We start from the raw sequence: 72,089 nt of genomic DNA on the forward strand, positions 1-72,089 counted from the left end.
CCAACTCTAAACACCATAACAGTAAGGAAAGTGTTGGACTTTGAAGGGGTTAAATTTACCATTCCCACTCCAAACAGCACAACAGTAGGAAATGCATTTGTCTTCAGAGGGGTCAGATTTACTATTTCGACTCAAGTCTACACAACAGCAGGGAAAGCATTGGACTTCGAAGAGGGGAATATTTACTAGTCCCATTCCAGTCTGTGCAACAGCAGGGAAAGTGTTGATCTTCGGAGGCGTATAATTGACTGATCCCACTCCAGTCTGTGCAACAGTAGGGAAAGCATTGGACTTCGGAGGGGTTAAATTTATTATTCCCACTCCAGTCTAAGCAACAGTAGGAAAAGTACTTCAATTCAAAATATTTAAATAACCCTATTAATGTAGAAATAATAGTAAACCCTTAATATAAACATTATTAACACAAAATGTTTCTATACAATACAAAATATAAACAATTAAATAAATTACATAATTAATAAACAATGAAATACCTAATTATCAATTAAAGAATAGTTGTTCATTAAGTAACTTCCCTTTCTATAATCCTACAAATCTAGCAGCCCAAACTTAAAATATAAAGTAAATAAATAGGTATAGCATTTATATATTCAATAAACCAATAATTCATGATTAATTAATTCTTAATAACTATTACTTAATTATCTTTCCACCCTGTACCCCTACAAACTCAGCAGCCCACACCTAACAAATAGCAAAAATATATAATTATCACACAATTTACATAGTTAATAATCAACTCACTGTTAGTCTAACAATCGTTATTTGTGAAATATTCATTATTTGGTTAACTTTCCATCCTACACCCCTACAAACCTAGAAACCCGTATCTACAGTTTAACTAAAATAAATAAGTATAGCACAATTTACATAATCAGTAATCAATTAATATAACAATTTATAATTAATTTTTGAGTAACTATTACTTAAAATATAATAAAAATATATAATTATACAATCTACCTAAATAAGTTACATAAATATTAATAAATTAATAATTGTTGAATAATTAGTACTTAACATCCTACACCCCTATAAACCTAGCATCTTGCACCTAAAACTAAAATTAATAATTTACATAATTGATAATCAATGAAATTCTTAATTAAGAATTAATAATTAACTGAGTTATACTTAATTTACTTCGCACTCTATACCCATACAAACCCAGCAGCCACACCTAGAAGGTAACAAAAATATATAATTTTTACATAATTTATATATTTAAGAATCAAATAAATAATTATTAATAAAAGAATAAATAACTGTTGTCAGACCTGGCATGTTTGGCGTGGTTTCCCCTGTCTCCCTGCATCTGCTCCCCGTGTTCTTGACTGTGTGCTGACTTTGTTTTTGCCAGAGTCTGGTACTCTGGGCACTTTACCACTACTGACAAGTGCTAAAGTGCAAATGCTCCCTCTATACACTGTGATGATGATTGGCTATTCCTGATTGGCATATTTGATTTACTAGTACATCCCTAGTAAAGTGCACTAGAGTTCCCCAGGGCCTGTAAATCAAATGCTACTATTGAGCCTGCAGCACTGATTGTGCCACCCACATGAAAATCCCTATAAACATGTTTCAGACATGCACTGCAGTGTCTGTGAATAGTTCTGCACTGCCAATTCAAACTGGCAAGTGTACTCACTTGCAAGACACAAACCTTCCCTTTTACCACATGTAAGTCACTCCTAAGGTAGGCCCTAGGTAGTCCCCTGGGCAGAGTGCAGTGTATTTAAAAGGTAGAACATATACTGGTGTGTTTTACATGTCCTGATAGTGAAATACTGCCAAATTCGTTTTTCACTATTGCAAGGCCTATCTCTCCTGTAGGCGAACATTGGAGCTAATTTAAATATCTTTTAAGTGCAGTTTCCAATTGGGAGCAGATAGAGCTCTGGAGTTTGGAGTCTCTGAACTCACAATTTAAAAATACATCTTTTGGTAGAGTTGATGTTTAGATAGTTTGTTTGAAAATGCCACTTTTAGAAAGTGGGCATTTTATTGCTTAGCCCATTCTGTGACTCTGCCTGCTTGTGTAGTCCCTGTCTGGGTCAGACTGTCAGTAGGGCTGGTTGTGAATCCCCTCTAGACAGTGAAACAAACTGAACTGGGGTGTAGCCTGCACATCCTGATGGGCCATCTGGGCTAGCGTGGAGGGAGGAGGGGTCACTTACACCTGAATGGGCTGTGCCTGACCTCACACAATGCAGTCTCCTGCCTGTGGAATCCACAGCTGGGTCAGACTGACAGTTGGACTGTTTGTAAATCCCCTCCAGACAGTGACACAATGTAAGCTGGGGAGTGTCCTGCATATCCTGATGAGTCATCTGGGCTAGAGTGGGAAGGGAGAAGCTGACCCTAACACTTGAAAGGGCTGTGCCTGATCTCATTCAGTGCAGTTTCCAACCCCCTGGTTTATGTCTGGGGCAAGGCAGGATATTGTGAACAACAGTCTTTCCCTTTGAAGTTTGCCTACTTCAAAGGCAGAAATGAGTATAAGTAGTGTACTCCAAACCCCAGACTTTAGAATACTTCTGGATCATGAGGAACCTCTGCCAAGGAGAACAGCTGGAGGAGGAGTACTGCCCCTTTGGTGTGAGCTTTGCTGTGTTGCCCTGTAGTTGCTGCTTCTGCCTCAAAGAAGACAAAGACGGGACTTTGCTGTGTATCCTGCTTGTGTCTCCAAGGGCTTGGACTGAGCTTGCTCCCTGTTCTGAAGTCTCAGGGACCTCAAAGACTTCATCTCCCAGCACCTGGACTCTCTTGCTGAAACTCCTACCCTGCCAAGTGGTGCCACATCCAGCCCCTGGGACCTTGAAAGGAGAAGCTGATGTATCCAAGGAGAAAATCTATGCACTGGAGCCGAGCAGCAGAAAAGTTGATGCAGTGTCTGCACCGCAGCGGAAAAATTGACAGGTCGCAGACAAACTCGACGCATCACAAGCTTAGCGCGGATTCATCGCTGCTGTGCATCTGGATTTTCCACGCATCATCCCTGGGCTTCAAAACCTGCAACATCACTGCACTGAACTGAGGCTGCTTGTCTGGAAATTGATGCATCTCGTCCCTGCGAGGAAAGAATTGACACATCACTTGCCCGGCGGAGAAAGAATCAATGCACTGCCTCACTTGCCAGTATGGAATCAACGCATCGCTGGCTTTTCCGATGCACGCCCACCCATGCGGCTTTATTTTTTATGCATTCTAGCTACTTTGTGCTAAGGCAACGCATTGATTGATTTCTATGGATTAAGATGCTTTTTACTTTAAAAATTCATATCATTGCTGCTGTATGTTGGATTTTTGTTGCTTTGGTCTTGTTTGATTTAGATAAACATTGGCTATTTCTCTAAACTGGTATGGAGTTCTTCTGCGATGTTTTCACTGTGTTACTGTCTGTGTTGTTACAAATACTTTACACATTGCCTCTGAGATAAGCCTGACTGCTTGTGCCAAGCTACCATGGGGGTGAGCAGGGGTATTCTAGGTGTGTATCTCCCTACCCTGACTAGAGTGAGGGTCCCTGCTTAAACAGAGTGCAAACTGACTGCCAACCAGAGACCCCATTTCTAATAACTGTTACATTACTTAATTAACTTTCCGCCTTCTAGCCCACAACCCTAGCAACCCACACCTAAAATATAACTAAAATAAATCAATATTACATAGTTTAGATAATTATTATCAAACACATAATTAATATCAATCATATAATTAATTAAAAATTATTGATTAATTACTTAATAATTATTTTTTGCATAATTATCTTCCCCCTTGTCCCCCTACCAACCCAACAACATTCTACGACACTATAAACTACTATTAACAATCAAATTAAAAATGAAAAATCCTAAATTACTTAAAACAACTATATTTTAAAATATGAATAACAATTGTGCAAACAATAGTAGCACATAAAATTAATATATGAACTAAAGCACAGTAGAATAATTAAAAAATTATATTAATTACAACTATATTATTGTAAATGATATTAAATACGATGCCATTCTTAAAAAGGATATTACTCACCTAAACACTGATATTCTTGACAACAATACTTTTGCATCATGATATGTTTGTCTCATAATATAATAAACATCTAAAATAAGAAATAGAAACATCACCAAATGTACTCTATAAAGACAAATTCAGTTTAAAGGGATTATTATGGCGAAACTTTGCACATACCAAACATTCAGTATACATTTAGGGCAATATGTTTGTATTTGTTTTTCGGTGTGCTAAATTTCTTCTTGTAGTGACTTTAGGGTGCTAGCCATCAGGAAGGTGATAAATATTTAGGGAATTAGATCAAATGGTGAATTCTTCGTACATCATAGAGCGTGAGGCTTGCTTCCAATTGGAGGAGCCAGAGAGCGTTGAGCATCTCTCAGTTTCCTATCTACGAAAACTGTACACTCTAAAGAAAAGGCTCAACTACCAGTATTATGCATCACAGGAAACTGAACATTTCCTATTGGTATTAGGCAGAATTAATGAATGACAGACCTATTCCATCCAGGTTTTGCCTTCTGACTCCTCTCATAGCTGAAAGGAACACTGGGCTAGGAATATGACTGTGAATGGTCAGGGATAGTGAACATGCCTCTTCTTAATCATTGAAGATCACAAACTAGGTTCTATAAAGAGCTTTTTACATGGGAAACAGAGTGTCAAGAACAAAGTATGCTTCCATCTGTGGGTCCCCTTGAAACTAAGCTCTAGGCTTCAGACTAGCTACAAGATATTGAATACTGGGAGTGGTTGTATTGCTATGCATTTCCACCTGGATTGAAACTCTCATGACATTATTTGTGCAGTGTTGCCATATATAGCTCCCATTCCTTATTCTGCAGATGATTTGAAGTGCAAAACAGAGTAGTACTAGATAACTTAGGGACTTAAACACTGCTTACAGATTGGCCTGTTGTTTATGCTGATCTTCACTGAGGCCACACTGAACAATATCAAATGCATAAGTGTGTGGATAAATGATTTTAGCAAATATGGGCATTTACACATTTAGAGATAACCTGTGTTCACCCTCTTGTAACTTGGCACAGAGTAGGGGGGTTTATCTACAGAGAAAATGTGTAAAGTGTTTGTGCAACACTCACACACATACACAGTAACACAATGAAAACACCACAAAAAGGCTCCACACAGGGTTTGAAAAATAGAGAATAATTTTAGGAATAAAGCAAGATGAAATTAAAAAACTCCACTAAATAGAAGCAGAGTCATGAATTTATAAAGAGTAAACCAAAAATAGTGCTTGGAAGTCAATAGCGCTAGAAGGTTACTTGCGGTCATGCCAGACCAGGGTAAATCCAAATTTCAGGCCTACCGCGATGGAGGGCAGGCCCAGCTACAGGACCCACTCAGGGATCACTAAGGAAATACCTTGGATGGAGCAAGCGTCGACATCGAATACTGGATGCGTTGGTTCCAATCCATGTAGTCGGGTAGATGCGTTGTCACTGTCCCTCGCAGTCGGGTCCTGCGTCGGCATCGAACTTCATTGAGATGCAGGCACTGCATCACCGGCGAGCCATGCAGACGTTCTAGTTGAGCTGTACTGGCTTTAGAACCACTGTTGTCAAGCAGCCAATGCATTGTCATCAAAGGGTGATGCGTCAGTTCCAATCACCGGAGTCAGTGTTCCGTCGACATAGAAAAAGCTGCAGGAACCCAGTTCTGAGGCACATGACTGGATTGGCATTGCAGGCAAGAGTAAAACTCATAGATGGCAGAGTCCAGCAGCAGCAAGGCTGTAGGAAGTTTTTAATGGTCCTGGAACTTCAGAAACAGGAGGCAAGCCAGCAGGCCCTTGGAGTCATCCTGGGTTCAGATGAGAGGTGGCCAGTTTTTTCCTCAGCAGGGCAACTGTTGGACCTTGCCTTTTTTGCAGGGTCATCCCCAATCTTTTTGCCTCCTTCATCCTATTTTTTCTGACCTGTTTTTGTTGGCTTTAGAATTCTGAGCACTTTACCACTGCTAACCACTGCTAAAGTGCATTTTCTCTCTGTGTAAATTGTATTGTTGATTGGATTACCATGATTGGCATATTTGATTTGCTGGTAAGTCCCTAGTACAGCGCACTAGAGGTGCCCAGGGCCTGTTAATCAAATGCTACTAGTGGGCCTGCAGCACTGGTTGTGCCACTCACATTAGTAGCCCTGTAAACACGGCTCAGACCTGCCACTGCAGTGTCTGTGTGTGTGCAGTTTTAAACTGCCAATTCAACTTGGCAAGTGTGCCCACTTGCCAGGCCTAAACCTTCCCTTTTCTTACATGTAAGACAGCCCTAAGGTAGGCTCTAGGTAGCCCCAAGGGCAGGGTGCAGTATATGTTTAAGGTAGGACATATACTAATGTGTTTTATATGTCCCAACAGTGAAATACTGCCAAATTCGTTTTTCACTGTCGCAAGGCCTGTCCCTCTCATAGGTTAACATGGGGCTGCCTTTAAATGTGATTAAAACGTAGATTCTCTTTGGGAGCGGATAGACATGTGGAGTTTGGGGTCTCTGAGCTCACAATTTAAAAATACATCTTTTAGTAAAGTTGATTTTGAGATTGTGTGTTTGAAAATGCCACTGCTAACCAGTGCTAAAGTGCATATGCTCTCTGTGTAAATGGTATTGTTGATTGGATTTCCATGATTGGCATATTTGATTTGCTGGTAAGTCCCTAGTACACTGCACTAGAGGTGCCCAGGGCCTGTAAATCAAATGCTACTAGTGGGCCTGCAGCACTGGTTGTGCCACTCACATTAGTAGCCCTGTAAACATGGCTCAGACCTGCCACTGCAGTGTCTGTGTCTGCAGTGTCTGTGTGTGTGCAGTTTTAAACTGCCATTTAGACTTGGCAAGTGTACCCATGTGCCAGGCCTAAACCTTCCCTTTTCTTACATGTAAGATACCCCTAAGGTAGGCCCTAGGTAGCCCCATGGGTAGGGTGTAGTGTGTGTTTAAGGTAGCCCATATAATAATGTGTTTTATATGTCCTAACAGTGAAATACTGCCAAATTCGTTTTTCACTGTTGCAAGGCCTTTCCCTCGCATAGGTTAACATGGGGGCTGCCTTTAAATGTGATTAAAGCGTAGATTCCCTTTAGGAGTGGATAGACATGTGGAGTTTGGGGTGTCTGAGCTCACAATTTAAAAATACATCTTTTAGTAAAGTTGATTTTGAGATTGTGTGTTTGAAAATGCCACTTTTAGAAAGTGGGGATTTTCTTGCTTAAACCATTCTGTGACTTTGCCTGTTTGTGGATTCCCTGTTTAGGCCAGTTTGACAGTTGAGCTGTTTACACCTCTCTCTAGACAGTAACACAAAGGGAGCCGGGGTGTAGCCTGCATAACCATGATGAGCCATCTGTGCTAGGAGGGAGAGAAGAAGTGGTCACTCACACCTAAAAGGGATGTGCCTGCCCTCACACAATGAAGTTTCCAACCCCCTGGTGTGCGTCTGGGGCCTGGCCTGGGCAAGGCAGGATTTCGCAAACAAGAGAGACTTTCCTTTGAAGTAAGCCTACTTCAAAGGCCAAAAATGGGTATAATAAGGGCACCCAAAACCACAGACTGTAGATCACTTCTGGATATCAAGAGGAACCTCTGCCTGGAGAACAGCTGAATAGCTGAGGAGAAGTGCTGCCCTGCCTTTGACTGTGCTTTGTGGAGCTATCCTGCAGTTGCTGTGCCTGGTGAAAGGGGACAAAGACTGGACTTTGTTGTGCATTCCTGCTTGTGAAAAAATCTCCAAGGGCTTGTCCTGCGCTTTCCTCCTGTTGTTGAAATCTGTGGGCCATCAAAGACTTCCCTTGCAAGCACCTGGACTCTCTGCTGAGACTCCTGCCTTGCCGAGTGGTGCCCTATCCAGTTCCTAAGGCCTTGACAGGTGAAGCTGACAGACCAAGATTGAAAATCCATGCACAGACCGCCGTGCAGGGAGTTTCCAACTCAACCTCCGTGACGCGCCTGATGAAATTACTCGCCCCCGGCTCCACGGCTTAAATCGACACACCGTCTGCAGTGTGGCTGGAAGATCGATGCACGCGGCTGGAGAAAGGACGCACCACACCGCTAACGGAGGCTGGTAACATTGCAACCCACACAGTGTGGTTTTGCTGATACCGTGCGGCAGGATTTTCAACGCAAACCTTGCTGGGCGCGGTAAAACGACGCAATGCCAGCCTGGACCTGAGTGCTGTCCGAATCGACACCTCGCTCTCTTGAGGAGAGAAAAACCGACGCACGCCGACCCGACCGGAGAAGGAAAAACAACACATGATCACACTTGCAGGTGAGAAATCAACGCATCGCTAACCTTTATCAATGCACACTTGCCCGTGCATGTTATTTTGACACTACCCATGTACTGTTCAATGCTAACAGTGTTTTTACTGTTTACAAAAGGATTTAAGACTCTTTTGTTTTTAAATTAATAACTTGACTTGTGTATGTTGAATTTTTGTCATTTTGATCTTGTTTTGTTTAGATAAATATTTCCTATTTTTCTAAACCTGTGTTGTGTCATTTTGAGTGTTTTCACTGACTTACTGTGTGTGTTGGTACAAATACTTTACACCTAGACTCTGAAGTTAAGCCTGCCTGTTCGTGCCAAGCTACCAAGGGGGTGAGGCGGGTTAGCTGAGGGTGAATCTCCTTTACCCTGAGTAGAGTGAGGGTCCTTGACTGGACAGGGGGTAACTTGACTGCCAACCAAAGACCCCATTTCTAAGAGCAATGATCAGCAAGCAGCAGGGTAACTCATCAAAGCAGAGAGCAGACCTTCGTGGAAAACAATGTAGCACAGGAGTCCTTACTCTTGGCAGAGTTCTTCACAGGTCCAGTAGTGTCTGATTTGGTGGGATCAGAAACCCAGTACATGTGCCCAAATGTGCCTTTACAGTGGGTGTGACTTCAAAGAAGGTCCTTTGAAATTCACAGATGTCCTTCCTTCCCAGCCCTGGCTCCAGACTATCATTAGGGGGTAGTCAATCCTTTGTGTGGAGACAGGCACTCCCTATTAAGGTGTAGGTGTCAGCTCCCCTCCCTCCATCCTTCCTGTCCAGCCATCAGAATGCAGATGAATGCAGATGAGTGTTCCGACAAACCTAACCTTCCTGTGTTTGTGGCTGTCTATAGGGAATGCACAAAGTGTAGCTTTCACCCACCCCAGATATGTATTGCAGACAGGCTGCAGGCACACAGAGCTGTAGGAGCAGAGAAATGGCCACTTTCTAATAGTGGAATTTCTAAAACAGTAATATACAGGCCCTGGGTAAGTGGTATACCACTTTACAACAGACTTACACGTAAATTAAATATGACAAATGAGGATACATCGATATTACCATGTTTTGGGGAAAAGCACATGCATATTATCACTGGTCAGCACTGGCAAAGTGCTTGGAGTCGTAAGGCCAAAAAAAGATACAGCAAAAAAGTGAGGCAAAAGATTTGGGGAAGACCACCCTTAGGCTGACAGATCTAACCAAGTTAGAGAGTGAGTGCATAGCATGTCTGGCATTTTATAATTACAAGAAGACCAATAGCAGTCCCTTCTTCCAGATGGTGCTACCAGTTTACATTTCAAGTTTAATATATAGGCTTTTCCCTGGAACAGTATGTGGCAATGTGACAATGTGTGTTTTTCAAAACAAACAGGCATTTGCAAGGCCAGTCATTGTGTTTTTTTGTTGGAGGACGTGTTTGGTAATAGTTGGTTGACTTTGTGTATGTTTCCACTAGCTGTGCTAGGAACATCATGGTAAACAACAATATGAAAGTTGGGAGTATAGTCATTTTCCTGAACAGACTGCATTAGCAGAGGTAAGCTGCACTTTCAAAGAAGAGTGTTATGGAAAGCTTGCATTGTAAGTGATAACAACAGAAACACAACAAAATATTAAACAGTAGATACTTTTGGCAAAGGGACAGTATTTTGTTGCATCTTTAAGAAAACCTAGGTCTTCACATCTTTATTTACATCTTAACTTGACAGCAAAATAAAACAAATGAACATGCAAGACTGCCTAATAAAATGCACCCACATAGCAAACACTTTCTAAACAGTAAAGCAACCGATTTTATTTAGTATGCATCTTCTGACTATTACCAATAGTGGCATAGATTCTCTCTGTATGCCAAGAATTGTCACTGACATTTCAGGGTCAGCATTTTGCTGGGGGTGGTACCCACATGCCAAAATTCACCAGAAATATGTCAGGATCAGAATTTTATCACAAGAGGACAATATGATCCCATGGATTCCCTTGTATGCCAAAAATGACAATCAATATGCTACGGTCCATATTATGCCAGGAGTGAGCAACACTATGGCCCTCATTCTGACCCTGGCGGTCGGTGATAAAGCGGCGGCCAAGCCGCCAACAGGCCGGCGGTCAAAAATATGCAATTCTGACCCTGGCGGGAACCGCCAACACAGCCCGCCAACTTAACACTCCGCCCGCCACAGCGGTACAAACAAACAGCGCGGCGGTTCCCGCCAACAGCCAGGCGGCAGACAATGTACCGCCCACCCTATTACGACCCACCAATCTGCCACCTTTTCCGGGGCGGGAGCACCGCCGATAAGAACACGGCGGAAACAGACTACGAACGGGAAAACGCTCACCTCTACGCACTCCACGCGAGATTCCGGCAGTATGGAACCAGAGTTGCAGGTCATCCCCGCACTCCTATTCCTGCTCATATACCAGGAGTACGCCCGGCGGCGCGGAAGACATCGGTGAGTACTGCACCTACGACACAGGGGAGGGAAAAGATTACCGGCACACACCCACCCACCCACACCCACTACAACACACACATCAATGCATTCCCACAGATCACTGTCACAACCCACAAACCACCCCCCTCCGAAATAATGCAAAGACCAAAAGAAGAGATCATAAACGGGCAGATATATTGAAATATGTACACCAGTAATCCCAATAAATAAATAAACTATGTACAAAATATATACAGCTACTAAATGTAGTCCAACCACTGTCCGTGGATCACAGGGGTCCTGTGCAAAGGGGCAAGGCCCAGTCCCACGACAAGAACTCCACGGAGAGAACACTGCAGGGGCATCAGAAAGAAAATAGGACAGGCACCTCAGGGGGAAGGGAAGGGGGGGCACCTCAGCCACTTGAGTACACGACGCCAGATCCACGAGGGGACTCCATGACCACTGGCCCATCCTGGGGAGAGCAAAGCCACAGTCCAAACAGTCCATACAGTGGGTGGCCTGCCCACTGGGCCATCCTGGGGAGAGCAAAGCCACAGTCCAAACAGTCCATACAGTGGGTGGCCTGCCCACTGGGCCATCCTGGGGAGAGCAAAGCCACAGTCCAAACAGTCCATACAGTGGGTGGCCTGCCCACTGGGCCATCCTGGGGAGAGCAAAGCCACAGTCCATACAGTCCATACAGTGGGTGGCCTGCCCACTGGGCCATCCTGGGGAGAGCAAAGCCACAGTCCAAACAGTCCATACAGTGGGTGGCCTGCCCACTGGGCCATCCTGGGGAGAGCAAAGCCACAGTCCAAACAGTCCATACAGTGGGTGGCCTGCCCACTGGGCCATCCTGGGGAGAGCAAAGCCACAGTCCAAACAGTCCATACAGTGGGTGGCCTGCCCACTGGGCCATCCTGGGGAGAGCAAAGCCACAGTCCAAACAGTCCATACAGTGGGTGGCCTGCCCACTGGGCCATCCTGGGGAGAGCAAAGCCACAGTCCATACAGTCCATAACAGACCCCACTGCCACTGGAGGAGGCAAGTTGGCCAGAGGACATCCTGCAGCCCTGCCCGAGATAGATCCTGCCCTGCCACGTCTGCCAAAGGGCCAGCGGTTCTTGCCTTGAAGGGCCCAGTTCAGCGGTTCTTGAGACGGCGGGGCCCAGCGGAGCGGTGCGTGAGACGGCGGGGCCCAGCGGAGCGGTTCTTGAGACGGCGGGGCCCAGTTCAGCGGTCCTTGCCCTGAAGGGCCCAGTTAAGCGGTTCTTGAGACGGCGGGGCCCAGTTCAGCGGTCCTTGCCCTGAAGGGCCCAGTTAAGCGGTTCTTGAGACGGCGGGGCCCAGTTCAGCGCTCCTTGCCTTGAAGGGCCCAGTTCAGCGGTTCTTGAGACGGCGGGGCCCAGTGGAGCGGTGCGTGAAACGGCGGGGCCCAGTTCAGCGGTTCTTGAGACGGCGGGGCCCAGCGGAGCGGTTCTTGAGACGGCGGGGCCCAGTTCAGCGGTCCTTGCCCTGAAGGGCCCAGTTAAGCGGTTCTTGAGACGGCGGGGCCCAGTTCAGCGGTCCTTGCCCTGAAGGGCCCAGTTAAGCGGTTCTTGAGACGGCGGGGCCCAGTTCAGCGCTCCTTGCCTTGAAGGGCCCAGTTCAGCGGTTCTTGAGACGGCGGGGCCCAGCGGAGCGGTGCGTGAGACGGCGGGGCCCAGTTCAGCGGTTCTTGAGACGGCGGGGCCCAGTTCAGCGCTCCTTGCCTTGAAGGGCCCAGTTCAGCGGTTCTTGAGACGGCGGGGCCCAGCGGAGCGGTGCGTGAGACGGCGGGGCCCAGTTCAGCGGTTCTTGCCTTGAAGGGCCCAGTTCAGCGGTTCTTGAGATGGCGGGGCCCAGCGGAGCGGTGCGTGAGACGGCGGGGCCCAGTTCAGCGGTTCTTGCCTTGAAGGGCCCAGTTCAGCGGTTCTTGAGACGGCGGGGCCCAGCGGAGCGGTGCTTGAGACGGCGGGGCCCAGTTCAGCGGTCCTTGCCCTGAAGGGCCCAGTTAAGCGGTTCTTGAGACGGCGGGGCCCAGTTCAGCGGTTCTTGAGACGGCGGGGCCCAGCGGAGCGGTGCGTGAGACGGCGGGGCCCAGTTCAGCGGTTCTTGAGACGGCGGGGCCCAGTTCAGCGCTCCTTGCCTTGAAGGGCCCAGTTCAGCGGTTCTTGAGACGGCGGGCCCAGTTCAGCGCTCCTTGCCTTGAAGGGCCCAGTTCAGCGGTTCTTGAGACGGCGGGGCCCAGCGGAGCGGTGCGTGAGACGGCGGGGCCCAGTTCAGCGGTTCTTGCCTTGAAGGGCCCAGTTCAGCGGTTCTTGAGACGGCGGCCGGTCTATGGCCAACTGCTAATTGCCTGGTGGTGCCCTCCTGGGCAGCGGGGATGGTGCTCCTTCATTGCCCACCTGGGCTGTGGGTGGTGGGGCCCTCCTGGCCAGCTGGGCTGGGTCCTCCCTGGGCAGCGGCTATGGGGGTGGTGGGCTCTCCCGGGGCAGCTGTGCCGGTTCCTCCCGGGGCAGCGGCTATGGGGGTTGTGGGCTCCTCCTGGGCAGCAGGCCTGCTGCCTGACCTCTCCGACTTGCTGCCCTTGCCCTCCTTAGTCGTGGGCCTGTGGCCCTTTCCTCCCTTTGGAGCTGTGGCTGGTGACTGTCTCTGGGTGGTGTCCGGGGGGGATGTAGAAGGCGGGCTCCGGCGGCGCCCCTTCCGCCTTCTGCTCCTCTTCCCAGGGGGTGGGCTGGCTGTCCCCTTGCTGCTGGGCGAAGAACAGACATGCGGGCTGGCGGGCTCCAATACCCCTGCACCCTTGTCAAGGGGGCTGCAGGGCTGGTGGTGGCTGAGGTGCTCTTCTTACCCCGACGAGAAGGAGGGGGGGGCTCAGGGTCAGGAAAGAAGTTAGTAGTGGCGAGGAAGAGCTTCTTGGGACAATGGAGAGTGGTAGGTACAGTGGGAATGGGAGTGGAGGGAGAGGATGTGGTTGTAGGTGAGTCACGTTTGCTGTCTTTGGGTGCAGGTGCAGGAGGGATAGGCTGTCGTGAGGTGGATGGCTGTTGGGTGGGTGGGTGGCTGCGTTTGTGTGGTGTGGAAGAGGGGGTGACAGACACAGTGGGAGAGGACACAGGGGACGTGTAAATGGCAGTGGGGGTGGTGACTGCACGTGTGCGGACTGGAGTGGAGGGTGTGCTGGTGATGGAAACACTGGCTGATGGTGAGGTGAATGGAGGTGTGAGTGTAGACGTCACAGGGAGGGAGGAGGGAGACGAGGAGGTGGGGGTCACAGAGGTGGTAGTGACTGTTGGCATGTCTGCATCGGAATGTTGCGTGTGTGAATGTCTGCGTGATCTGTGGTGCTTATGTTTGGATGAGCTTCTCTTGGGTGTTGAGGTGTGTGCAGGCTGGTCTGATGGTGTGGGTGGGACAGGCAGAGGAACAGGAGACTGGGAGGAGGGAGTTAGTAGAGGCAGGCAGGAGACAGGGACAATGGCTGCCGTCAGTGCTGAGGCCAGAGCCTGGAACGATCGCTGATGGGCAGCCTGACCCGAATGAATGCCCTCCAGGTACGCATTGCTGCGATGAACCTCCCTCTCCACCCCCTGGATGGCATTCAAAAGGGTAGTCTGCCCAACAATGAGCGTTCGGAGGAGGTCAATGACCTCCTCACTGAGGGCAGCGGGGGTAACAGGGGCAGGGCCTGAGGTGCCTGGGGCGAAGGAGATGCCCGGCTTCCTGGCAGAGCGGGCACGGGGCGAACGCTGAGGGGCTGCTGGGAGGGCGGAGATGGTGCGCTGGGTGGCGGCTGTACCTGTAATGGCGGGGGGCACGGATGGTGCCACCCCCGCAAGGGAGCCCCCTTCCGAGGACGTGTCCGTGTCGCTGCAGGGTCCAGTCGTCCCCGTCGTGGAGCTCCCCTCGCCCTCCGTCTCACTGGTCCAGTCTGACTCTGTGGCATGGCCCTCCTGGGCCATGTGAGATGCAGCTCCCTCCTGCCCCGATGCCACTTCTCCTCCGCCTGATGATGCTGATGCACACAAGCACAGAAAGACAAACAAAAAGGGGGGGGGAGAAAGAAATAAAGGGATATTGAGTACATGGATCTCCGGTACAGTTAGCGGACATGACAGACACAGATGCCCCCTGCACTAAGTTGCGCACTTGGGGTCCGCTACGCATTCCGTGGAACATGCCCTACACGCCTAGAGTTGACAACTGCACCCATGGATGACACGGCCCAGGGATGGCTGTACTGACAAACTACTGAGGGTGGTGGCTGGGGACACAGGGGCTTACGGGGGTGCCCAGCCAACAGATATCGCCCTGGCCTAGGGGGACCCCCAGCCCTCCTCCCCCAACCAGACACCTCCACTGCGCGACAACAGAGTAGATAATGCTTGTACTCACCCCCTTGTGTCTGCTGTGCTGCCCTCACGCGCCCATCCAATTCAGGGTAGGCCACCGCCAGGATCCGGAACATCAGGGGGCTCAGTTGACGGCAGGCACCCCGCCTACGTTGGGAGGCCATCCCCAGCAGAGACTCAGCGGTCTTCTTGGTCCCGCGGCGGATGTCCTCCCACCTCTTGCGGCAGTGGGTGCCCCGTCGATGGTGGACCCCCAGGGTCCGGACTTCCTTGGCGATGGCACGCCAAATCCCGATCTTCTCATGGGCGCGGACCTATGTGACACGTACAGGGAGGGAGAAATACCACGTTCAAGTTTGTCTGCATTTTCGTTGCCAGTGGCCCAACGCCCCCCATCCCCGCCAGGCCCCCCGCCATGCCCCCCGCCAGCCCCAACATGCCCCCCATCCCCGCCAGGCCCCCCGCCAGGCCCCCCGCCAGGCCCAACATGCCCCCCATCCCCGCCAGGCCCCCCGCCATGCCCCCCGCCAGCCCCAACATGCCCCCCATCCCCGGCAGGCCCCCCGCCAGCCCCAACATGCCCCCCATCCCCGCCAGGCCCCCCGCCATGCCCCCCGCTAGCCCCAACATGCCCCCCATCCCCGCCAGGCCCCCCGCCAGCCCCAACATGCCCCCCATCCCCGCCAGGCCCCCCGCCAGGCCCCCCGCCAGGCCCAACATGCCCCCCATCCCCGCCAGGCCCCCCGCCATGCCCCCCGCCAGCCCCAACATGCCCCCCATCCCCGCCAGGCCCCCCGCCATGCCCCCCGCCAGGCCCAACATGCCCCCCCATCCCCGCCAGGCCCCCCGCCAGGCCCAACATGCCCCCCCATCCCCGCCAGGCCCCCCGCCAGGCCCCCAAGCCAGCCAGTGGCCCCAAATCCATATTGAATTAAACTCACTTGTTGGTCTGGAGGACCGTAGAGTAGCGCATACTGGGGGAGGACCCCATCCACAAGTTTCTCCAACTCCTCTCCAGTGAAGGCAGGGGCCCTTTCCCCAGGCGCAGCAGCCATTGTCCCTTCCAGACCGAGGTCACAGCAACACTTGCAGTATAGGTCCTCTCCTGTGAAAGTTCAAGTCGCAAGTGGATAAGTAGATAGAAAATGGCGGTGACGTCCGCGGCGGTGCGTACCGCGGCGGTGCGTCCCGCCACCGCCGGCGCCCTTCGCCATTGGCTCCTGAAACCCATAGGCTTCAATGTTAACCAATGCGGCTTTGCGCCGCGGTCTTCGCCCGCCGCCCGCTGCGGTGTGCCACGCCAGCGCATTGACCTCACATCCCATTGTCACACTTCACAGGTCAGGCAGCCGCCATTTCCAGGGCCCACATGGCTCCATTTCAACTGCGTCACACAGGCCTAGGCCTTGCATAGCCACTCAGACACGCCATTCACTGCATAGAGAATCGTATACTGTGCTAGCTGTGAGTACGTACCTGTGGGTTGCTTGACTGTGTGCTCCATGTTGTCCTTCCTAGGCACCGTCCGCTGGGTTGGGCGAGGAGACGGATGAATCCTCCCGTGTACCGACCGCTGGTGGACCTGTCGACAATGGAAGAACGCCACATTATCCTGACCTACCGTCTTAACCGTGCCACTATCCATGAACTGTGTGCCCAGCTGGAGCCCGACCTGATGTCCCCCATCCGCCAACCCACAGGGATTCCCCCTCTGGTGCAGGTCATGTCAGTACTCCATTTCTTGGCAAGTGGGTCATTTCAGACAACCGTGGGAATTGCTTCTGGGATGTCTCAGCCCATGTTTTCGAAGGTGTTATCCAGAGTGTTGTCTGCCCTGATGAAATCCGTGAGGAACTACATCATTTTCCCTGAGGTGGGCGAATTGGCTACAGTGAAGGGTGATTTCTACGCCCTTGGACATATTCCCAACGTAATTGGTGCCATTGATGGGACCCATGTGGCTTTGGTTCCCCCAAGAGACAGGGAGCAGGTGTACAGGAACAGAAAAAATTACCATTCAATGAACATCCAGGTGGTGTGTTTGGCTGACCAGTACATCTCGCATGTAAATGCCAAATTCCCAGGGTCAGTGCATGACGCCTACATCCTCAGGAATAGCAGCATCCCTTACGTGATGGAACAGCTACAGAGACACCGTGTATGGCTAGTGGGGGACTCTGGGTACCCCAACCTGTCGTGGCTACTGACCCCAGTAAGGAATCCCCGGACCAGGGCAGAGGAACGGTACAATGAGGCCCATGGGCGTACTAGGAGGGTGATCGAACGCACCTTTGGCCTCCTAAAGGCCAGGTTTAGGTGCCTGCATATGACAGGTGGATCCCTAAGGTACTCACCTAAGAAGGTGTGTCACATCATCGTGGCCTGCTGCATGCTTCACAACCTGGCTTTGCGCCGCCAGGTGCCTTTCCTGCAGGAGGATGGTCGAGACGGTGGTGTTGTGGCAGCGGTGGAACATGAGGAGAGTGACGAGGAGGAAGACGACGGGGCTGAAACAGACAACAGGGACAGAATCATTGAACAGTACTTCCAATAGGACACAGGTAACATTTCAAAGATAATTTAGTAAATGTTAACTACTCTCCAGCATCTCTGCTGCCTGTCTATTTGCCCCAGTGTATGATGACTGAGTTTTGGCTTTTCCCTCCCTATTTCAGATCTGGGGTCCCCACTACGAGTCCTGTGCTTCGTTTCCCCATGGACTACAGCTTTGTGGCAGCTGTTTGTTGACTTCACCATGTACAAGGACATATTTGCACTGTCATGTCAATTACAATATATTGAAATCACAGCCAGACTCCAGATATTTTGGTGCAAAATAGGTGTTTATTGAAGTGCTCAAAATGGGATGGGTGGTTTCAAGTGGGTGGGGGCTATGGTGAAGGAATGTCCATGGCAGAGTCCAGAGTCACAGTCACACAGGTGCATTGTCCAGAGGCCTGTGGAGAGATGGAGCATGGGCAGTTCAAGGATGGACAGGGTGACAATGTGGGACAGTGGGATGACATCAGGTGGTATCCATTGCTGGCGGGGGTCTTGACATCCTACTCTGTCTTCTTGCGAGATCTCAGGGCCCTCTTGCGGGGTGGTTCTTCTCCTGCAGGAGGTGGGGGTCTGGTGGGCTGCTGCTGTGCGGGGGCCTCCTGTCCACTAGCGCCGGCGGAGGTGGTTGGCTGTTCTTGGTCCAGGCTAGTGGCAGGGGCCCTTGGGTGTTGTTCAGTGTCCGCCCTGTTGTTGACGAGGTCCTGCAGCAGCCCTACCATGGTAACCAGGGTGGTGTTGATGGCTCTGATGTCCTCCCTGTACCCCCGATAGTGTTCCTCCTGCAGTACCTGGATCTCCTGGAACCGGGCCAGTACCGTCGCCATCGTCTCCTGGGAGCGGTTGTATGCTCCCATGATGGTGGTGAGGACCTCGTGGAGAGTGGGTTCCCTGGGCCTCTCCTCCCCCCCCTGTCGCACAGCTGCCCTCCGAGTTCCCCTGTTTCCCTGGGCCTCTGCCCCCTGGCCGGTGTGCCCACTACCACTGCCCCCAGGTCCCTGTTGTTGTTGGGGTGGTGGGTTATCCTGGGTGCCCTGTAGTGGTAGACACACCGCAGATTGACGCGCCCTGGAGACAGAGGCATGGGCCCGCTGGGTGGGAGCTGTGCTGGTGTTCCCAGAGGGGTTTGGGTCTGTAGTGGCCTGGGCCTGTGTGAGGGGAACCGACTGTCCAGAGGTCCCCGATGGTCCGGGCTGGTCATCGGTGTCCAGGTCGACAGAGCTGCTGTCATCGCTGACGGCCTCTTGGGTGGGGGGTGTGGAGAATTCTGGCCCCTCCGCGGCGGTGTGTTGACGGTCGGGTCCTGCAGGGGTATAGAGGTATGGTTATAGTTTCAATGTGTGGCATATGGGTGTATCTGTGGGTTCTCGTGTCCCCAAGTGCTGGCATTCGTGTGTGGGGGCTTTGGTGAGGGTGGCTTGTGGGGGGGATGTGTATATGCATTGGGCATGCTTTGGTGATGGGTGTCCATGCTTAGTGGACGCATGCAGGCCTAGGTTTTGGGATGTGTGGGTTGTGATGGTGAGACATTGGCGGGGAATAGGTGTGCTGGGGGTGGGGGTGAGGATGGTGGTGGGGGTGAGGATGGTGGTGGGGGTGAGGGTGGGGGTGAGGGTGGGGGTGAGGATGGGGGTGGGGGTGAGGGTGGGGTTAGAGGATGGGGGTGAGGGTTGGGGTCTGATTTGGCATGCAGGTGGGGGGGAAGCAGTATTGAAGCTTCAACTTACCAGTATCCATTCCTCCGCCGACTCCTGCGAGGCCGTCAGGATGCAGGATGTTCAAGACTTCCTCCTCCATGATGTGAATTGTGGGGGTTGAGGTGGGGGTCCTCCGCCAGTCTTCTGCACGGCGATGTTGTGCCTGGATACCATGGAACGCACCTTCCCCCGTAGGTCGTTCCATCGCTTCCTGATGTCTTCCCGATTTCTGGGGTGCTGTCCCACTGCGTTCACCCTGTCGACAATCCTCTGCCATAGCTCCGTCCTCCGGGCAATGCTGGTGTATTGTATCTGTGTGCCGAACAGCTGGGGCTCTACCCGAACGATTTCCTCCACCATGACCCTGAGTTCTTCGTCTGTGAAGCGGGGTTGTCTTTGGGGTGCCAAGGGGTGGTGTGTATGATGTGTGGGGTGGAGTATGTGTATTTAAGTGAGTTGAGTGTGGTGGTGTGTGTTGTTTTGTGTGTGGATAGTGTGTGGGTGATGGTGTTGAGTGGCTGTGGCTGTTATTTTTTGGATGCTGGTGTCTCGCTCTTGCCTTCTTTACGAATTTTTTAGCGTAGGGGTTTGTGGGTGATGTGGGTGGGTGTTTTATATTGTATTGTGTGTGTGGGAGTGGTGTGTGTATGTGTATCAGGTGTGTGGGATTCAAATCGTCCAATGTGGCTGAGTTTTGTTCGTTTGTGTGTATTCTGACCGCGGCGGTGTGTCCCGCCAATGGAATACCGCGTTTGAATGACCGCCGCGTGGATTCGTGGGTCGTAATGGCATGGGCGTATTTCTGTTGGCGTGACGGTGGAGGTTTTGTCACCTCCACCTTTCCGCCGACCGCTGGTCTGGCGGTCTGTTGTGGCGGTTGGATTTTCGGAGGTTTGCCTTCTGCGGGTCAGAATGACCGTGGCGGGTTTCCGCGACCGCGGCGGGATTATGGAGGATTTCTGACCGGCGGTAGGCGCCTTTTACCGCCGAGGTCAGAATGACCACCTATGTCACAGAAACCCTCATATAATTAACATATGCCAAAGCTAGCATTTTACTTTTGATGGGGCCTATCATGTATAGCCACCCATCTTAAGTCAGCCACATGGCTTTCTCGAAGGCTCTGTAAGTTTAACTGTATTCACCCAGCAATAGAACAACATTTTGCCAGCATCAAGTACCATCTTGGCATAGATTCCTCAGCTGCCAAGAATAATCTCCAATATGCCAGAGCAAATATTTTGGCCACAAAGGAGTACTGATCACTGTTCTGATTCACTATACTATTTTACATGACTTTTGTTTAGGTACAGGTTGTGATATTTTCTTTTTACCTATGAGACATTTGCCAAGGCTCCCCTTCGTTTTTGGTGTTCTTCTTGGTTTGAAACTGTTTATTAATCCTTATTTGCGGGTGCTGCATAAGATGAAGTGATGATAATCTGGCAGACTCCTCTACTTCCTCCTCATCAACTCTGAACAGTTTCCAATGTGTTTTTCCTGTGAGTGTAGTACATTATTTACTACACTGGATGCCCCCTCCCACACTACACCCCTTGCCATGTATTTTCCTATTCCTTGGGAGTAAACTCTGGATCCATCAAAGTGTTCTCAACCTCAGGCTGAAAGCTCTTCATCAAAGGCTGTAAATTTGTCTTAGCAAAGAATTTCCACCCTGCATTTTTAGTAGTAGATCTGCAATAAAGCACACATTTAACCTCCTTTTGACTGCACTGTAAATGGGCATAAAACAGATGACTGCTTGCTTCTGCTCCTAAGGATGGCTGCTGTGCATACTGAGCAGGGAAGGGAAAGAACTGAAATTATTATTATAGACTTGCAGCAGGAACATTTCCATGTTTTACTCGGGTCTCTCAAATGTCTTGGGAAATATTTTAGACATATTGTAGGGGGTTATGAAGTATAGTTAGAAAGACCAGCAATCAAAATATAATGGATGTGTAATTTATGAACACTAAAAGATTTCTACAGAAACATTAGAGGTAACACATCATTTTGGTTGCACCATTATGCGTTGCAGAAGTGACATAATAATGTAGTCGACAAAAAATATACCATGTGGCTTAACAGTAGGCCAGGGTGGAGTTTGTGTAGCCGCTCCACGTGGAACTCCCCAAAGTCACAAAAAAACTCCATTGCGCCACATGGAACTCTGCTAGTGGGTGCAGTTCCTTGCCGCACCCATTCACGTGATGTTTAGCGTCACTGGCAATGCAAAGTACGTTGTTGCATTGGAATTATTGCGCAAACTGCACCATGCAGTTAGCATGGGCGTGGCCATCTTGTTTTTTTTGCTTGTTTTGGTGCTGGGGCCTACTTTTGTATCCCTCTGTATCTGTCCTATCCCACACCCTAAAAACCTAATTTTCCCTATTTTCTGTTACATTACCTTTTCTCTCTGTTTTTTTATATTTTTACTTTTCTTCTAATTTTAGTGTTTTTTTGTGACTTTTTAACTTTTTAATTTTTTTGCTTCACTTCTTTTTTCCCTTCCTCCTTCCTTAGCTTATTCCCCATCCCCCCCCAACTGCGCCGCTGAAGTCCCCACGGCCATGGCAAAGCATGGGAGCGGCAGCACCAGGCCCCCAACCACCACGGTCACCTGCCTTCCTTGTGCGTGGCAGCAACATGAAGGGGTGCAGCCCAGCACCATTTTTTCCAAGGTGGAGTTTGCTGCCTAGGTGTTTTTTGTGCAGCACCACCTACACACCACTGTGGCAGTAGGCGTAGATCTCGTTACGTACGGGAACACCAACAACACTGGGAGAGGGTGTGCCTGGCTATGCACCACAGCTCTGGGGTCTGGTGAACCCAGCAACAGTGTACGCACCGGTGGGTGGATATCCTGGACTGTGAAACGGACCCACTTGACCTGCTAGGCGTAGAGGTTGTAGGGCTTAGTGAGTGATAATTATTAGTTGTGTTCTGTGCTAATTGTTTCTTCCCAAATAGCAAGCATGCTGCTCACACGCAGATAAGTTAACTTTATGTTACAAATATAAAATTATGTGATCGTCATCTAGACAGGTGCTCGGTGCTACCTAATTGTACTTGTTTTTGGCTCTTCCTTCAGCTGATTGAGGAGTAACGCAGAGATCCTTTCTGTGCCCTGTCTAAGATAATCATAGTTAATATTAGTATTTGTGAGTAAGCATGTTTTCTCACTTCTCTGTGCCTTTATTTTTTGTAGCTCGTACAGTGCCAACTGCCAGAGAAATTCCCCAGTAATGTGTAGTAGTTTTACATGCATGCAACCAATCTATGCATTGAGAGATCGGGAATGAGATGAGAACTGTAGAAATCATTCATTGCAATTAATCAGTAATTCCAAAATGTAGTTTAGGAAATTTGGAATAGGGTTAGAAAATTTGGAACAGGATGGTCCATGATTCTATAATTATTATTAGATATAATGATACAGGCGCTCTGAACCTCTGAGGTAGAAATGGTACTGCTTTGGCCTTTTCATTGAAAAATTTTTATATTCGTGGAGAGAATATTTATTGACAGTAACAGTAATCTTTTCTAATTTATTTTCTTACATCATCCAACATCCAGGGGCAGGAAGAGAGCTGTTGAGGCTGGTGAGGTAAGTGAAGGTCGCCCCTCCACAAGAACCAGGGCAGATGGCTCTGCTGTCCCCAGTAAGTCCTCCTGTTGTTGTTAATATTAATAGTTATTTCCCTAACTTTTGAAGCTCCACATTTAGAACTATTTTCTACCTTTTTACTGTGCCTGTCTTCAAATTTTTTCCAACTCCACGTCAATTGATCTGTTTTGCAAATTCTTCTTATCCCTGCATTATCCTATTTACTTAGTTTCTATATTTCAAGTTTCTTTACTTCAAACTGTCTGGCTGTACTAGTCTGTCTGTAGCTTCCTTTCTTCTGCTTTGTCAGTGAGCTTTTCCTCTCTCCTTAGATATCTTATCTTGTGGAGTGGTGGTAAGGTTCAGAAAAGCCATGTACTGAAGATTGCATGCCCATGTAAGGTATTCTACACATGTTTCCAGAGATGGCTTTCTTTTTCTTGCTCTAGCTCAATCATTAAAAAAGGAAAAAGGGTGTTTTTGAACATGGTCATGTAATTGCTTGTACCCTCCAATGTTGTGTATGTATTATTAGTATACTACCAGTTGATGACTGCACACCATGGTTAGAAGTATGAGGAGGATGGCCCCATTGCATTAGCCAACCAAGACCATATGTCCTTCATTGACCAATTCTTGCACCCCTCCATTACCAAAAGTTTAGTTTTTTTACTTGACTACCTGGCTTTTAAAAAATTGCCAACCAACAAAATGCCCACCTGATAATGTGATAGAAGAGAAGTCTGTAAACGAAATATCTTGATGTATTGCGGTTTGTATTTTGCTATTACAAAACAAACAATAAGGGGAGGCGTATCTGGCGTCTAAATTCTGTAATATTTTTTTTCTAGCAGCACCGACCACCAGTGCTGGGGCCAGCAGCAACAGCACCAGTGCAGACATGGATGCGGGAATGGATGAGTGGGGAGTCTCGACGGTGGCAGTGGAGGTAGGTGGTAAGTCCTATTGCTCGATTATTGACAATTAGTAATATAGTCACTACAAGGGTGTACTAATGTTGTTGACTTACTCGGTAATACCCTGCCTTAGCAGATGCAGCAGGAGTTAAGTATTAATGGCCTCTTCTATCTGCAACTCAGCAGACTAAGGGGTTGTGGAAAATTGAAAGAAGGATGGATGGAGAAAGGATGGGTGAAATATAGTATGAGTGAAAGGGTATATGGATGAATGGGTACATAATAATCATATAGGTGGGTGATGAGGAAGATAGGATGCCCTGGTGGGTAAAGGATGGATGAAAGGGTGTACGGGTGAAAAGATGCCAGCCCAGGTGGGTGAAATGGTGTGGGTGAAAGGATTCCATGCCTGGATAGGTGAACAGCCTCCTCGGATGGGTTAGATCTCTTGGATGGGTGAATGGGTGAAAGGATGTAGGATGGTTATTGGGTAAATGGATGTTGATGAAAGGTTATTAGATAGTCATGTTTGGAATTTAGATAGTTTTAAATGGAGAAGGACTGGATTAGAGAATTTAAAGCTTAAAGGAATGTATCAAAGCCAAGGCTGAAGAATAAGAGTACTAGAAGAACAAATTTGCAATGATGAATAGCTAAATGCTTGGAATGAAGAAATGAGGGAGCTCCTCTGAATAGGGGCGTCCTTCTCACCTTTACTTGTTTGGATTGATTTATATCAAAGGTTTGATTCAAAGGGTTGGATGGTATTTCAGAATATTCCCTTGACTCATGGTATTTTTCAAGTGAGGCAGGTAATATGTATCCCAGCATCCATTAGCCACCACCTCTCTCCCTCACTATGGCCTTTCACCAGTGCCACCTATGATGACCTACCAGCTGCATGGTTCAATTCAACAGAATGGACACTGCAATATTGGCTGTGCAATGTGCGTCTGTCTGCTTAAGTTAAGTTAATGTGTTTTCGATGCATGGCAATTAAAAAAAAGGTGTGTTTTCCTTTCCTCACAGTGCGCACTGGGTCAGTCGCTTCCTAGAACTTCATCTCCTTTAATCTTTCTTAAGTTCTGTCCCAGGATTCTGAATAATTTGAAAAATCAAATCTTTGCTTGCGCCACATTTTTCTAGACAAGTGATACAAACATAATTCATTATGGCTTCCATAATGTATTTACTTCTGTTCTATTTTTTCCTTTCAACAATTAAAAACCACAGTGAGTCACACTACTAGCCAAACCTTAGGCACATGATGATGATGAGGAATTGATTGATCAGTAAAGTGTGTACCTACCAATCTTAATTTCCTCTACCTTACCCTGCAGTTGAGTAAGGTAAGAAGGTTCCTTTCCTTACTGCAAAGCAAATGTATTTTGTTGGATAAAAGTAGTTATTACAAAGTGTGGTGGAGGAGAGTCATGTAAGTTCCTTGATTTTCCTGAATGGGATAGTTTGTGATGAATGCGCAAAATATAATTCTTTAATCCCTTCCCTGTAATGCAGTGCATTGCTTTTCCCACAGCCTACTTATGGCCAGACAGTATGTCTGCATGGTTGATTTTATTATACTACGTGGCATGTTTCATTCTTAGTATTCATCAGCCTTGTAGTCCGGGTACAAAGAAAAACAGGGCCATTGGAATAAGATAATTGTCTAGCACAGTTGCCAAAGCTACAGACAGTAGCAAGTCCAGCTAGGTTGCCAGCTGAGCTAGCTATGCCACCATTAATTAGCACAACAGGAGAGGGAAGAATACTTGTACTCCATAATGCATGATGGCTGTGACTCTAATCACCTGCCCTGAGGTGACCAACAAATGTACTGCTACTGTGCCACTACATGATTTTAAACAAATGTTTTTCTCTTAGCATTATTCACAATTTCTCCTTTTTATTTCTTGATATGGCTATTCCTGCGGGTCCACATCCACAGCAGGAAATAGCAGCCCGGCTATGGCAGCAGAAGCTGGAAGCCATACATGCAGAGTACCAGTGGCTGGTGGTCCTTGAGGAGGAGGAGAGGCAGTAGCAATCGCAGCCAGTTTTCAGGGCCCCAGCCAGGCCCCAGCGCCTCCAGCCCAGCAACATCAGAGTCGCAGTTCAAGGGCAGCCGCCTGCCCCCATACCATCCATGCTGCCCCTCTGACACCATTTCCCATAACTACATCCTTCAGAGGCTGGTGCTGTTAGAGGCCTGGTAGGCACCCATGGAGGGCACCCCATCCTACTCCTGGTCCACCTTTAGTGCCCTCTTCTGCCCCTTTTTTAACCTTTTATTTTGGTGGGTGGGATTTGGTATGGGTGGAGAGGGCGGTAATAGGTTTTTGTGGGACTCTTCTACTTTGTTTTGTGTTATATCATGGATGCAGCATTTTTAAAAATTTGCAGATAGTGTATAACAATTATTTATGCAGGTAGGTATATTGCTATATCCCTCAACATAATGCTAATACTCTCCTAGTTTCTGTAGTGCATTCTACAAAATTGGACCCCTAGGAGTGGGGCGGAAAGATTTGCCATTGCCAATTATATTGCCTAGGCTAAATGCACAAAAATTGCCATGATTGTCTAACCTGAATAGATTAAGCAAGGGCTGCATGGTTTCTCAAGGTACCATGGTGGTATAGTAGTAGCATGCTAGCGCACTAACAGTGAAGGCATCAGAAGCAAGGTCCCACTCCACCTAGGTGAACTCAAATGAAGATCCTGACTACTGAGTTGACATTGCTTCTACAACATCTACCCCACTATGTGTATGATTAATCAATGGTGTAAATTATTAAGTAACACCTCAATTAATCACACAGCCCGGGGGAAGAGGGTTAGGGATTTGACGAATGGATGGAAAAGGAATTTAGGGAAAGGTGTGACAAAAAGACAAACACTACACAAACACAATATTCATCTGGGAATTGATCAGCAGCCTGTTGTGGGAGGAATAGAAAAAATTAATACGACACAGATAACTTTACATTCCGTCAGCCCCAGTAAGACCCAAGCTGTTATAAAATATATCTAAAAATGTTTCTGTCACCTACGTTTGAAAATACTACCTATAATTAAGCTTCAGGTGAAGCTAACATGTACAGTTCTAAAATAAGATTGTTGAAAGAAAAATTATACCAGACTGTATTGCCAAATTGGGTGGTGATTCTACATTTTTCATGGATTGCCCCGTGAATCTATTTGGGTGCCTGCCTGACGCTGTCTCATAAGGTAAGCATGAGTGTTATGGTGCAGTAGAAGAGAAGGCCTGCGAACTGTAAAAGAAAAATGATAATCATGATTTCGTAAATTTAGGATGGATTTAATGGAAGGTCAGCTTCATGAGGAGTATTGTACCAAGAAGACTCAGAAGTGGCAGAGCAAGAGCAAAGCCTTTGCAATCATTCATTTTATGACTGATGTGTGATCAATTAAGTGATGGCAATTACATCAACCACCAATCAGAGACAAGTGGCAGCATGTATCGGGATGATCAATATCGCAACTGTGATGATCATCATAACATTTAGCCTAGAGTATGTGCATAATGTGACATCATCATCCATCACATGGCTGTCTCCTCTAGTTTCCTACAACAACAGTCCCCCACCCAACCACATAGTTTAAAGTTTGAGCCAGCCAGCAGACACACGCAGCAGCATTGCTTTTCCCAAATCAAGTAATTGACGCACCTCTCACCACCAGTCCACAGATTGGAGTAAGACTCTTAGAATCATCATCATCCATGTTGATTTCCATTAAGTTGACAACTTTCTTTTTCTGGCAGTTGTTTAAGTTGTCAATTCACACTTTGATTCCTTCTATCATCCGTCAGACTCTGATAAAAGATTACTATGTTCAACTCCATACCAACTGCTCCGGAGAGTCACAGTCTCCGGACTAAATTGAGATAGAGTGCCCTGTAGCAAATAGTTGTGTTTAACAGCAAGAGAAACATTGAGTCATTTATTTTTTTTTTTGTGTTCTGGCCGTATCTTCTTTGACAAATGTGAACCAGAAAACACTGGCAAGGTGTCAAAGGGGAAGGAAAAAAAATCATCTTCAGGAAAAAATTGATCACCCATTTTTATCACCCATTATTATTATGCCACCAACTTTGTAATTCAGTCACAAAACAACCACAAGCAAGCATAATAATATAGTTAGATAATAAACACTCACTCTCACTATCTGCCACCACTAGACATGAGTCACATGAACCATCTCAACATTGAAACAAGTATCCCTCATATCACTCGTTGAGGCAAATAGCATTACTTACCTGTTCCAAACAAGCATAGTGGCACATAACTGATCCTCTTCGATTCAGGAAACGAAACACACATTGTACAGTAAGTTGTAGATCTAATATCTGGGGCAGTCCTACTAGGGAACAAAAAGAAAGGATAGGCACAGGATGGAGACAGGCATTGTCTCTCTAATCTCCTTGAAGTGATTTTGGGGTGTTTGGGGGTGTCTTTGATGCACACTGCTCCAACTCCAATTCAGCCATGCATGTGCCTAAAACATTAGTCATTTAGACAGAAACAAAAAATATGAAATAATAAGGTTCTCCTAGCTAGCTATATTTTTTTTTCTCAAAGCAGTTCATCAATAGAAACAAATAGAAAGTTCAATGGTGCCCCAAGTCTAGTCAGGGAAGTAGAGTTTGTCCTCAAACCCACGTGGTTCACCCAGAGGTTGGTCAGCTAACACACTACCATGACCTGAGTCTGACCAATCACCCTCATCTACCTCCTGTTATACTTCAGGTATTCTTTAATTTGGTGGTGTAAAGTGCTGATTCATTTTGATCATGGTCAATCTCACAAAGTTTTGTGGGGAGACTGTGACAACTGCACCAGCAGCACCTAACACTCACTCTGCAGACAAACTGGCTACAGTCAAACCATATACTTTATTGCTAGCCTGCTAAGCACTGGCCATTGGTGCCTCTTTCCATGCCAAGACACCAACGGGTTTTGATTCAGATAGAACTCTGTTGGGTCATCCAGGTAGGTCTGGACCATCCTCTTAAAAGTCATTGGTGCTCCACCTAGCTTGACCTCTTTTGCCTTTGCCTCTGCAGTGGACTTAAGCACTGCCTTTAGAAACCAATCAAATGCAGATTTTGGGGCTGCTGCTCCTGTTCCTGTTGTTTTTGCTGGTGTCATTTTGGCTGCTGTGCACCAACAGCACTCTCCGCAGGCTCTATGGAAGTTGTAGGCTGCACCCCAGAACTTCTGCCCATGAGTGAACCTCTAATTTCCAGCCGTTCTTTTTCTACATCTCTGGCTTGCTCAGCAATCCATGTCTTGTAGGTTGAAACATCCCCGCCTGAAAAAGGAATGAAGGTGGCCAGTAATTGTTTGTACCATGGGTCAAGAATTGTGGCACAGATATAATGTTTGGATGACTCAATGGTGGCCATTTTGACCCTGGCGGTCTTTTGACCTCTAGGGTAAATGTGGCGGTCCCACCACCAACAGGCTGTGGTGCAGACCGACACATCTCCACTCATAACGCCATGGCGATCGGAAACACCAGGCAGGAGATGATCATCTCCAACCTGGCGGTCCACGAAGACCGCCAGCGGTTTTAGGAGCTGACTTTCCACTCTGGTTTCTGCGGCGGTATCACCGCCATGAAAACCATGGCGGAAAGGCTACCAGTGATGGGGAATTTCTTCCCTGTTACCGGTAGACATCTCCCTCACCCCCCAGCAAGCATTAGATCCCTCCTCCACCTCCCCCATCCCTCCAGCCCCTTTCAGCCATAGCACCCCCCAGCAAGCACCAGACCCCCAACCCCCGTCAGCCACAGTGACCACCACCACATCCCCTTCCCGCATACATGCGCACAGACACCCACACGCACCATGCATACAACCGTTCACCTACACTTACTTACACACATCCACTCACACGCATCCATCCACTCATTCGCAACAGCATCCATGCACGCATTCACAACAGCATCCATACATGCATTCCAACATGCATACTCACACGCATGCACACTTACATTCAGACATGCATAGAACCATCCATACACACATTCATGCAGACACGCAGACATCACACACTCACATATGCACACACAACACCCAACACACTCTCATCCCCCTCCCTTGTCGGACAATCACCTTACCTGTTCCAGGGAGAAAGTCGTCCGTCAGGGAACAGGAAGGGGCGACTCCAACACTGTCAGGCCGTATCCTGGCCCATAATATTGCAGGCGGTGTCCTACTGGCGGGGCAGGTGGTGGAACCACCAGAGAGCCTCCACCCGCCGGCACGACTACATTGGATTTCTGCCACAAGTGTGGCGGAAATCCGGCAGTATCCATAATATGGTAGGCGGCAGACCACTAGCACTGGCGGTCTCCTGGCACCTGCGGCTTTGGCGGTCTTCATGGAAGACCGCCAAAGTCATAATGAGGACCAATGTCCCTTTGCAGCCTTGTACTAACAGATAATGAAGTATTAAGCTCTCTGCCAAGTACTGCACATCTGTTTTTTCATCCACACCTGCATACGTTTCAGACACCTCCTTTAGCTGTTTCTGGAGCATATGCACCAATGGGAGAGCTTGGCCCATGGTACAGTCCTACTTGCTGACTTCCTGTGTGAAAATATCAAAAGGAAGCAGCATCTCTGTCAGGCATTTGACCAGGCCCCATTGGTCTATCTCAATGATCATGCCTTTCACAGTTCCATCCCCTCTTTGCATGACTGTAGGAGGCTGGCCAGGTTTGTAGTGGGTACCAAAGGTACTTACACCTTATACTAGGTCCAGTTATCCCTTATTAGTGAAATGTAGTCAGTGTCTAGGAGCCAGGCTGTCTAGAGGTAGCTGTAGGCAGAGCAGCCAAGGTTGAACTAGGAGACATGCAAAGCTCTTGCAATACCACTGTAGTCACACAGTACTTACACACATGAAAGACAAAACTCAGTGTTACCAAAAATAAAGGTACTTTATTTTAGTGACACAATGCCAAAAACACTTTGGAGACTATACTCCCTTAGGCGGTAAGTAAATCACACAATATATACACTAGTAACCAAAAACAGGTAAGTAAATAGTCAGAAAATAGTGCAAACAGTGAAAATCTCAATAGGTTGCAATGGGCCTAGAGCGAACACAAACCATATACTAAAATAGTGGAATGCAAAAGTCTGTTTTCCACCTAGGCAAGTGTAATGTGTAGAGGGGCACTGGGTGTGTAAGAAAACACCAAAGGTAAGTAAAATACCCTACCCCAGAACACAGCAAGTTTCCTAAAACACACTAGAAGTCATGATAGAAGACTGTACAAGAACCAGAAGTGACTGCAGGGCACCAATTATGGATTCCCGGACCTCAATACCTGTGGAAGAAGGGACCCAAGTCCAAGAAGTACTGAAGAGTCCAGGGAGAACAGGAGCCCCTGCTAACCAGTGTGAAGGTGCAAAAGAAGGTAGATGAGCATTCCTGGTTGGTGTAGAAGATGTCCCACAACGGATGGATGAATGCAGTCTGGTTTAAATCGCTGGGTTCCGCTAACAAGCCTTGGCATCTGTAAAGCTCTTGGTTAGTGGAAAATGGCACTGCCCGGGACCAGGAGGGACCTGGTGGCCTCTACCCAGGAGGGAGAGACAGACGGGCCTCTCAGCAACTCAGAGAGCCCTCAGAAGACCAGGCAGCATGCACAGGAGTCCCACAGTATGGGGACAAAGGAGGTGCAAAGGAAGGCCCACGCAGCATGACATAAAGGATTCCCACGACGCCAGAGAACCACTCAGAAAGCTGGGTATCACAGGATGGAGAGCTTGGGCCCTAAGCTGTGCCATGCATGACGAACTTCTGGGAAGGTCGCACACAAGCCTTAGCAACTACAAATCACGCAGTGCACGGGGTACTGTCTTGCATGGGGAGGCAAGCCCTTACTCCCACCAAAGTTGGACACCTGGACAGTGGGACTGCTGGAGTCACTTTAATCCACCACCTGCATTGTTGGATCCACACCTGTCATCTGGAGAGGAGGTCCAAGCCATCTGTCATCCCTGCAGACAGGTGCCTGCTGAAGCAGGGATGTGACTACGTCACTCCACAGGAGATTCCTTTGGTTCTTCTGGTGCATGCTGAAGACAGGCAGTCCTTGTAGGATGCATGACCTGGAAACTGTTGCAGTTGCTGGCAGGAGCTGAAGTTACAATGATGCAGAAGTCCTCTTTGCTTCTTTGTTGCAGTTTTGTAGAGTTCCTGGAGCAGTCAACGGTTGATCCGTCAGTAGAAGATGAAGTAAAGGATGCAGAGGATTCCTGCTGGAGTCTTACAATCCGAATCTGAAGAAACACCCAAAGGAGAGACCCTAAATAGCACTGAGAGGGGGATTGGCCACCTAACCAGGTAAGCATCTATCAGGAGGGGTCTCTGACGTCACCTGCTGGCACTGGCCACTCAGATGCTGCCAGAGTGCCCCACCAACTTGGAATCCAAGATGGCAAAACTCAGGGACACTCTGGAGGAGCTCTGGGTGCCACCCCTGGGGTGGTGATGGACAGGAGAGAGGTCACTCCCATTTCCTTTGTCCAGTTTTGCACCAGAACAGGGACTGGGGGTCCTTGAACTGGTGTAGACTGGATTATGTAAGGGTGGCACCATCTGTGCCCTTCAAAGCATTTCCAGAGGCTCCGGGTGGATACCCCTCCTATGCCTGTAACACCTATTTCCAAAGGGAGAGGGTGTAACACCCCTTTCCTAAAGGAAATGCACTGACAATTTCTGAAGAAGTGACAGGTGGATGTTGTTTTGATGATATTTGCCCTTCTTCAGTGCCTTCTATCACTGAGGTGGCTGTGGATGTAGGTCGCACCTTGGGCCCTGTAAATATGGAAGCTAGTTGAGGTGGAAGTGGTGGTATCTGTACCACATTCCTCAGAGCAGGTTGAGAAGATAGGGTAATGTTTGACTTCACTGAGGCTGGGCTAACATCCATGATGACTGGCTCATCGTCAGACTCGTCATCATCCTCTTCTTCATCCATAACCGTAAGGCTTTTAAGAACCTTCCTTTTCACTCTTTGCATCTCCTGGCGGGTCTCAGACCGAGGTGGCATCCAAGTGGAGTCTTGATCATCAGAAGAGGGGTTTGAAGAAGAAGATGGCAGAGATCTGGAAGACAGTGGATCTTGTGAAAGAGGGGCTTCTTTGGCTTCCTCAGCATGAAGCTGAACATCCTGATGTGCTCCTACTTCAGGAGGAACTGCTATTGCTGGATGCAGCTGTTGTTGTCCACTGGCTTGAGTTTCCGGCAACAAGTTCAATTTAACTTCACTGCTCGTTGGCGTGCCTCTGATTAGAGAGGCTGCCTCTGTGCCAGACATGGGCTTAGGCCTAGTTTGGAATGGGGCTTCTGATGCGGGAGTGCTGCTCCCAGCTTGCTCCCCAGAGGCTGGTGTGGCAAGCACCTGTTTTTACCCGAAAAGGTCTGGAGTGACATACCAGTGGTGGTAAGCTCCTTCTTATCACTGGCGCTTTTATGGTAGCAGCTTTCTTTGGGGCCACCTTGAAGCTGTCAGTTAGCAGTAGCACTTAGCTTCACAAGCTGAAGAGATGTCTGTGTGGTTGTGAGTGTAGTCACGTGTCACGTCATGCACAGGCCTTCTGTCTACCAGTACTGTGGGTGATGCTTCTTTCTCTTTGTGCACCTCAAAGCAAACATGCAAGAGGGATCAGTGAAATGTGGCATTGTTGCAGTTGCATTAGTAGTAGAAACAATATAATTTAATGGTTACTTAACTAAACCTATAAATAATTATGAAATAATACAGTGTATCCATTTGTAAAAACACACCAACATTAACTTTCATTATCATGTACACTCGTGAAGGATAAGAAAGAGCAACAACTACAACATACAGAATGTAACTGTTAGCTTTATCTGCATCAAGTTGTTGTGTGGCACTCAGGGAGGTGCTGGTGACAAATCGAAAAATAATCCTTGAATAATGCAATGTAGTGCAACTGTACACCTATGGCAGACATGGGGCTAATGGGAAAATGGAAAAAATTAAATAAAATAATAATTTACAAAATTGTAATTTATTAAAAAATACATCTAAAAAACCCCAAAAATTACATAATTAAATATTATTATTTTGCTGTTATTATAAAATAACATACATTTTGTGAAGCAAAATGTTTTTAAAAAATAGAATTCCATTGCTAATGTAATATGGGAAGAGGACTACCATGGCAAACCATAGGGATTTGGGAGGCAATGAAAGGTGGAGCAGAAAAATGTTTTTAAACAAGTATATAATAAAATATAAAACACTGCTCATACAGTATGTTTAGTAATAAGCATCGGCCTACTAGGCTTGAATAATACACAAAATGGCACCAGCCACATGGTCAAACAACAACCAGCAAAGAGGCATGGGCACCACAACAACGAAGAACACATGCAGGCCTAAAGCATACTGGCTACCTACACAAAATGGCCACCAGCCACATGGTCAAACAACAGCCAGCAAGGAGGCATGGCCAACACAACAACGAAGAACACATGAAGGCCAAAGCATACTGGATACCTACACGAACACATACAGGACTACAAGCTGTCTACACAAAATGGCTGCCAGCCACATGGTCAAACAACAATTAGCAAGGAGGCATGGCCACCACAACAAAGAAGAACACATGAAGGCCTAAAAGGACACTAGATGCCTACACAAAATGGCCGCCAGCCACATGGTCAAAGAACAACCAGCAAGGAGGCATGGCCACCACAACAACGAAGAACACATGAAGACCAAAGCATACTGGATACCTACACGAAATGGCTGCCAGCCACATGGCCAAACATAACCAGCATGGAGGCATGGCCACCACAACAAAGAACAAATGAAGGACCACTGGCTGTCTACACAAAATGACCCCCAGCCACATGGTCAAAAAAACATCCAGCAAGGAGGCATGGCCACTGACACAAAGAAGAACACATGCAGGCCTAAAGCACACTGGCTGCCTACACAAAATGGCTGCCAGCCGCATTGGTAAAACAACAGCCAGCAAGGAGGCATGGCCCCACAACAACCAAGAACACATGCAGGCCTAAAAGAACACTGGCTGCCTACACAAAATGGCTGCTAGCCACATGGTCAAACAACAAGCAGGATGAAAAGAAATAAAATAACACATATAGGTATAGGACTTTAACTGACTATACAAAATGGGCCCCTGGCCACATGGCATGGGAAACAAAGACAAATGGTGGGCTATGACAAACACTCGCACGCAGTGGACAGACAAAGAAGGCATTGGTACAGGAGAAAAAAACAGAATTAAGTCAGTAAATCCAAAAAATGAAAACTAAAGGGGGTAATAAATTTTAGAGCAACAACAATACACATCATACAAAGACATCAAGCACCTCATCATATATTGTTTGCAGTAAAAAAAAAAAAGTGAAATACCACGAAACAACATTTTGTTATCTTTAATCCAATGCCATCCATGGTGTTTCAGTTCAACAGACACCACAAACAGTTGTTTCATCATGCACCCATGACTAGTACTGGGCCTACAGCTGGAAGGCATATTCCATTAGCAGACTAGGTAACATTAACCTAGTGAATAAAATGAATATTGCAAATTCACAAATCAAAACATGGAGAAAATGTAGTGAACTGTAAAACATTTTTCCTTTATAGAACAAAAATTACAAGTAAAACTATAACTAGGCCCCAAATGCAGGCCACCCACTACAATAATTCCTAAAAATTGAATAAAAGTACAGATACATCCTAATGCATGCCCTCTATCAAACAAACAAGTTGTACAACATCCTTATACAAGTCTTTTTTAAACTTACTTTTGAAATTTCAAATACAACAGAGTCCTTAAATCAAATGATACATCCAGGAGACAAAGAAAGTGATCCTTCCAACTCAACATCCAAGTGATAAGTGACCAGGAGATGAGCAAAACACTGGGAGGAGCCTGCTGGACAGGAAAAGAAAGTTGGATTTTCTGTGCCACTCCCTGTTGTTGAAAAAAAATTAATTAAAAAAGTACTCCTCGCACATAAATATCATTGCAAACGGTACATTAGAGAAGATTTTTAACTTAAAGTTATAGATTTTAGCTGCTTCAGCTTTGCTAAGTCACCTACGTCACAAAAGATGCGCTGGAAGGGACTGAGGTGGAGTTAAATCCTGCAAGTAGGTAAAAAATCTCATTTATGCTCGTGAGAGACCGGAAGTCTCTAGTCTCACTTCCTGCATGTGTGAAAAGACAGTAATTGCGCGCTAATGGAGAAAAAACAGAAAAAAACTTTGCTATGTTGCGAAGTGCAGAGTCTATCGGTAACTTCGCTTTCTCTGCGGAACGTGGATTTGCCGAATTCCACAAACTCCGCCAGCAGAGGGGAGTTTTTTGCCCAGGCCTACTTAACATTACTAATGTAAGGTGTTGAATCTATATCGTATTACTGAATGTGCATTCAAAGTAGAAGACAAGAAGTTCATGTATATGTGTGTTCTAATGTTTGACTTTAACATGCCGAGTTGTAGTACTCAAGCACATTCATATTTATGTATTCTGATTTGGATACGGTTAGACCTGGCATCCTTGGCGTTATCTCCCCTGTCTTTTTTGCTTCTGCTTCCCATGTTTTGACTGTGTGCTGGACTTAGTTTTTTTGCTGTTTTTGGTACTCTGGGTACTTTACCACGGCTGTCCAGTTCTAAAGTGCAAGGGCTCCCTGTGTAAATTGTATGTGTAATTGGCTTTTCCATGAATGGCATATTGGATTTACTAGTAAGTCCCTAGTAAAGTGCACTAAAGGTGCCCGGGGCCTGTAAATCAAATACTACTAGTGGACCTGCAGCACTGAGTAGCCCTGTAAACATGGCTCAGACCTGCCACTGCAGTGTCTGTGTGTGCAGTTTTAACCTATACATGTACGGCACCCCTAAGGTAGGCCCTAGGTAGCCCCATGGGCAGGGTGCAGTTTATGTTAAAGGTGGGACATGTACTGGTGTGTTTTACATGTCCTAACAGTGAAATACTGCCAAATTCATTTTTCACTGTTGCAAGGTCTATCTCGCTCATAGGTTAACATGGGGGTTGCCTTTAAATATATTTTAAGTGTAGTTTCCCTTTGTGAGCAGATAGAGATGTGGAGTTTGGGGTCTCTGAACTCACAATTTAAGAATACATCTTTTGGTAAAGTTGTTTTTTAGATTGTCAGTTTGAAAATGCTACTTTTAGAAAGTAGACATTTTCTTGCTTAGCCCATTTTGTGATTCTGCCTGCTTGTGTATTCCCCGTCTGGGTCAGACTGACAGTGGGGATGGTTTTGAATCCCCTCTAAACAGTGACACAAAGGGAACAGGGGTGTAGCCTGCATATCCTGATGGGGCATCTGGGCTAGAGTGGAGGGAGGAGGGGTCACTCACATCTGAATGGGCTGTGCCTGCCCTCATACAATGAAGTCTACAACCCCCTGGTGTGAGGCTGGAGCCAGGCCCGGGCAAGGCAAGATCTTGTGAACAGAGACGCTCCTTTGAAGTTTGCCTACTTCAACCGCAGAAAGGGGTATAAGTAGTGGACTCAAAACCCCAGATTACTTTTGTAACCAAGAGGAACCTCTGCTGAAGAGCTGGAGGAGGAGTACTGCACCTTTGCCTGTGACTGCGCTTTGCTGGGTTGACCTGAAGTTGCTGCTTCTGCCTGAAAGAGGACAAAGACTGGACTTTGTGGTATATTCCTCCTTGATAAAACATCCAATACACATTCAAAATACATGATTATAGGTGCATCTTGCAATTATAATTGATAGCAAGAACTATAAATGAAATGCGAATAAATGGAGTTACACCATAGTACCTGTTAGAAAGGGGGTCTCTGGTTGGTAGTCAGTTTGCACTCTATCCAAGCAGGGACCCTCACTCTAGTCAGGGCAATGGAGATATACACTTAGATAACCCCTGCTCACCCCCTTGGTAGCTTGGCACAAGAGGTCAGGCTTATCCCAAAGGCAATGTGTAAAGTATTTGTACCAACACACACAGTAATACAGTCATTTTTACAGCCGTGGTGCAGGTGGTGCGTCAAAATTGTCCTGGCATGGCTTCCTGTGTGTGGATACATTCTGAAATGGCTTTTTGCATTCGCAAACGGGCATTTACACCGTTTGCAAATGCAAAAAGCTTTGATACATCTGGCCCTAAATTTCAACTTAAGAAATATATTGTCATAAACGCAAAGGCAGCATCTTACCAGCCCTTTGTAACAAAATTAATGAAACCATTTCTTACAGAAAGCAATATCAGAGAACCTGCTCATTGGGCTCCCAGAACACCAATCGCAACCCTTGCCCCCTAAGAGCCACCTACTTTCCACAACACATCACATCCAGGGCCTGAAAAGAAATCCTAAGCTGATGGAACCCGATTGGCTCCCTGTGCTAGTCAGCATCATCTAACCAGACGCATAATTTATAAAAGCCATCACAATCAGCACCTCTGCTTGTCTTGCTGACAAGCTCACATCTGCAGCCAAGACACCATCAGAGTGAAACAGTAGAAGCATAAAGAAAAGAGAATAACAAGGCAGGAGGCCTTTTCCATCTATGCAACCAGGATTTTCACAAATTTCTTTTTGCAATTTTATGTAGTAAAACTCGGCCACTGGAGCACTTTACATGATCACGAATTTACATTACACCAGGTTAGTTTAAATTATTTATTTTTAGGCACATGGAGATTAAGGGCCTGATTTAGTACTTGGCGGGTGGGTTACTCTGTCACAACAGCGACGGATATCATGTCTGCCATAATCTCAATATCATGGAATATAATGGAATTCAGATCTCGACGGATGGGATATCTGTCAATGTTGTGATAGAGTAACCCACCTGACGAATTTTAAATCAGGCCCTAAGTGATTTGCCCAGAATCACAGGATGTTGAGCCAATGTTGAAGCTTGAACCTGTTTCTGCAGAGATACCTGGCTTTTGGGTCACATCTGCCTGGATCCAGGATCTGGAACAACATCCCTATATCCATCAGGACTGCCTTAATGCTCCTTCAGTTTAAGAAAGAGTTGAAGACACACTTCCTTAAAGAACACTAGCTTATAATGCTTCCAGAATCTTTCTTATTACTCATTGACTGTTTGCTTGCAAGCTCTCTGCTGTCTTTTGTCTAGGTTTGAGCTATAAAATGCCACATAAGTACATACACTACATAGCAACAGTCACAGGATATGCAGGGCCACTAACTAAGGCAGTGTAACTTTTCAAAGATGCCAGTCGCTGATTTTTTCTACTTAGATCATTTGTTGAGGTTCATGTGTCTGGAACTGAGCTAGGCTTCTCAGCCTCACCACTGTACATTTGAGTTTGTTCAGGCTGCAGTTTATGCACACAGCTCCCACACCTATTCTCTAATTAGAGAATCCTAGGGTGATAGGGTCAGTATCCCCAATAGAGTGTACAAAATATCACTGAGAACTCTACCTCCTCTGTAAGAGATATATGTACTCTTTTTCCCTAATGTCACCATTTCCCTCCAGGAGCCGCCACCAATCATAGTCCAGCTGCCCAGGTCTGGCACTTTTGTGCAGCTTAAATAATCTGCTATATCTTGATGTTTCTGGAGCCATGTTACTCTTGTTCTTCTGGGCCAATCAGAAAAGGTTGGTGTATGTGTGCTGGACTCTCTAGGAAATCTCTAGGAAATCTGAGCACATCTGAAATCATCTTATGTATCCAAACCTTTCCAAGGCCAAATAACAGACTTGGGGGTGATTACGACCCATGTGGCGATCCGACAGCCACATTACGACTGTGGCGGTATCGCCACAATCGGACCGCCAGCACTGCCAGTTTTCCTCAACAGGAGGGACTGGCGCTGCTGGTGGTCCTAATCCACTCTGGAGATTACGAGTCTCTTCTCTGCCGGTGGTTACATGGCGGTAGCACTGCCATGTAACTTCTGGTGGAGACTGGGTGCAGGGGGCCCCAGGGGGGGGGGGGGTCTGCACTTGCCATGGGCAGTGCAGGGGCCCCCCTAGCCAGCCCCATTGGTGTTCACTGTCAGATTTGCAGACAGTGAACATCGCGACGGTGCTGGTGCACCCTATGCACTACAGCATTGCCGCCGGCTCTAATATGACCTGACCGTCGGGACTTCGGCGGATGGCCTTTTCGGTATGCCAAAGTCGTAATGACCCCCTTGGTCTTTTGAAATCAACAGAAATGCAGCAATTTAAGTGCAATAATCTTGACTGTCTAGCCAAGCAAAGAATATCTACTTGTTTTTTTATGACCTTGGTAAAAAGTGCATGCTTATCTCTATGAGAAATCCATGATTGAGATCTGGACTTTTTAGCTACACTACTCATCCAGTTAGTGAAAACTATTGGATACCATTGAGTTGGTATATTTAAATTGTTACAGACATTCCTGTTTTTAAAAATATATTAGTAGTATTAGTAGTGTTAATATTGTTACTTTTACTGAAATTATTCTTATTTTCAATTATGTAATTATTAGAAATTTAGATTTTAATATATTATTTTGCACTGCAATCCTTGTACTTGCATGTTCTAGGTATGTGTGCTGTGTTTTTTTTAAACCCTGCTATTATGGGCCTATACACAATCTGACCTCCTTTAGTGCTCTTACATGCTTTGGTAATCAATCAATCTATTACTAGATTTGTAGAGTGCTTTTTGTCACCCATGAGGTCATCCAGTCACTGGCAGAGTCCAGTTGATCAGCCAAATAACCAGGTCTTCAGGGACTTTCGGAACTCTGGAAAAGATGGGGAGGTCTGGAGATGAAAGGGTTGCTCACTCCATGTCTTTGCTGTTAGGTAGGAGAAGGAACAACCTCTGCTATGTCAGATGTGGAGGTGAGGGTTTGAGAAAGGGCAGTGGAGCAGAAGTGTCTGGTGGGCTGATGGAAGTTTAGGCGGTGGCTCAAGTATGCAGACCCTCAGTAGTGTAGGGCCTTGTATGCGGGGGTCTAGAGCTTGAACTGGCATCTTTTTTTAAAGGGAGCCAGTGGAGTTCCATGACGTAGGCAATCACCTAGGTTCATCTAGGAAAATCAAGGAGAAGTCTGGCTGTGGTGTTCTGTATGTCTGTAGTCATCCGTGAGCTGAGCTTCTGTCCTTGCGTAGAGAGTGTTGCCATAGTCCAATCGATTGTAGATGAGGGCCTGGGTGATGGTGCGTCTTGAGCTTTGGGGTATCTATTTGAATATCTTATTAAGCATGCAAAGGATGAAGAAGCGGGAGGAAGGGACGGAGTTGACCTGAGTGATCATGATTAACTTGTTGTCCAGAATGATGCGTAGGCACGTAGTGTGGTTGGTGGTGGTAGCAGTAGGTCTGGGTTCTGATGGCCACCAGGATGCGTCCCAGGGGGAGCTTTTGTTTATGAAGATCAGTACCTCTGTCTTGTCTATGTTGAGCTTCAGGCAGATGTTCTTCATCCAGTTGGCGACATCTGTCATGCAGGTGTAGAAGTTGGTCTTGGTGTTGATGGTGTCTTCGGAAAGGATGAATTGTGTGTCATCAGTGTAGGATATGATGTTGAGTCCGTGGGTTCTGATGATGCTGACCAGAGGTGTCATATAAGTGTTGAAAAGGGTGGGGCTGAGCTAGGAGCCTTGGGGTACTCCACAGAGGATTTCCTTGGGTTCAGAGGTGAAGGTGGACTTTTTTCATTCTTCATGTGAGCAAAGAGGTAATCTTTTTGAGAGCAGCTCCTTAGATGTCTATGCTGTGCAGCCTTGTGATCAGTGTGCCATCGGAAAGCATGTCAAAGGCTGCTGAGAGGTCTCAGAGGATCAGAACTGAAGTCTCTTCTCAGTTGAGTAGGGCTCGGATGTTGTTGGTAGTTGCAATTAAGGCTGTGGTTGCTGCGGAATCTGGATTGGGAGGAGTCAAATAGAAGGTTTTGTTCCAGATGTGTGAAAGTTGTCGGTTGATGGCTTTTTCTAATACTGTAGCCGGGAATAGACGCAGGGACATAGGTGGGTAGTTGTTGAGTTCGCTGAGGTTTGCAGATGGTTTATTTCATAGGGCATTGACTTCTGCATGTTTTCAGTCCACGGGGAAAGTGACCATGACAACTGAGGTACTGAATAAGGTGGTGAATATGTGGCTGAGCCTAGGTTGAAGATGTGGTAAGGGCATGGGTCTGTAGGAGCCCCTGAGTGGACTGAATTCATGATGGAGGTGGTGTCCTGTGTGGAAAGCTGGCTCCGTTTGGTTAGTCAGATATCTGTGGAGGTCGCGGGGTGGTTGTATTGCTTGAAGAAATCGATGGCCTTAGGCTGGAGCTTGAAGTTTCTATAGATGTTGACGGTCTTCTTGTGGAAGACGTTTGCAAGGTTGTGGCAAAGTTCCTGTGCGGGGGTAATGTTGTTTGTTGCAGGCGAAGGGTTGGACACTTTTTGGATTATGTTGAAGAGTTCTTTGCTGTTAGTGGAGCTTGGATCAATGAGTGAAGCTAAGGCCTTTTTCTTCCATTCTCTTTGAGGACTGTCTTAAAGATGGTCTTTTGGTTGTGTTCTTGCTGGTGCACCATCTCCTTTCCAGTTGTTTACAATGTTGTTAAGCAGTTTTGAGATCTTCAGTGTACCAGATACCCTGCTTGGTGGACCTTATGTGGGTGTTGTTGCCAATGAAAGAGCTGTTTGCACAGTTGGTGATCCAATTGTTGAAGTTTCTGATGGTCTGGTCTAGGTTGTTAGAAGAGATTGGGTGGATGGTGATGAGGTTATTGTTCTTTAGAACTTTGCTTCAGCTGCGGTATGGGACTCTGGGAAGACTGTGGTGGAGGTCTGTGAGCTGGTGATGTTGAAGTGGACAATGGAGTGGTCGGTCCAGGTGAGGTCCATGGTGTGGCTGAAGATTGGGTCTAGTGTGTGGCCTGCAGTGTGTGTGTGTGTGTGTGTGTGGGGAGTTGTGGATGAGTTGGATGAGTCCGATGTTGTTCATTCTACTGAGGAAGTTGATAGTGTTGCTGTCATTGTGGTTGTCAAGATGGCAGTTGAGGTCACTGAGGGAAATGTAGTTGTTGAAGCCTATGGTGAGGGTGCGATGAAGTTAGTGATTAAGTTGCAGAAAGCTGGACTTGGTCCTGGAGGATGGTAGGTGAGGGTGACGCTGATGGTGGTTTTACTGTCTATTTGAAGACAGCGTTGAATTGTTCCACGGCTGGAGTGACCACATCATTTGTGGTGGTGTATCGGATGGATTTATTCTGTATAATGCCAATTCCTCCACCAGGCTTGTTGATGCAGTTGTGGTGGGTGATTGTGCATTCTTTGGGTATTGAGGTGGAGATGTCAGGCATGGAAGTAGAGTTGAGACAGGTGTCAGTGAGGAAGAGGATGTCAGGTGTGAGGGTGGAGATGAGGTCTCAAATCTCAGTGGTGCATTTGTATGGTGAGTGTGTGTGAAGAAGAGCGCATGCGAGTTGGTGTTTTTGCTCAGGAGGTGTCTGTGGTGTGTTCAGGGTGGTCGCCGGTTGCTGAACTGGTGTGTGTGTTATGGCAGCTGAAGTGGCAATGGGTGCAGGTGAAATATCCCACCGTGGATCGTTGGTCGGCGGGGTGGCAGTGTTTTGTTGCAGCGCCCGGGGTCGAGAATGTAGAACTCGGCAATGGTGTATCTGCAGGGGGTGGGAGGACAAGGGGTTGTGGAGCTGGGTGCAGTCCAGCGGAGACGGGCACCAACAGGCTTGCCTTTGGTGATCCAGTGGTGCTCCAGCTGTAGCCTGCATTAAGTAGGTCCTGCAGTGAACAGGGCTTCTGTTGGGAGGAAGAACAGTGAGCAGGAAATCCCGGGTGGGAAGCCAAGGGCAGCGGCTGAGTCACTTGGTCAAACGGCATCAAGTAGATCAGGCTGGAACTAGCAGGAACCAGAGGCCACAGGCAAATAGCAGGCTTGGTGTCCAGGTGGTAGATTGGTTTCAAAACATCTAAAATTTGAATAAATTGATAATATCATATAAAATTGTAGAAGGGTCTGTGCCCTCTTTCATCTTTTAATAAAAGGGAATTGGGCGTCCAAGGGCACAGTGAGTTAATTGTTTGTAAAAGAGTACTCCTGTAATACTACATCCTTTACTCATAAATGCTTTTGTGGATCGCCATGAAAAATTACAGAACGACACAGATGAGCAACACTGTGCAAAATTGGATTCTCCTGCGTATGGCAACACTTCCAATCAACATCTGCTTTAGGACAATATATGGTAGGCGCCTTTGCTTTCATGCTATGCTTTTGCGGAGATCAATAAATGGTGCAACCTAAGATGTGCGGTTTACATAAAGACCGCGATTCCATTGGTTTTCTGGCTTAAATTGTGGAAAGTTCGACAACTGTAAGGGCCGAACCACTTTCTCAGCGTTTTTCAGTCAGCACCATAAAGCTGAGTAGTTACCCAAAAATGTGTGATCAGTGGAAATGAAGCTGGAATATGAAATACTATCTCTGCACATTTGCAAAACGTTGACAGCCAGGCTAACGAAGTGAATGCAGAGAATTTCACTTCAAGATGTATGTCGCAGGTGTTGTTTCGTTTTGAATAACCAAAACAAATACCATTTTCGGTGTAAATCTGATATCTCTAAGAAAGTCATGAAAAACAACACTGGAAACTATAATTGATTTTACTTTTCGATAACATTACATTGTCCAATTTTTTTTATCATAAGATAATAGAGTTACTGCTCTGCTCTGGTCATTATTTTGTCAGGGCACAGTAAGGCTAATGTTAAACCACTTACCTACAACGTTATTGAACAGATTGCTCTCTCGCATAGCCTCCCTAAGCTACAACATGGGACTGCCATGCTACAACTGACAATTCAAGGCGGTATTGGAATTGTGCATTAGCACCAGCAAAATACCTACGAAGATGGGATGCACAACCACAGGGGAAAAACGCTGGTTAAGCACGTTAGGGTCTAGTACAGGTTTACGTCCCAGGAGCAAAACAAACTTCTGCCTGAGGTAAACATGTAAAATCGACTTTGAAAAATACTGCATTCACAAAATTAGTTTGATGGTAGGACTGGGTGTCTTGGTCCTTTGTGTTTGCTCACTACTTCTTTAATATTAGCCATTACATCATGTGTGTGTCCTTTTTAAGGTGAGCTTAAGGATGACCTCATTTTCTATTTTGATTGGCACCATTTTTTATTGCAACGTCTTATGTAATGGGAATACCCAAAACAAATACATATACTTCCACAGGATATATATTTACTCCTGCTAGAAGTGCATTACTTTTGCAGATAATCCATTTGTAACTGAATTTACGGTGTTGTGGTGCTTGTCACTTTTAGCTTCGTAGTTCCCCGGGGAGGTATAGTATGGACGAATGTTAATCATTTGCCACATCTTGATTGAGGATGAAACCAGGAGGGAGAATACCAAGATTACTGACACATGCAGGTTACAGTTGGTGGTGGAAACCCACATAGGTTAACTGGGAAAAGATCAAAGCCTGGTGGGCTGAATTCAGGAAACACCCAGAGACACTACTTGTTGGCATGCGAAGAAAGATATTACACAGTTAGCCCCAGGCCTTGGAGAACACTCCATGTGGTGCCCTAAAAAATGATAAACCCAACTACTCACTTCTCTTTCTAGGGATAACTGACTTGTATTAGCATCGAAGCGAGGTGTGATGACCTCCAAGATGACCCACAGGAGATCCCTGTCTGAGTGTTGTTTCTCCAGATAGTGCTTAGCCATACAGGTAGCACTCTATTTACACCACATTGTGCAGCAATGTTCCCTGATCCTCAATAGGATATTCCGAGTTGTCATTCCTATATACCTCCTATAGCAGAGGCATATAATCATGTAAACCACATTCTCAGTATTGCAGTTAGGGTGTTGTTTAAGGGCTCAAGGATGGTTAGTGCCAACATCTACATCGTTCCAATGTTTGGTAAAGAGGCATGCCGAGCAGTTGCCACAGGGGAATTGTCCTACTACTCATGGCTGTCCCTTTTGCGATATTGGTGTCATTGTGGGGATGAGTATCTACCAGACTGTCCATCGAGACGAGAGCATTGAGAGGAGAAAGGAAAAAAGAATAGGGTTTCCGGCCGTAGGTGACCTTTGACTAAGAAAGTGTCTGCCCTTGATACTTCTTTGGCGACAACCAGGAGGTTCTCTAGCTAATGTGCTTACTTCCTGAGCGTTTTGTTCCTTTTCCCTACAGTGTGTGACTACAAGGCTCCCCTGCTCCATATCCCCATGTAGCTTGGATATCCCAGAGTTAGGGTGAGAGTTAGCAGTAGGTGTGTGATGGGTGCATGAGTACTTCACGGTTCACAAGTTTTTGGCATGATACGGGTGATTGGGGTTTGCACAAGCATGAGCCCATTTGTTGTGTGCAGTGTCCACATTCAAGAAACATGTTTTCTAAACAGAATGAAGTCTATTATGACCCCCCTGACTAAGCCACCAATTCATTGATCCTGGAAATCAAACGTAATCTTTATGTATGTCTTGTTTTATACTTTGCCTTTTGTAATTTGACTCATGTCTCTTTTGTGCTACATTTTGACATACAAATGTATATTTCTGTTTTTTCCGTAGGACTTCTTTCCAAGAGAGAATATTTGCCTATAAGGAATGGCCAGAGATTAGAGATCTGGTGCAGACTGCATGTGCACAATAAGTGTGCATGTGTGTTGCGAATAGAGAAAAAAATAGGTTTAAATATTGTTTGTTTGGTCCTGATGAAAGCCCTAGATCCAGTGGGGGACCATCGATGGGCTGAAACATGTAGAACTAAGGGGGACAAGGACAACATAATTGCTTCTCCTTTTCCCTGCTCCTTGTTTTACCCATCCCTCCTCTGCCCCTGAATTAAGTTTAGATTGCACTTCAGGTAGGGGTAGGGATTTTTAGTTGGGCAGCCCCGTTTTTCCCTGACTTTCCTTAGTGAGTCTCCCTCAGTTAGATGATGAGCGCCCGCCCGCCATTAGAGTAAGCTTTGGCGAGTGCGGTATGGCCGTTGATGAGGAATGACACCAGGTGGTGTGAGGCCATCCCAAACTTTTTTGCCAAATGCCCTCTATCGTCTAACGGTGGTTGACCAGAAATCAGAATTCCGCCCACAATAGATATAGGGGGTTATTCTAACTTTGGAGGAGTGTTAATCCGTCCCAAAAGTGACGGTAAAGTGACGGATATACCACCAGCCGTATTACGAGTTCCATAGGATATAATGGACTCGTAATACGGCTGGTGGTAAATCCGTCACTTTTCCGTCACTTTTGGGACGGATTAACACCTCCTCCAAAGTTAGAATAACCCCCATAATTTTCTAAGAATAGGGTGGTGGAGTCCTAAGAAAAGAGGGCCTCCTAATGATAAGGGCACGTTTATTTTTGTGTGGTCGGATTACTTCAGGAGAGAACAAACGGTTGAGCTATATGCCTTTCTCTTTCCCTCCAGCCCACAAGATTGAAGGGGATTTCTGTGTTTGAGGACCTAAGAAACTTGACAAATCGATGGCACAAACATCCTAGGCACAAACCATAAGACTTCAGAAATGCAGCGAGCATAACTGCTTTCTCCAGACAACATTGAAGGGGATGTCAGAAGATATTTTTCTCAAAAACACAGATGAAGCAAGGAGAGAATTCACCGACCTGGCCAAGAGTTGTTCTACAGTTCACAAGTCATGAATGGTTTTATTTTCTTTGTATGTGAAATACTGGGACCAGAGCATGGAAGAAGGTGGGGTAATCACATTGGACTGAAGTCTTCTATTGTAATATCACTTTCCAGGGATCAACCCTAAGCTAATGTATGAAAGAGAGACAATAGCTACCAGGAAAAAGACCCTTCCATCAGAAGAAGACAGGTTGTAGCATGATGTTTGACTCACCTCGCCAGACAAAATCAATCAAACAAGAGGCGCTCTGGTCTAGGTGGAACTGGACTGACATACTGATCATAAGGTCAGTGCCCACCTCCCAGGATCTTTTTGCCTTAAGTCTAGATCCATTACTCTGCATGTGGTGAAGTATACAAGATATCACTTCTAAACTGGTCAAGCCAGGGTCCATATTTTACATGTGCGTGGTATCCTCGAGTAGTACATTACTGGTGGAAAGTTAAAACTGCACAGGTGGTCTTGAAACAACATCCTGCAGCCTTTTGGCTAGGTTTGCACTACATAAATACCACAGACTTACATTTATACATACTTTTGGCAATGAAAGCCCAGATGTCTACCGAATAAACGTTCACTTGCAGATGGGAAAAGAGGATATTTCTTGTCTCTGGACCTACATGTGAAAAGAATAGTTTTCTCTTGCAATTGGCAAACTTTCATATAAGTCGTTTTTCTCTGTTAAATGTACAGACCTTTGAAACCCGTCAGGAAGTGACCTTTCAAGGAATTTAGGCACAATATTGACCATACAGTTAGCTTACTTGCTTTTCTCAAAGAAGATGGGCATCAAAATGTGTAAAGATAGAATACATGTCAGCGTTCAGTGTTCAAGGGCGTTTGTAGTTACAACAATTTAACAACTATTGGCAACCAACATTTGATGAGCTTGGCTGATTTCAGTGCACCGCAGATTGCTAGTGTACCTCTAGAGAACCTGAAAGTTTTATATGAACGTTCAGAATTGACAATATCTACGTGTATTTCTTTTAAGTGCCTGATGCTTCCTGCATCGCCTGAAGACCCCGCTTAAATATTCAGTTTGTGGAAATAGACATGGTTTGCCAGTGCCTTAAATATGACGTTGGAAGTACATCAGTGGTGTACCAACTTCTCACAGACGCGTTTGCGCTCCTCAACATAAAAGAATATATTGAAAGCATTTCAGATGTTTTTGGAAAGAATATGCTGCAGGAAAAGCCAGGCTCTACCTTGGGTCGAGTGAGGTTTGGCATAGTGTCTACAAAAACAGAATTTTCGTTCATATCATGTGTGTTGTTTAAGACTTTATGCGCTAAGGGTAATTGGAAAAGGATCAAAAATATTTTCGGAATCTAAACCAGAAGAAAGTATTTATTTTAAAGTTTAAAGTACAGACTTTCAAAACAATTAACTCATATTTTAGTGCTAATGCCAGACAGAGCAAATTGGCAATTTTCAAAATATACAGAACCGCAGCACAGCAGTAAGATGGGGAGTTCTCCTCCTCGTGTTCTCTGTCCATGTTGGTAATATTCGTACAGTTTAGCAGAGCCTTCACTAAAGCATTTGATGGGGACTGATTGTCACGCCTTCGGCTAAGCGTGTTATTTTTAAACATGCAAACATGTTAAAAGGTCTCATTGGCCTCGGTGCTGTCTCTGCCATTTGAATATGTATTCATTAACGTTTAACAAGTGGGAATGGTTTAGTTGCATGCTAAAGAAAAGTCATCGTATTTTCTGTATTTTTTGCAGTTTTGTAAAGCAACGAACTTGACTAGAAGGCATTGCAGCGGTGTACACCACCACCACTTACATGATAGGCATTACATTTTTAGGCACAGGGAGATTAAGGGCCATTTTTATACTTTTTGGTGCAAAACTGCGCCGTCGCAGTTTTGCGTCAAAAAGTTTAAAGCCGGCTAACGCCATTTCTTTGCGACACCCGGGTGTCAAATTTATACTTTGACGCTCCGTGACACAAACCACGGGTTAAATAATTTTTTTTACTCAAACCATTGTGCCACGTCATAAAGAAAAATTACATTAACGCGGCAAAAATGACTTTTATCCGGATTACGGCGTCGCAAACCGGATACGTGCCTTTTTTTGCCGCAATAGCGTCAAAAAGCGACGCAAACACAGCAAAATGTGCAAAGGAGCCCCAAAATGGATCCCAGAAGCCATGAGAGACCCCATGAAGACTATAACCAACCAGGAACCAGCCAGGATGACACAGACAAGACATAGGAGAGGGAGAAAAAGAAAAGAAAGTGCCGGTTCAGTGCAGAGGAGCAGGAAATACTGGTGAAAGAGGGGATGGAACACCAGCACCAACTTTTTGTCACCTCAAAATTGCCAATTGGGAGGAGAGAGGCAATTTGGCAACAAATTGTCAATAAGATCAACAGTGTGGCAGAAGTACGGAGAGCAGTCACTGAGTGCAAGAAATGCTGGCATGACTGCAAGCGCTGGACCAAGAAAAAGATGGCAGGGATCAGGAAGGCAGCACTGTAGACTGAAGGTGGGAGTCCAGCACCGCAAGAGGCCCTGGACCACATGGAGGAGATGGTGGCAGCCATCATCCATGAGGAGATCTTCACAGGGATTCAAGGACAGGACAGCGCAGACTACCAGGATACAACAGAGATGCAGGGTAAGTGGCATGGGGGACAAAAAAGCCTAATTGTTAACTGCAAGCGGTGGGGGCATACCTACTACACATTGCATGTCAGCCATGATAATCATGTAGTGGATAGGGCAAAGGGGCACGGCACGGGTGCACGGGCTGTGCAGGGGAAACCTGGCTCACAGCACAACACTACACCAACAACCTTTGCATGGGGGTACTCTGGCATGCCAAAGCTGTTGGAAAGGCAAAGACAGTCCAGGAGGGTAGGGTACAACGTGAAACTCGCCTGGTGTCACACGACAACTGGTATTGTCGCTACATGAACTAGGGCTCAATTTCCAGTCTCAGGCCATATCCGCCAGTGGTATTTACCATTGATAACAGTTGCCACTACCACCTGTGCTGTATGTGCATGTCAAGTAGCCAATGGCAGTTATGTGCCCATGGATCAAACACACCCAAAATAGAGGGTTCAGGATGATGATGTTATCAATCTCCTGTAATTACAATGTGCAAATCCTGTCAAATGCTCATGTCTATAGGCTATATGGCGGTGTGCATGCCAAAGGTGTGAGTCTTCCAATTTGATACCTAAATAGTCGAAAGTGCCCACTCTTTCCAAGGGAGTGCCATCTAGGTATACCGGCCTCTTCATTTTGCACCTATTGTCCCCAAAAACCATATATTTAGTTTTTGCTGAGTTGATTTCCAACCCATGGTCCTTGCAAAACTCCAAAAATCGGGAGATCAATCTGGAAAGGCCCATGGCAGTTCGTGAGAGTAACAGGGTGTCATCTGCAAACAGAAGACAGGGGATCTTCTGCCCACCCAAAATCGGGGCATCGCCATAGCAATCTAAAAGGTAAGGGATACATGCATTAATAAACAATAAGAATAGGGTAGGCGCAAGAACGCACCCCTGCCTCACACCTCGCGCTGTAGGAAAAGCTAGGGTCAGGTCGCCAGCCGAACCCCAGCGAACTCTGGCATAGTTATCAGAATAAAGATCTTTGATAATATTAATCATAGAACCCGAAACGCCAATATTCCTCAGGACCTCCCAAAGCTTAACACGCGGGACAAGGTCAAACGCAGATTTCAAATCAACAAATGCCACAAATAAATGGCCTTTGTCTGCGTCTACGATCTTCCACTTGATGGTAGTAAATTGGAAGACCTGATCGATGGTACTAACCTTGTCCCGAAATACAGCCTGGAGATGACTTAAAACCTGATTTTTTGTTATCCAGTATTTTAATCTGGATAACAACTGGAAGGAGAATATTTTTTGCAAGTTGTCTAATAGACTAATCGGTCTATATTCCCAGGGGAACTCTTATCTCCTTTTTTGTAAATGGGGACGATAATAGCCACCTTCCACGAGTCTGGGTAAGATCGAGTTGTCAAAACAATGTTCGATAACCTATTGATATACCGGGCCCAAACGGATAAGTCTGATTTATACAAGTCCGATGGAACACCGTCTGAGCCAGGAGCCTTCCCTGTTCTTTGGGCACGAATTGCCAACACATACTTTCAAACATCAAGGACAGCCAAGAAGCTTTGGACAGCTGCCCATGGGTTTAGTTATTCCACCACAGGTAAGGAAGACTGCCAACTAATATTGACTCAAACATTGGACAATCACATCCACATTTATGTTCCTAATTGCGGACAATTGTCAACATCATTTGATCTCACTAATACCTTTACAAAAACAAGCACATAGATGCAAGCACCCATCTGGGCTTGAGCTGCATGTACACCTATGACATTCTACTCAAGTGCCATCTAAACGTAGCACAACATGTGGAGATCGATGCTGCTAGAAAGTCAAACATACAGTCCTACATGTTCATTAGTTAACAGGGAGGCTCAAGTCTGTGGGTAATACTTCACATCACTGGTCTGTGTGAATCAGGGTATGACTTGCTGACTAAATCATGAAAATGGTCACCTCCAAATTTATCATTGGCATAACTGTAGCAACAAATATCACCCTGTTCACCTGCCCATGCCTATAGCGCAGCACTAGAATCCCAAAGTATGACTCTCTGCCACTGATTGTCCAACTCAGACATGGAACAAAATGCCAAACTCCAGGCAAGTCACATATCAGATCATGTGCCAGCACATCATACCTTGCAATGTGCCCAACACACAGAAGTCAATCACACAACAGCTGCAAACACAACACAGAACTACCATATCAACACTTACTGGATATTTCTGGGTCCGCAAATCAAGCCACTTCTCCAATTGTGTAGGGAGCTGGTCCACCTGTAAAACATGGAAGGGTGAAATGTGCTCAATGTCTGCTCACTGTACAAAACTTGGAACAACAAATCCCTGTGTGTGACATTTTATATGATAGAGCAGCACCTCAGGCATGTACACACCCCGACAGACAAACTACTGCAAACATGTATTGACCCTGTCACTCCAGTAAGTGATAGACACACATATGCACACATGCACGGGTCCTAACAATCATGTGGTGCCAAACATGATCACTCAATTTTGTGCAGAATTATTTCTAGAGGGTACTCCATTTCTTCACTTGTTCTTATGAGAGACATGCAAAGCCACATTCCTGGTCCACTGCAATACCAGTCACTCAGGTATTGTGGCTTGTGCATCAAGGGACAATGAGTTACTGTGTGATGTTCATGTGGGTTGAGTTTAGTTCAGGAATTATTGTGCTTTCTGTGGTCCATTATATGTGTGCCTGTGTTGTATGTAGGTTACATATGCCACATTGGCAGTGTACTCAGAGCTGCATATGACCCCTATGACACCATGATGGCAGGGATCCTGTGTGTTACTTGATGACAATGTTATGATAAACATGGATTAGCCATTGTGTAGTCATTGTACCTGAAATGTGTTACTCAGGGCCCTGTGTACCTATATCAGATGTGGTAGATCACAGTTAGCCACATTCATTGTCTTACATTTGCCAAGTTGGATGATCAGTGTTTATACAACGAACTGACACTGTTCCCTAATTGAAACATGGTTTAGCAAATGTCCTACTTTGACAATCTTGATGAGGTAGGTCTCAATTTGTATGAACCTTGGGAATGCCAGCGCTCACAGGAATGCTGGCCTGCTGATCTTAGCATACACCCATGTCTGTGATAGCCTTCATACTGAGAACTTAACAATTGTACATATGCTACACTAGGTTAGCAGGGGTGTACCAAACTTAAACTAGCAAACTATTTTGTCACTTTAAATGTATGATGGAAGCAGTCAGGGGTCTCTTGCACAACATCATGCAAATAAATAATTTGTGACCATGGATTCACAAAGTTCAGGGATTCCATGATGACCCATTAACTTTAGAAAATTGCTTGGCTATAAAGTGACACAGATGGCAAATGCATCAGCTCTGTACCAGCAATTGTGCCCAAGGCAAAAGAAAACACACAGGAACAATGAACTTAGGGCCAGATCTTTTTTTTATGTGTAGCATTTGATTAATTTTTTTACGCTACAGCTATGGAAAATAGCACAAAACATTGAGATATTATCAAGTGTGCATTACTTTGGCATCCATAATTAATTTAAATGCTGCACAAACGAAGTCTAAATATCAGCCTAAATATATTACTAGAGGTTAGGAAGATCTTTGTACGTATGGCCATGAATACAGTTCAGACATTTATTCAAAAAAATTGGGGACTACATTCGTTCCTTGCATTAGCATGTGAAATACATCTCCTTCCTGGTACACTCACAGGCCATTAATAATACTTTTGTTTGTGCCACATTACCTTCATCTATTGACGTCAAATTGGCACTAATTTACACGATCAAGTTGTCTTTTGTAAGTTTGTGCAGCTTTTGCGTCAACAAATGGCGGTAATGCGTAGAAAATATTGTATAAATCAGGGCCACTGTATGTTCAACTTGCATTTCACATGTCCACAAACATTGCATGCAGTATGTCACAAAATCTGCTACTGTCACTACAGAGCATGTTACTGTACACATTAGTCTGATTTGTACTTACCAACAGGGCCACCAATCACCACACCCAGGTGGTCCTGGAGGTCTTGCTCTCTGGCCACAAGGTCATCCCAGCAATGTTTAAGTTGGTGGTCGCTGCACTGGCTGTTGAACACTCTCTTTAGGTGGAACAGCACCCTGGACCACCTGAGCCTCCTCGCCTCGGTGTGACACCCCTGTATCACCCTGCCACCAGCCCCTAACATCAGGGGGAGGAAGTGGCACACCAGCCAAATGAAAGCCCCCAGCTCCTCCTCACCCATTCTCCCCAGAAGTGGCCTTCCCAACATCACAAAAATAATAGGGATAGGAAAGGGAAAACAGGGAAATACAGGGAAAGGAGGTATAAAAATGAAACTTAAAGAACCCACAAAGAGCCCAACAATACCCCAACTAACAATACCCACTACACGCTCCCAAAGTACAAAGACAAATGTACACACAAAAAATGACAAAAACACACTTACACTGATTTACAGAGACAATTACAAAAATAACAGATGACAATTGAAATGGCACTCAGGAGACAAAAGCACAATTATGACAGACACAACTCTCTACACAGCCACACAGTCTAGAAGAATCACAGACTGCAAAGTGAAAGTGAAAGCACACCCACTGTACCATTACTGTAAACAGGATATCCTATTACATCACTTCCTGTCTCAAATGCGGTGCGTTTTTATTATGATGCGTGTAATTTTATGACACTTACGGGCTTTGCATCAATATTTTTTAACGCATATACTGAAAAATTCCCCCGCATTCAAGGATCAATATATTTTTCATGGATAACTAATTTCATGGGGTGCAGTGTTGGAATTAACGCTAGGGACCAATCGATGTATAATGGCAGTGAGCGTCATTTTTTAACGCATATGCAGCATATTTTGACACTTTTTCATGAAAATATCTGTATTTAACTGTGTATGTGTAATTTTTCTCATTTTTAACATACATGAAGGCTATAACTATACAAAGATAGGCTGTTAGGGCCTGCTGTGTGTGTTCTAGTGTTTGGGCACATGTGGTAGACCACACTACTGCGGATCATAATACTCATGTTGTTGTGCCAGATTAGCACTCTTAACTGACGCAACAGCAACCCAAACATTTGGAATTAAAATTGGTATTCCCTAGTTTGAGCAGGTGGTGCATCAATAGAAGATAGTAAGGCTACGCAACTTTAAAAAATCATTCATGGCCTGTGTGTTTATGTCTGTGAATTTGCTATTTCAATTGTTGTTGGGCCTCTGTGTGAACGTCACAAGACGTGTTTTGCATAATGTGCTTGTATGCATGTGTTGTAATTGTGGATAACCATCACATGCCATTCATTGAGGTACGTTAGTCATGATATGTGTTTGTCATATCTGTTGCGTCTTATGCTGTGTGAACTTCCCTGACTTTGGGGACAAAACATCTCTCATGACAAACTATACACAGGATAAACAGAGGACGGTTGATAATGGCAATGTTACAAATGTAAGCCATCACATGTAATGGAATGTTGAATACCACTTCATGATCACTTGTGTGTATACTGCCCATGAGTCAGGCATTTGAACATGCTAGGTAGGTACAGTGTTTGTGACACAGAGTCCCAAATCCAATCCAAAAATGTAATGGTACACCACAGTTTGAGTCATGTAAATGACCTATGTTTCTCTTGTGGCTGTGGAGGACCAGCAGACCATTCTGCATGCGTTCACATATTTCCAGTGGTTCAGTGCACAAAGTGTCCAGTTCAAGTATGTGGCCATTTGTACCCTGTGTCAGTATTGGCCTCCATGTTGTCACAGTTACGTGCAGGTCTAGTCGTGAGTCTGTGGAGCCATTCCCTGAATTAACACAGTCTCCTCCAAAGCAGATTTGAACTAAAGCCAAAGAACAACTAACGACACACATGGGGGTAGTCCAGCAACGGCACTACAGAACCTTAATAAGGCTGATGACAGGGCAACCTTGGCGTGCCTAAATACTTTATGGATCAGTAATAGGAAACAGGCAGCTTTCATCACAACATTTGTAGACAGGGTGGCGTCTAGAATTCCCACTGCAACAGGGAACATCAGTGCCTCTGTGCTGATTAATCTTACAGCTAGTCACCACACAAGCACCATCAAAAGGTGGTGGCAGAAATGAATCTGTGTGTGGCCCGTCAGGGCACAAACATGTTTTGTCCTTACATACACATTGGCAACCCTTGTTTGTTGTGCTGGAGGCACCGTACCGAATCCATGCATACAGCCATATCACACTGTTACTGTATGGCACTAATGAATACATGCAAAACCAGGGTTGGGGGCTGGATTAGGCAATTTGAATACATGTCCCAGATCAGAATACGATAAGGAAACTGATTAAACTATACTATATATTTGAGGATTCATTGTATACCTACCTGACACAATACCCCAGGAGGAAAGAGAGGGCATAGAAAGCGACTATGAGACAAATGTAGCCACAGGGACCCTCTATGATCAACCCAGACAGGAACCAGTCAGGCTAACAGGATGGAGGCTCTGTCAGGAACTAATATGAACATGGCAAATACACAGTGAGCAGACTCTGACTGGGAAAAGCTGGAACAACACTGTGGGAACTAAAAACTGTTTTTGTGCTGTGGTCTGCAACATTACACAATCCCCCAAGGGCTCTGTTACACAAGTGATTTGTACACCCATGAACAACAAGGAGATTCAGAAAATGGCAGCTTCTAAGCAGTTCCAGGCAGCAGCAATGGCAGGGCAGGTTCAAATGGCTGGTCTGCATGGAAGTGCTCACAGGTGTGGGCAGCTTCAGTCTCTCACAAGTCCTGTAGTTGAGAATCAAGTTCAAAGGGCCAACTGGACCTTTCACATGGGAAGCAATGGACAGCTGATTAAAGGTCCTTCCGACTACCAGGCAGTGCATTATCAGACCCGAAGTCCATGCAGAATGATGAACTATGAATACGGCATGCCATACTGAAGAGGGAAGCACACAGGAGTAAGAATGGGAGTCTGGGTGTGTGTAGATGAAGATTCTCAGGGTACAGATACCACATTTACAGGGCCCCCTAGAGAAGGGTGGGCAGAGAGTGAAAACATGGCAGTGGCAGGACTTTTTACCTGGGATGGACTGCGCAGGGCATGTCTTGTGAGCAATGCTTGTCATACCTGGGGCACTTGTGCTATTCATTTTCTGCCTAGATGGACTCCTTGTCACACATGCTCCTTGCAAAGATAGCTAATGTCACACTTACTGATGTCAAGGGTCTGGTCATACATTCCTGTTACCAATGCAATAGCACATCCACTGCCTCAAGTATGAGATACTTTTTTTCCTTATGATTGATGGTGTCTTAGTTGTGTGTCATGTGCTGCAATGGACCATGTTGGCAACATGGATGTGTGTCATAGCTGTGGTCCTCTGATATTGCCCTTCACTTGTGAAAAAGACAGGATAGATGTCATTTACACTGTGTGTGATGTTGGGTGTACATTCATACCCATCACATGTGATGCGGCTTTTTCCGTATCCTAATCTGTATTTCTGCAATGCTCCATGAGGCTAAACTCTGATTATGATTCCTAGGGATCGTGTGATGCATAAAAATTACCCAGAGCATGATTGAGTGATGATGGTAGGTGTTTAATGACATATGATAACAAAGTGGTGATGGTGACCACAGTTAGAAGAAGTTTTGTACAATGTGTTGTCTCCGACACAATCCTGCTGCAGTGTTTGGATGGTCCCCCTCATTTTCACAAGCAGCATCCTCCTTTTCATCCTCTTCAGGCATTTGTGGGTCTGGTTCATAGAGTGGAATGTTCCTTCTTACACAAATGTTGTGCAGGATGGCACAGGTCAAAATGGTCTTGCAGACCATTTCAGGTGAATATAGGAGGCTGCCTCCGGTGATGTTGAGGTACCGGAATCTGGACTTCAGGATGCCTAAAGTCTTCTCTACTATGGTGCGTTTTCTCCGATGTGCCTCATTATAGGCACGTTCTGATGCTGTGCTTGGGTTGGCAAATGGGGTCATGATCCATGGCTGGATCCTGCAACCCTGATCAGCTGAAAGAGAAAATTAGTGTAAATATTTGGATGCTGCTTGCACCTTGATTGTCACTTTGCATGGCAGTTGTTATCTCGTGTCGTCTGTGACTCATCTGTGTTTGTGTTATTGTGTGGGATACTAAGCTTCTAGGATGTTCTTTCTGCATTTGGTTGTTTAATTATCAAAATTGGTGTTTGGCTGATTGACCTGATATCAGCGGTATATTTGTAAACTTGGAGTTCATTGTGTACGTCCCATGCATTATGTCATGTGAAAGAAGTGTCCATGTGCCTTCACTGGAGGTGACATGATACTTCCACACACACAATCGATTCCACTATGGTGGTAATACGGATGTACTACATGGCCTGGGCATCCCATCTAATTCAACATATGTAATAGTATGTGAAAAACAACAGTGAGGCCCTTTGATTTGGCTAGGTGACAATGTACAGTACATCTCCAAAAGTTGGCAGCACTGAAGTGTTCACAATTGACAATGCACAAATATCCCATGTGTGACAAGTTCTAAGCAAACCTATTTTTGTGCCCTCACCGAGTTTGCTCATGTGCAAACGTGTACTTACACTACTGAACCTGCTCCAGGTAAGCTGGCTAACCTGGTTGTTGGGGTGAAGGTTTAAGTGTCAGAAGGTCCATGTGCCTGTACATCTGTTATGCATACGTGTAATTGTCTCACTCTGTATGTGTAGCAGTGTGCACTTTGCATTATTGTTGCATCATTATGTGTTAATAGCACAGTCCACTTCCTTATTGCTAGCGGGCAATGTCACCCCAGGAGTGATGTGAGATGTTGGTACTGCCTCAATGTCACCTTCATTAGAGTCAGCATCATCATGCTATGTGTCTCATGGTGTTTGACCTGCAGCAAAACACATTTCACACCCCTTACACAGTACTTATTGCTTGGAAGGGTGTGTGATTGAGTGTTATTGATATGATATTCGAAGATTCATCTTCCAAGTTGTACTGCCAGTTAAGGCCATGTCATTGTCACTGTGTGGTTTTAAATTGGTCCCTTGTGGCTCTGGAGTGACATATGTTGTTATTTGCATCTGTCATTTGTCCATAGGTGTGTATCCTATTGGGTCAGGATATCAAACATGACAAGCCTACCTTGCATCTCTTTAACGGAAGGCAGTTTCAGGCATCCAGAAAATGATGCACACTGAGATATTTTGACATTAGACGGGTCTAGCATCAAAGTATAAATATGGTGCTAGTATTGTGCCAAATTTGCGTTAAAAAACAATCCGGCACAAGCAGAGTATAAATATGGGCCTAAGTGATTTGCCCAGAATCACAGGTTGTTAAACTGGCACCAAGACTCTTACCTGGTTCTCCGATTCAGTAGCCCTGGCCATCACATTACATCATCTCTCCAATTCATCTTCTTTAGTATTGCCATATTCCTTACCATTCGTATTTATTACTCTGATTCTTGCTTACTCGTCTCATTACTTACTATTGAAGTGAAAGACGCTATTCACTTTAAACAGTCTACCAGAGTTAAGCTATTTTCACTATCTATTAGAGGTCAAATTACCTCCCATGAATTCCTCCCTCACCCACATCCCTTCCTGTTTATGTCAGGCCTAAGGAAGGGCTGATGAAGGAATGGCGTGCAATGAGGGTGGTGGTGGTGGGGTGGCATAAGAAATGTGAAGAGTAAGGAAGAAACACAGTAATTAAGATTACCAGTAAATAGTCCACGCATTACCTCCAATTCTTTCATCCTCATCCCATTCCTTACTATTGGTGGTATGGCACTGCAACAACCTGCTCATCAGCCCAAAATGCTTACTTCAAAACAGTAAATCTTAAGGAAATTTTCATTTCATTGTCATTCAATCCCTGTACTCAAATTAACCATGTTTGTGTTTTCATCTGTCCTTCACACAATACCAACTTACAGAAACACAAAAAAGAAAAAAATACAGTCAGCAAGAACTACAGGCAAATATAGGATTCCTATGTGGTCATTGATCTTAGAATAAGCTGATTACTAAAGCAGTGGTTTGCAATCTTTTGACATCTGTGGACCACCCCTTTATCATTACTGGAACCCGGGGACCCCCCACTGAATCATTATTGGAATTCGGGGACCCCGCCACAGAGTCATTAGTGGAAGTTGAGGAACCCGGCCTAAACATTGTTGATCATTTGAAATGCAAAACAATATACAAAAAATACATAAACACACAGTCATCAAGCACATACACAAATGATAACACATTTTATTTAATTTGCAAATATAAATAAAAAAAATAAAAAATGTAATTATAATAGGAAGTTTTAAGTTTTTCTAAATTCAATAGAAGCCACAATCATGCATACTATATTATGTTTGATGCACCATCACTGCTCCCATGAATCAATCTAAGAATACTAATTACATTTTTAGCCTCCAATTTCAAGTTCCTTGACATAACCATTACGTTTTAAAATTTTCAGATGTACATTTAGCTACTTTATTTATACACAGTTTATTAACCTGTTAATATTATTTAATTTTCTGAGCAGTTGTAACCCCCCGCGAGAGGCTTTGTGGACCCCCTGGTGTCCCCGGACCACATTTGGGAACAACTGAAATAAAGGATAACCCAGAACCTTGAACAAAATTCAGTCCGAGTCTGTGCATCCTGTACCTGTCCCCATATTTGGTCACTTACCAGTGGCTGAGATTATTTCAAGCATTCCATCCATCACTTTTTGTATACTTCAGTGTGATGCCCTAAGTGGGACGGTGTGCCCAGACATGGATTCCATGCACACTGAGCCACTGGAACCAAGCTATACCTGACTGAGGAGCTTTAATAAGGGGAAAACCGTTTGTGAGCTGCTTGTGTTCTATTCAGGGAAACCTGGCCTGATAGTTTGGCCTGGGCTGTTCCTATTGGAACAGGGTTAAGACTGATTTGCATATGGCTTGGTCCAAACTGAGGTTTCATGGTGTGCAAAATAACAATGACTGGGATGTGGACTGAGTTCATTACGAGTGGCTGAGATTTATCCTAGTATTTCATCCATCACTTTCTTACATACCTCAGAGTGACAAGTATGTCCAGATGTGGGTCCAGCACACACTGTTCCACTGGAACCTAACTATACCTGACTGATGATCCCTAATAAGGGAGAAACCAATCTTGAGTTGCTTGTGTTCTGGTCAGAGAGGACCAGGGCTGGCAGTTCTGGCAAGACTGTTCACATTGGAGCAGGGGCAAAACTGATTTGCATAAGGCTGGGTCCAAAATGAGGTTGTATAGTGTGCAAAATAACAATGCCTGAGTAATTACCAATGGCTGAGATTCATTCAAGTATATCAACAATCACTTTTTTGTATGGCTCATTGCAGTTGAAGTGAGCTGTGCCTGCACAGCAGCTAAAGAATAATAATAAGTGTTATATTTGTCATCTTTGGTGTGGTCTCCCTTAACATTTTGCTTCTGTTTCCCAGGTTGTTGATGTGTGCCGGACTCTGATTTTGCTGTTTTTGTTACTCTGGGCACTTTACCACTGCTAACCAGTGCTAAAGTGCAAGTGCTCCTTTACAAAATGTGTATGTAATTGGTTTATCCATGACTGGCATATTTGATTTCTTAGTAAGTCCCTAGTACAGTGCACTAGAGGTGCCCAGGGCCTGTAAATCAAATGCCACTAGTGGGCCTGCAGCACTGGTTGTGCCACCCACATAAGTAGCTCTGTACTCGTGTCTCAGAGCTGCCACTGCAGTGTCTGTGTGTGCAGTTTTAACTGTAAATTCGACTTGGCAAGTGTACCCACTTGCCAGGCTTAAACCTTCTCTTTTCTTTCATGTCAGACACCCCTAAGGTAGGCCCTAAGTAGCCCCAAGGGCAGGGTGTAGTGTATGGTTAAGGTAGGACATATAGTAATGTGTTTTTCATGTCCTGACAGTGAAATATTGCTAAATTCGTTTTTCACTGTTGCAAGGTCTGTCCCTCTCATAGGTTAACATGGGGGTGTCAAAGCCCAGCTCACCTGAGTTCTTGTTCAGTTCTGATGGAGGTTGAAGACAATCCGACCCCACCCTGAAACTGCTTGTTCCAGCACACTAGTTTTTAAAACAGTGCACTAAGAACAGAAGCTCAAGGGAAGGGGGGAAGTGGATAAAATAAAAAAGAGAGACAACACCGTTCTTGCGTTTCCACTGTTGAAGTGCTGCACACATCTGCAGCCCTTTCTGACTTCTGTAGAAACTGGTGCCTAATAAAACATAAACAAAGAACAGATAAGTGCAATCTATTCCTAAATGGGTTCCTGACTATCCCTTTATTTATTAGAAATTCTCTTCTAAAAGTACCTCTTGGATCCTGGTCTCTAGTTTCCAGGTTTGGAATGTGTTACTGCTCTGGGATGTGTTTTCTATTACTGTAAAGCTTCTAAAACATTAAACAAATACCGTTATCAGAATTACCAATATCAAACATTCATCATAATATAACTAAAGCCTAAATTCCCAATAGCAGACTCACTTTTCCCATATTTCCAGAATCTTTTATAAAACAAATACTGTACTTTTACATCAAAATACAGCATGTAATTTGTGCAAGTCCTTGATTTACTGTTTGCCTTGCTGTTAATGGTTTCCACTGTTCGATTCTTAAAAGTTCCATGAGAAAAAACAATGTTTGCTTCACAAAGTTCTGCAAAATATTCTTGTAACAAAGAGTTTGAATCACAATGTTCGTGGAAGGTATTTCGCTTCAAACTGTCTATACACGAATCCAGAAATTGTTGTCAAAGTTCTTTCAGGTAATAAAAGGTTTTGCACTTACTTGTTGCTGGCAAGAGATACTGATCAGTCTAACCTTGTCTTCTTTCTCTTTTGCAGGTTACTCATAGGAGAGAGGCTGAAGTTAGGAGGAACCGGAAACCGGAAGAAGGAAGAGCCAGAAGCTGCGCCCATTGAAGTCAATGAAAGTCTGTAAAGAGCAGGAGTGCCAGCGCCGAGGGATCTGTTCTCAGGTAAGCGGGAGGTAGACGAGCACAAGCACTGGGTGAGGCTCGGGGGATGCCTTTTATAGACAGGGCTGGGTGTGGTTTGAAGGGCTGGGTGTGGTCCTCACATGCTGCACATGTTCTTGGAAGGTGTGCAGAGCTGGGTGTGGTTTGAAGAGCTGGGTGTGGTCCTCACATGCTGCACATGTTCTTGAAAGGTGTGCAGAGTTTCAGTTATTATACAAATGAGTTGGATTAACACATTGCCTAGGGAGGAGTATTTTAAAGAAGCCTTGGTAAAAGCAAGGCCCAATGTGTAAACAAAACAGCACATTAAACAACATACACAGAAGCCTAGGGGGGGGAAGGTGAGATAACAAGAAAGGCTTTCAATAGTAAGTTTAAAAGGGAGCTATTACAGAACCCACTAGTGCAGTGAGAGGGGACATGCTCTTTGCTGTGTACAAACCCTAACAGTTGCCCCCCTCAAAGGCCCTCCTACAGGCCGGGGTTTTCCTGGATTTTTTAAATAAAACCGTCTAATCAGCTGTGGGGCATGTACATATGATGCTGGTTCCCATGAATTCTCAGATTCATCATATCCTTTCCATTCTACTAAATAAAACAGACGTCCACTAATTCTTTTTGAGTCTTTTATGCTTTTCACTTCATATTTCAGATTTCCCTTAATTGGTATGGGTGGAGGTGGTGGTTCAGGTCGGGTTTTTGAGTTGTACGGCTTAAGCAAGGACACATGGAATGTAGTATGTACTGGATATTCTTTTGGTAAATCTAATTTTACTGTTACCGGGTTTACTAGGGCAGTTATACTAAAGGGTCCAATGAAACGTGGTTGCAGCTTTCGGGATCCCTCTATATTTAGGTTCTTTGTGGAGAGCCATACCTTGTCACCAATTTTATACATTGGGGCCTCAGACCTGTGTTTGTCTGCTTGTCTTTTCATGCTTTCCTTGTACTTTAATAAATGTTTCCTGGCTTTGTCTTGTATGTCACCTAACCTCGTTAGTCTATCCGTTACTGTAGGCAACAGGGAATCTTCTAACAAAATGGGTATAGCTCTTGGATGATACCCCTGCAAGAAATAGAATGGTGAGCAAAGTAGAGCTGAATGCTCAGTATTATTATCAACAAACTCTACTATAGGGAGAGCTTCCAACCATTCACTAGAATAATCAGCCAATAAACAACGTAGCGTTTGAAGTAAGGTTTGGTTCAGTCGTTCAGTCTGTCCATCTGTCTCTGGGTGGAAAGCAGTGGATAAGGCCACATCTATTTTCAGTTTTTCACATAATTTTTTCCAAAATCTGGAGTTGAATTGGCTCCCTCGGTCTGACACCACTTTGCTTGGCAAACCATGTAAACGCACAATTTCCCTTATAAAAATATCAGCAAATTCTGCCGCCGTGGGTAATTTCCGTAATGGTACAAAATATGCCATTTTAGATAAAAAATCCACTATAACCAACACTGTTGTGAAGGATTTTACAGGTGGTAAACCTACAATAAAGTCTACGCTCACAGTGTGCCAAGGTTGTTTGGGTGTTGGCATTGGTATTAACAAGCCGTCAGGAGCCTTATGAGAAGATTTATGTCTTGCACAAATTGGACAGGTAGTGACAAATTGCTAAATGTCCTTTCTTATAGTGTCCCACCAAAAGTGTTTTTGCACATTTTCCAGTGTTTTTACCCAGCCAGGATGACCTGCCAACGGTGAGGCGTGATGCCAAATTATCACCTGTGTTTGTAATTCAGAGGTGGGCACTAACAGCATGTTGTCGTGATACAATAAACCTCGTTGTATTGTGTTATGGGAATCCTTTAACCAATCCTGAGGTGCTATTTGCATGTGCATTATATAGATCTGTGATGAAATCCTTCTGTTGTACTGGTGCCAACAACTTTTGGGGAGGAATAATGGGTTCTCCTATTTTATCTTGTTTCATGTCTGAGGTATGTCCGTATCTAGATAACACATCAGATTGAATTTGTTGTGCACCTGGTCTATAGGTTATAACAAAGTCAAATGTGCTAAAAAAATTTAACCAGCGCATCTGACGTGGTGTTAGTGCTTTAAGTGATCCAAAAAACTGTAGGTTCTTATGGTCAGAAAAGATTGTAACTGGGTACTTGGCTCCCATTAAATGGTGCCTCCATTCTGAAAAGGCTACTTTGATAGCTAGTAGTTCCCTTTCAGCCACAGTGTAATTTTGTTCAGCTGGCAATAACTTTTTAGAATAGAAGGCTATAGGATGTAACTGGCCATCTACTGCATCTCGTTGAGAGAGAACTCCTCCTAAAGCTACTTGTGAAGCATCCGCTTCAACAAAAAAGGGCAAGTCAAGATCAGGATGTTTCAGAATTGGGGCTGAAGTGAACTTTTGTTTTAGGAGTTGAAAGGCGTGTGCCGCCTCATCAGTCCAAAGAAATCGTTGCCCTTTCCGCAACAAGGTAGTTAATGGGGCCGCAATGTCTGCAAAATGTGCAATAAACCTCCTATAAAAATTGGCGAAACCCAGAAATTTCTGAATATCTTTTACAGAGGATGGTTCTGGCCAATCAGGAATAGCACTGATTTTCTTTTCATCCATAGTTATTCTTTGAGGTGACAGGCAGTATCCTAAAATTCCACCTTGTTGACATTAAAAGTACACTTTTCTAACTTAGCAAAAAGATGATTTTCTTTTAACTTTGATAATACTGCACGAACATGTTGGGTATGTTCTTCTGAGTTCTTAGAGTAAATGAGGATGTCGTCTATGTATACTATGACACAAACGTCCAGGAATTCGTGTAGGACCTCATTTATAAAGAACTGAAAGGCCGCAGGGGCATTACATAACCCAAAGGGCATTACTGTGTACTCAAATAAACCAAACTTTGTCTTGAAAGCTGTCTTCCACTCATCCCCCTCTTTTACTCGGACCAGGTGGTAAGCTCCCCGCAGATCTAGTTTAGTGTATACAGTAGAATGTCTTAATTGATCCAACAACACAGGTATTAGAGGAAGAGGATATTTATTCTTTATTGTAGCCTTATTTAGTCCTCTATAATCGATACATGCGCGCAGGGATTTATCCGGCTTCGGGATAAAAAAGAGTGGAGATGACACCGGAGATTTGGAATGACGGATGAACCCAGACTGTAGTAGGTCATCTAGGTAGGTTCTTAAGTATTTGGTTTCTTCGTCAGTCAAAGCATATACTCTGTTATTAGGTAAAGGGGCCCCTGGGATAAGATCTATACGGCAGTCATAAGACCTATGTGGGGGCAGCACACTAGCCTTTAATGGATCAAAGACGTCTTTAAAGTCAGAATATTCAGGAGGGAGACTTGGTTCATCTTGTGTAACACTAGCACAGTGTAATACTGTGCTCTGTTCTGTACCTGCTTCTTGATAGCAATTGGTTCTACAGAAAGAGGAATCCAAAGTAACAGTTCTATTCACCCAATCAATTTTTGGGTTATGAGTTGTTAACCAGGGTACCCCGAGAATCAAACCAAAATTAGGAGTATCTATCAGATCAAAGCTAATCACCTCTGTGTGCCCGTTCTGACAGACCATAACAAGTGGACTTGTTTGTTTTGTGATTAATCCAGAGGTCAATTCTGACCCATCCACTGCACATACTGCTTCTGGACAAGGCTTTAGGCACATAGGAAGTCCTAAGATTTCAGCTAACTTATTATCCACAAAATTTCCTGTCGCGCCTGAGTCCAGTAGGACAGGGAGAGAATGCCTCACTTGGGTAGTAACAATTAAAACAACCTGAATTATGAAATGTCTAGGTATGTGCGGTACCCTGAAGGCTGCAGCATTAGAGGTTTGATTAAGATGTTTTCTCGAACAAGTAACCTCTCCCCTTGTCGAGCTTAATCGTTTCCCGATTCAGTTGAGGAGGTGGAGGAAACAGCACCCTTTCGTGGAGTTTTAGGCTTTACTGGACATTCTCTGGCAAAGTGACCTGCCCTGCCAATATATAAACATAATTGAAATTTTCTCCTTCTTTCTTTTTCCTCTGATGTGAGTGGACCTCTGAGTGTCCCTATTTGCATAGGCTCTGGTTCAGGGAGTTTATTATCTGTGTCTTTCTTCTCGTGTCTAATAAAAGTTAACCGTGATTCCAGTTTGTATTTATCTCCCTTTCTTTCTCCTAGTCTATGTTCTAATTTCACAACTAAATCTACAAAGTCCGAATAGTCTTTTGGCAAATCAACGATAAGAGCCAGCGCGTCTTTTAACTCGTCTCTCAAACCTTTATAAAAAAGGGAGACACGCTTTTCTTCTGGCCACTGTGTCTCGGTGAGTAAACGATTAAAACTAGTGAGATAGGTCAATAAATCCTTGTTGCCTTGTTTAAGATTTAAAAGCTCATTATCACTTTCCTGCATGAAAGTGTGTTTTGCAAAAAGGCTGGTCATGGTACGTTTAAATTGATTCCAATTATGGAGGATGGGATCATCTCTATCCACGAAAGGAATTGACCAATTGGCTGCTGTGCCACCCAAATAAGACAAGACGAATGCCACTTTCGTATCATCAGTAGGGAACTGTTGTGGCTTACAAATGAAGTGTAATTGACATTGATTGATAAAAACATGGAATTTGTTACTATCTCCATGAAAACGTTCAGGTGCTGCTAAGGGCACAACATTAGGAACATTAACAGTAACCTCAACTGGGGAAGGCAAAGTTGTATGTTTTGATGGCGCCCCTGTCTCTGAGGAGGTTTTAAACAAAGGCGTAGAAGCTGTGTTCCACTGAGATCCCCTAAATTTATACCTGCTTACATCCTGTTTTAAAGAGGTATTCTCCATCTTTAATCTCTCTATTTCCTCTTGCATATGTTGCAAGATGCCAGACACTGATTCATTATGAGCCAAGTCCTCATTTAGGGCCTGCGCCATATCCGTGACGTCAATGCCCTCTATTTCTTCCCCGGTATTCATCGTCCACCAGAACTGGAATTTTTTAAGGCTTGTGCTTCTGTCAAAGCCCAGCTCACCTGAGTTCTTGTTCAGTTCTGATGGAGGTTGAAGACAATCCGACCCCACCCTGAAACTGCTTGTTCCAGCACACTAGTTTTTAAAACAGTGCACTAAGAACAGAAGCTCAAGGGAAGGGGGGAAGTGGATAAAATAAAAAAGAGAGACAACACCGTTCTTGCGTTTCCACTGTTGAAGTGCTGCACACATCTGCAGCCCTTTCTGACTTCTGTAGAAACTGGTGCCTAATGAAACATAAACAAAGAACAGATAAGTGCAACCTATTCCTAAATGGGTTCCTGACTATCCCTTTATTTATTAGAAATTCTCTTCTAAAAGTACCTCTTGGATCCTGGTCTCTAGATTCCAGGTTTGGAATGTGTTACTGCTCTGGGATGTGTTTTCTATTACTGTAAAGCTTCTAAAACATTAAACAAATACCGTTATCAGAATTACCAATATCAAACATTCATCATAATATAACTAAAGCCTAAATTCCCATTAGCAGACTCACTTTTCCCATATTTCCAGAATCTTTTATAAAACAAATACTGTACTTTTACATCAAAATACAGCATGTAATTTGTGCAAGTCCTTGATTTACTGTTTTCCTTGCTGTTAATGGTTTCCACTGTTCGATTCTTAAAAGTTCCATGAGAAAAAAACAATGTTTGCTTCACAAAGTTCTGCAAAATATTCTTGTAACAAAGAGTTTGAATCACAATGTTCGTGGAAGGTATTTCGCTTCAAACTGTCTATACACGAATCCAGAAATTGTTGTCAAAGTTCTTTCAGGTAATAAAAGGTTTTGCACTTACTTGTTGCTGGCAAGAGATACTGATCAGTCTAACCTTGTCTTCTTTCTCTTTTGCAGGTTACTCATAGGAGAGAGGCTGAAGCAAGGAGGAACCGGAAACCGGAAGAAGGAAGAGCCAGAAGCTGCGCCCATTGAAGTCAATGAAAGTCTGTAAAGAGCAGGAGTGCCAGCGCCGAGGGATCTGTTCTCAGGTAAGCGGGAGGTAGACGAGCACAAGCACTGGGTGAGGCTCGGGGGATGCCTTTTATAGACAGGGCTGGGTGTGGTTTGAAGGGCTGGGTGTGGTCCTCACATGCTGCACATGTTCTTGGAAGGTGTGCAGAGCTGGGTGTGGTTTGAAGAGCTGGGTGTGGTCCTCACATGCTGCACATGTTCTTGAAAGGTGTGCAGAGTTTCAGTTATTATACAAATGAGTTGGATTAACACATGGCCTAGGGAGGCTATTTTAAAGAAGCCTTGGTAAAAGCAAGGCCCAATGTGTAAACAAAACAGCACATTAAACAACATACACAGAAGCCTAGGGGGGGGAAGGTGAGATAAGAAGAAAGGCTTTCAATAGTAAGTTTAAAAGGGAGCTATTACAGAACCCACTAGTGCAGTGAGAGGGGACATGCTCTTTGCTGTGTACAAACCCTAACAGGGGGCTACTTTTAAATCTGTTAAAGTGTAGATTTCCTTTGGGAGCGGACAGACATGTGGAGTTTGGGGTCTCTGAGCTCACAATTTAAAAATACATCTTTTAGTAAAGTTGATTTTGAGATTGTGTGTTTGAAAATGCCACTTTTAGAAAGTGAGCATTTTCTTGCTTACACCATTTCTGTGACTCTGCCTGTTTGTAGATTCCCTGTCTGGGTCAGTTTGACAGTTGGGCTGGTTGAACCTCACACTAGACATTGACACAAAGGGAGCTGGGGTGTGGCCTGCATATCCCGATGAGCCATCTGTGCTAGGAGGGAGGGGAGGAGTGGTCACTCACACCTGAAAGGGCTGTGCCTGTCCTCACATAATGCAGTCTTCAACCCCCTGCTGAGTGTCTGGGGCCTGGCCTGGGCAAGGCAGGATTTCACATTCAAGAGAGACTTTGCTTTGAAGTAGGCCTACTTCAAAGGAGAAATTGGGTATAAGAAGGGCACCCAAAACCACAGACTTTTGAACACTTCTGGAAACCTAGAGGAACCTCTGCCTGGAGAAGAGCTGCAGAGCTGAGGAAGAAGAGCTGCCCTGCCTGTGACTGTTCTTTGTGGAGCTATACTGCAGTTGCTGCTTCAGCCAGAGTAAAAGGGCAAAGACTGGACTTTGTGTTCCTTCCATCATGTAATGATCTCCAAGGGCTTGATTTAGAGCTTGCCTCCTGTTGTTTGAAGTCTCAGGGACAGAAAAGACTTCTCTCTGCCACCACCTGGAGTCTCTGGAGAGACTTCTACCCTGCCTTGTGGTGCTATTCCTGTTCCTGGGACCATAAAAGGAGAAGCTGGCAGCCCAAGAGGAAGAAATCCATGCATAGAACGCCGTGCGGGAAAACGATTGATGCAACTCCGATCTGCGTCTGAAAATCGATGCGCCGCTGACTTCATGGCTGAAAAATCGACGCTCGTCTGCAACACGACTGAATAATTGACGTACGAAGCTGTAGAAACGATGCGCAGCGTCACTAATGGAGGCTGGGACATCGCAACCCGCGTTGCGTGGTTTTCGGATCATCGTACAGCTGGATTTCCAACACAAGTACCCCGGGGCGTGTAAAAACAACGCAATGCCTGCCCGGACGTGAGAGTGCTGACTGGATGGACACGTCGCTCTCTTGCGGATAGAAGGAATGACGTGCCCGACCCTACGAAAGGAGAAACGACGCAAGGTCTCAGTCGTGAGTGAAATCGACCCATCGCAAGCCCTTTTTGACGCACACTCGCCCGTGCAGGGTTATTTTTGACGCACCCAAGGTACATTTTCACATTAACAGAGTTTAAAACTACATGAAGACTCTTTTTCCTTTTTAATTGATAACTTGACTTGTGTATTGTGGATTTTTGTTGTTTTGGTCTTGTTTTATTTAGATAAATAGTCTCTATTTTTCTAAACTTGTGTTGTGTCATTTTATAGTGTTTTCATTAAGTTACTGTGTGTGTTGGTACAAATAATCTACACCTAGCACTTTGAAGTTAAGCCTACTGCTCGTGCCAAGCTACCAAGGGGATAAGCAGGGGTTAGCTGAGGGTGATTCTCTTTTACCCTGACTAGAGTGAGGGTCCTTGCTTGGACAGAGGGTAACCTGACTGCCAACCAAAGATCCCATTTCTAACATTGGTGATCAGCGATTGGACTTGTATTTGTACTTGACATATAGTAATTAAGTGTACACTACTGTTTTGAGTTCAGACCACTACGTGACCACACACTACTTGTCTTTTGATTTTGCTTTTTCTCTTATGGACTGTTTTTGTTCGACTTCTATTTGTGCTGATCCCTTTATTGACTTTTCTTGAATTTCATTTGGGAACTTGTTTTCTGTCTTTGGAACTTTGCACTTTTAACTCTTCGTCATGTCTCAATCTGGAGATGCATCAGCTGGAGCTGCTTTTGATTTGGAAAAATTGGAAAGCTATACAGTAGCTCAGTTGATGCAGTTTTGTAAAGATTTGGCCTGTCCCATTAAGAGCTCTTCCAAGAAGCAGGAGCTGCAAAAGGTGCTGAGGGCCTGGGTGACAGACAAATAAGCTGAGGGGCACACAGAGGAGGAGCAGGGTGAGGAGGAGGGGGTGTAAGTCATTCACAATGATGTAGTGGTTTGGCCTATTATGCCCAGGGAGAGAGTCTCCAGGGCAGGTAGCAGTGTGTCCTCCAAGGGTCTGACACCTGAAGAGTTACAGGACAGACTGGCAGAGAGGGAATACCAATTGGAGCTGAAAAGGTTCAGTATAAAGATGAAGATGGATAGGGAGATGGAGCAGAGAGGGTTGGCCATTGAGGAAA

Source organism: Pleurodeles waltl, chromosome 3_1, assembly GCF_031143425.1.
Source record: "Pleurodeles waltl isolate 20211129_DDA chromosome 3_1, aPleWal1.hap1.20221129, whole genome shotgun sequence".
Classification (NCBI taxonomy): Eukaryota; Metazoa; Chordata; class Amphibia; order Caudata; family Salamandridae; genus Pleurodeles; species Pleurodeles waltl.